Source organism: Varroa destructor, unplaced genomic scaffold (assembly GCF_002443255.2).
Source record: "Varroa destructor unplaced genomic scaffold, Vdes_3.0 BEIS01000005.1, whole genome shotgun sequence".
In the NCBI taxonomy this organism is placed as follows: Eukaryota; Metazoa; Arthropoda; class Arachnida; order Mesostigmata; family Varroidae; genus Varroa; species Varroa destructor.
The window spans coordinates 39,133,739-39,204,283 of NW_019211458.1; the positions used below are offsets into that span (position 1 = coordinate 39,133,739).

A 70,545-nucleotide genomic window follows, 5' to 3' on the forward strand; every position below is an offset into this window, starting at 1 on the left:
TTCAGTGGATGAGAGTCGGAGTGGCCTGTTTTCCACTTTTATTTTACGTATGTTCCAACTTCTGCTGTTTAATTCTGTTACGCCTGTACCATCATGTGAGATTGGCGTACGAAGGGTCGCCATCGCGAATTTTACGACCAGCATTTCGATATGCCCAAGTAGGATAAGCAAGTTGTGTACAACAAGTATATATATATGTTCATACGTATACTTGTGTATATATTTGCATATATATGTTCCTTTCGTATACTTATATTTTTGCACCAGTCAAAGTGAAGATATCAATTATGTTGTCGAAGTACCGCCGTCTCAACAAGTTGCTACAGGCAGACAAGAGGACATCGCTTGTCGTCACTTGTCGCGTCTCGTTGCGTACAAATAACTTGTTTATCATATACATATATAAATGTTTTGGCTAACAAAATGTTGCCTTGACCCCTGGAAATTATGCATATTGCTGGAAACAGCACTTTCAACAAGTACTATTTGTCCTGCGCCGGGATTAAAAAGATGCCGAAACAGCCCTTGATAAACGTAGCGTGCACGATTCAAATTCTTATTATTACTATTATTATTATTATACTAAAATATTACAGTGTACACTTTGCTTTATGTCGGCCTAAAGAATGTAATCATTAGGGGTTTCGATTTTGACGGTGGCTACCCTAAAGCATTTGAAAACAGCAATTCTTGTATCATTTCATACATCGTTTTTTTTAACTTAATTGGGCAGCTTCTTTATCAAATGATGAATAAAGCGGAAATTCTGTTTTATCTGACACACATGTCTAAACCCACTGTATAGTTTCCCAATTTTGACGAACGATAAACACGACCTTATAGGTCAAAATAGATAAATAATATATAAAAAAAGATATAAAATAGTTGATCGCAAACAAATGAAGCAACAGAGGAGCAAAATAGTAAACATTACTTTCCGAAAAACAAACATAATGGCGTGGGCATTAGTATAACCGATATTTAGTATATTTTTGTCGCATGATAAATGCGTGCTATAGATCAGTCCTAGTCGTTCGGGCAGTTGCATTGGTCCCACTTTTATGTGCTACGCGTCTTTTAATTTGGCCCTCCTTCTTCTACACTATTTTTTATACAGATATGTAATCAAGTAGCTTTATAATATTTTATGATGTAAAATAAATAAAGTTGAAGGAAATAGTGAATGTTTGTTCCTAACTATAACCCTTAGACACTGCTAGTTGCGCCTTGTTGAGGGAAGCATGCAAGCCACGACGGCTAAGAAGCACCCCTCAGTAAGTTCATAGCTCACGAACTATTCTGGTTGCTTACGAAAAAAAATTTTACGTTGTGGGAGCTTTTAACGCTAGTGGGTGCAGGAAGGTGTGCAATTTCCTTGTGGCTACTGTTCATCTTGTTGCCATTGCTACTCCTGATTCTGAGTTTCTTCATTGCCCTTCTGTCGATGATGCCGCACACCCTCGCCCTTCTTCCAATTTCGTCTACAGGTCCTTTACGTCGACGACCGAATAAGAGCAAATTTATACGCAGGACAATATTGAAAAATTCGACGCGCATGTGTCCGTTGTCAGGCTCGGTCAATCGCGTCGATTCGCATAGCTATAGAGAAAGCCAAATGCATTATCGTAATGAAAACTGCTATCCATTAATATTGAGCACGACGGCGACAACGATCAAGGCCATCTCATTTAGTCCGCAGCGCGACTTATCTACCCTTTTTGTCGTTGCTTCAATACCTCCATCACATCGTAATGAGATAATATCGCACGGAACAGACAGTGAGAAAATAATATTAAGATGTTCGTGCGGTACTTGTTTAAAATCACGTAGCTCTTTTTTCACGAAGCTGTCGACTGCGCTGTGACTATTTTTTAGCTTCGTTTTTGTGTAATCTAGACGCCGATTCCTTGTGTGGCATTTAGCGGCAAGGGGTGACACAAGGATCTAACATCAATTAATTTATCAACTAACATATATTTTTAACGAGCATGCATATTCGTTATCAGCTCAGGTGACATAGAAAAGTCTTCATAATTACCCGAAAGAACCCTGGTCAAGAGACAGAGTTCGCGGGAAAATTGAAAAACTCCAGAGAACAGTAGTAACTTTCAATTAAAAAAAAAATATATATATATATAGGAATATAAAGATAATAAATAATATAATAAGCCTATGTATTAAAAAGCTATCGACTCTATTCTACAGGAGATAGAAGATCAGCTATTCATATCTATTTATTATTTTTTAAAATAACATAATCTTGAATAGCGAGAATGCTCGTACAAAAATTGGTAACTATTTGTATCGTATCTATCAAAAAGGCAACGCCAATATTGAGTCTTGGATTTAGATAGCATCGCAAATCTATCAAAGTCAAATATCTGCCAATGATTAAACTTGAGTAAGTTATCATTGCAGTTTCCTTTGCACACCGTAAACGCAGAAAAACAATAAAAAAAAAAAAAAAAAACATTGAACAGTTGCAAATGGTTTGCCTTTTACTTATTTATTGTAACTTGCCTTATATACGGATGTTGTTATGTTTAGTATTCGGAAGTGGCTCCAGCTACCAAAACTTGGGTTCAGTTCAACTATTAATTAGAAAACTATCATTAATCAATCAGTATACCAGTTATTGACACATTTACATTATTTTATATCTTTCCAGTTATTTATAGGGTTCTACAATAAACGGCAAGCGATATACATTATCGCACCAAACAACTACGTTTTTGTGTAAATCTCACCCAAGATGAAATGGCCGCGCCCTATACATGCTGTAGGAAGCGGCTTGCTATACTATATTTGATTCCCGCCAGCTTTGTGCACAAAAAGAAGTTCAGTAGCAGTAGCTGCGGCATTATTTTCGCACCGCCAGGCCTTCTGGCAGGCCAAGGCCCGTCCGACCGATTGGCTGCCATCCTACAACGACAACGTCCCCCTACTGCTGCTACTGCTTCTGTTGTCGGCGGTAGCCGATCGCGTGACTCGAGCAGCGGACCAAAGAACGAATCTCTTTGAATATTCATAGAATTTGCGTATTCTCATCCTCTACGGCTTCTAGGCCCCAACTCGTGCCCCCTCCCGTCTTTGACCCCGGCGGCCGGTGCCGTTTGACTTCATTGGAATCGTCAGTGGGGTTCGTGCCCGCCGTTCTATCACCCGCTTCTGTACGAGCTTGTTTCTGCATCGCCCCCGCCCACTCCAAGCTGCTAAGAAAGACCCAGGCTACGACGTCACTATGTTGGAATCTCCGTTTATTCGAGATTTCTTAGCGTTATGCTAGCGTTTTTTTTATATCATGCGGCCTATTCATTGACAAACTCTGTCCACCGTGCAGCTTTCCAATTGTTTTGCGATGATAGTCCTTTTCACAGTATTCTATTTTGCGGTAAGGACAACATGCTAGCCGTGAGAATTGCACCCCTTTTTCTGGTCAGGAGAGCGACATTCGTTGTTAGTGTTCGTATTGAGTTAGATTGGATTGAAAATTATCCTAGGACACTAACTCGGGATAGACTTACTTTGAGAAACGTCTGTTTGTGACAGTACATTCAAGTACTTACGGCTATTGTAGACACCTGGCAGTCCTTTTAATTATGCGTTGGTGAATTTGATTGAAAGCATACGACCTGTCAATAGACCTAAAATAGTCTTGCGATGATTTACCTATTTAAACGTGATAAGGCGGGTTTTTTTGGCTACTATATTTTGGGATCGGTTCTCGACTTGAAAAAACGTACCGGTCGTTGTTCCAGCTGTATGGCTCTAAAGGCATAGGTTTTTAGTAATATAAGTTACTTCGGATCGGCGTTGGTATGATATTAAAACTGATTTCGGTCTAGTCGATATTTTAAAATCGTTCTGCTCTAGATAAGGCGCCTCAAAGATAAGTAAAATTTTTGTAAGAGTCAGCTACGTTTAACAGTTCTTTTAAACTAGAGACATAAATGCTACCTAGGTCGACATGAAGATCGTGCTTTTTGCGCTCGAAATGCATTGTCGGAAGAAATGGCTTGGCCCAAGGGTAGTTTTGAGGCTTTCGTTCTCAAAGTTTCTACGTGAAAAATACTCCTCATAGTGGCCGACTACGATTTACGAAAAAATTAATGAAATTATTGAGTAACACCGATACCTCGGTATCTATCGTCGAAGGAAAGTTGGCTATGTAAGATAGGCTGGATGTTCAACGCGAGTTGACACAAAATCAATTATTTATTAAAATTATTATATTAGGAAACTTTACTAAAATAAGATGATGTAAAGCCATTTCTAAAGCGACTGTTCAAAATAGATCACATGTAACGACAATGTGCGATGAAAAAAGAAAATGTACTATACAATCAGTAGCAAAGTCTAGATTGACACCAGAGAAGGTGATGATGCTCTCTGGGTTTGGTGGAATCGAAAAGGAATAGTACATTATTATGGGTTGCTGCCGGCTGGCAAAGCGATTGATTTGAACTGTTTCTAAAGAACTACAATGAGCCATTAGAAAAACCGACCGGAATCAGTGAATAGAAAAAGCATTGCCTTTCACCGTGGCACTTTAGCTACGCGGTGAAAGTTGACAGAATTTCAATAGAAAATTTTAGTGCATCCATCAGTTTGCTCGAATTTCACACTATTGTGCTATTATCTGATTCTCTTTCAATGGTTTTAGTATAGTTGCGATAAAAGAATCACTTGTCACAAGTTTTTTGCCCCAAAAAAGGGTAAAAGAAGGCCATCGTATTTTAGAATGTAAAAAAATTCAATTTTAGCTTTAAAACGGTCAATTCTTTTTTGACAATTCAATAAAAATGATTAAGTATATGATATTTTTTTGCGTTGGTTTCTGTTAAATTTCCTTGCCACTTGGCTTTGTTACCGTCTCTTGAACTCGATCCATCAATCCCGATCTATTCTCTCTATTGAAGCTAGCTGAATATGGTTTCTACAGAAAATACAAAAATGGGGTGATACATAGTATAGCATAATACGCAGTGCCTTCTGAACTTCGTCAATATTCGGTATATTTGGGAGACAGAATAAATATTCAGTCTCGTTTGAACGAGAATACATGTTACAAGAATGTTAAATGTATACCTTTTTTCAACAAGCCAACTCGGTGTAACTTAAAAAAAATTATGGTCGACAAAGCTAGGCCGTGTTGGTGCTGTGTCTAATGGAGTATTTTCTTAATATAACTACATTCTGATCCAATAGTAAATGTAGTATTCGGAATTAGACCGATTTTCGAGCATAGCGTAGAGATCTACGGCTCTACGAGCCGACTCTAACAGTCCTGTGTAATCTGCAGGTACCGCAGCTTTGCGGGAACACAATAAAAAAAACCAAACTAGCCTTCACCGCGTCCTCCGGCTGCTGTCATGTCGCGGACGAATACGACAGCAATGACATCACGCTATTCGGGAAACAATCGCGCGAGAGGTCGCGGGAACGGGGAGCCAATCAGGCCTTCCAAACTACCCTCTGACCAAGCAGCGGGTTAGCAGCATTTTCAGGCGTCTGTTTTAGGCCGGAGAAGAAGCGCGCAGTCGAGGCAGATATTTGTTATTTCACAGTCGAGCGCTTTCACAGACGAAGAGGGGATACAAAGGTGGGTAAACGCACGAGGTTAAGCCCTTTGCAGCTTAATGCTCTTTGGGGAATGGGGTTGACGGGGCTGTTAGAAGGGCAGCCCAATAGGTCCCTTTAGCTAGTAGCTCCATAGTTGACAGGCCGAGTACGCCGCTTCCCGACCGATGTCGAAAGACTTCTTGACAGGCCTCTTTCGCACTGCGCGTCTGCTGTTGCTGCTTCGAAGGAACAGGGGACTGTTTTGGTCAAATACCGGTGGACAAAGAAAGGCTCAAGCGGCTAGTCAGTTGGCCCCATGTGTCTCTTGTAACAAGATCAGGCCACCAACTCTTCTCTTCCAAAAAACAACGGGCGCAACGTTTTCCTCTTCCCTTTTTTTTCTAACGGGAGTCGGAACTTCCATCGATGTTAGCTTTACGTTGACCCATTCAGGTTCGCCCACTAAACTCGATGGACTCGGACATCGCTTCAAAAGAAAGGAAGGAGTTGAACAGCTAGCTACTTGATAGACCACTGAGACATAGGCGCCGCGCGTTCACTTACGTCCTGGCTAGGCAGCAGGTGCAGAATGAAAAGATCCAAAGCGAAAGGATTCGCAAGGTTTGCTAAATGAGGGACAGAACTTCTCTGGCATCATCTAGTCTCTGGCGGCTTGTCCTCATCCTCTCTCGATCCACATCAACCTACATGAGGTGACTGTCCATAGAATGTGTTCAACAACCACCCACCTCGATAATATTTTTGAAGCGACGTCATCTAGCGCACGGAGTTACTTGCGAATAGCGTCCGTCGTCACTGTTCGGATATCATTTAACGACTGTTGAAAGGTTTGTTATTGTTGTTACAGCTAACTCGTGTACATTTTGAGGGTCACAAACGATTAAGTCTAATTCGGTAGAGCAAAGCAGAAACTTTAACTCTCAGGTGACCTGAATAGGACAAGCTTGAATTCCGCGGTGTTATCAGCACACTAGAGACTAGTCTAACGGGAGCACGAGGATGATCAGAAAAGCGAATGATTTGGGCAAGTTTAAGGCAATGCAATGGATAAATAATCGGTGTGATGAATTGCGACCGCAAATGTAGTCCACAGCACTACTTGGCACACGTCCGAGAAGACGTCATTGATCACCAGAAAACCCCATCTCGATAACGGTCCAGCTTATCCAATCGTCACGCACCGTTGGCTAGTACAACGTGCACTGCTTGAAGCGGATCATTATCCTATGAGGACAAGAATGTTTGCAAAAAAGACCGAGAACGGTCCTCCATGGGTCTTTAGTGATGCGTCTAGTCCATGCGGGTTCTGTGTTTGTAGGCAAAATGATGAAGGAGCAAATCTGTTTTGGAAGGAGGGAGTTTGGGGGCAGGCGCGCAGTAGAAACTCCGTGAACCTTGGCGAGAGTAAAAAGCAGACATGATGATCACATATAGAGTTACGGCTTTCTTTGGTTTCGGACTACATGTCGTCCTTATTGCCGTTGGCATCGGCACCTCCCGAACGGGACGGGGGGCGGGCTGCCCTGAGTGTTTGTTGCCCCCCAAGCTCTATATCTGAGCTCGGAGGCGAGAGAAATCCATTCCTTGAGCCTGAAAGAAGCAGACAAGATTTCATATGTTATGTCAGCGTCTATTCGACGATTAGCAGCATTGCAGTGATCGAGCTTTTTTCTGTAAATATTCACAGCAACGCATCTGTAAACGAAAACATACCAAAAATGGCATCGGATACTAGATTTTCTAACTACTGTTATATTATGAGTTTAAAGCTACGCATAATTCTTGCTAATTAATAGAGAGAGCCGCTGTCGAACAAACGTATCAACTTATCGACGATATCTATGAAGTTGTTTCAACGTCTCGGAAGGAGTCTGAATTAAGAAACAGAAAGCCGATGTGGCAAGGAAGGGTGTGCTAGTTTTACCTCCGGTGGCTTTTTATGACAATGTCCAACCAACGAGGCATTGCATGGACAGGAAAAAAGAATAGACATAACGTAACCCGAACCGGGCGAGATCTGTCTTAAGTTCGACAACGGTATGGAACGGAAGACGAAGCGGAAACCTTTTTGTAGTGACGGATGGGATCGGCTACTGTTAATAGCAATCGACCTTCCCCATTCATTTCGACAAGCTAAGTTAACTCGTTAACACCTTCATGTTACTGTAACACCCGTGAACCTAATACTTGTTTGGGAAAAATGATAGGTCTCACTAGCTCTGCTCGACCATAGCGGCAAGGTCTTAGGCCAACGAAACGGGTCATCGTCTATGGCTAGACAATCTAAGTGGAAAAAGAGACGGCTCTTGTTTGCGTCATCAGGCAGAGAACGGCCAAACCATCGAAGTGCTTGCACACCATTGAGAAAAAAACGACAGGAAGTTTCCATCTGAGGATTTTTACGGGCAACTATTCACCTTAGATCGACGCACTCAAATATTGCTAGGTAATGCCTCACCTGCAATAGTTTCTAATTCGACTAAGGCGTTTCAGCTATGCAGATATATCTTATATATTAGCGGCCTTATAATTGTTTTGCTTCGCTAAGATATTAGAGCTGCTATAGTGCATTTGTTGTTTTGCGGTGGGGAGGAGAAAACGATAATAGATGTTATTACAAATCAAATGAGGACGACGGCTAAACAATAATGATATTCCTAACACCGTTTACGCACACATTATTGACCCTTATTTTATTCTAAAACTATAGCAATCAACATGGCATAGAATTGAACTAGTATAATAGCCCACGTTGTATAATAAAAACACTTCTATTTTTTCTAGCTCTGAGCCAGGCTTCTAAATGGCATGAAGCGACCGTTTGAAAATTACTACTGCAATAATAGGATCATTCAGGAAGAACCTGAGCGAACAGGGAATTGCTCTACCAATCTAAAAAGGTTTGCTTTTAACGTACTTTAATATAATTGTGCTGGGTTATAAATCATATGCATTTCTGTAACTTTTAATCTTTCCACAGAACCGCCAGATTTAGATGGCCGATGTTTTTAGTTGAAAATAAAAGGAGCTAAAAGTCAGTCGGGTTACCGGCCTTGCCATAGATTAGGCGTTCCGTTAGGCTTAGCATACATTTGGTTTTCGAACGTTGACATTGAAGAACGATTTCTATTTTATACGAGGTGATATAACGTAGATTATTTCATATGCATCAGTATTGCCTAATTGGTCATGGAGCTCAAACAAATTTCAAACAAATATTTGAAGAAGCGAATGAGCAGTCTCGGGACGCTCCATAGGTTCTGCCTCATTGACGAAGCACCAATTCGGCCGGAGTTACGAAACCAGCGGTGATTATAGCGACATACCCGGTGAATGGAACGAACTGGGAAAACTCCAAGTATTGAAATAGAGGGAGCATGCTATGGTAATCTGAACAGGAAAGATCTTGACTCGAATTAGGCTCTTGCAGAGTTAGATGAGTATGCGCATGAGTATGCGGAGCGGTGTTCGCGGAGCGATGTTCCGAAATACTGAAGGGAATTTTGAGCCAGGTACGCCACCATTACGGTATATTTCGCTGTGACAACCAATAGAAGTACTTAAACGACAGCAAAAAGGCGTTAGATTGGAAAGCTGTTAGCATTTTCATGGGGATACCCCATGTTCTTCTCATCTTCCACTATTATCACAGCGTAGCCTATAAATGGAAAATGTCCGTTTTGAACATGGAGTGTAATCAAACGAAAAATCTATAAGGGTACATAGATCGACTGTTCACATCTCTGAAAGGCTGGGTTATGTAACCACATCTAAAAATTAATATGGAAAAATGTCAGATTATTAATAATATTAATGTAATATAATTAATTACATATATATACATATACACATATATTTTGTATCCGATTTAGCAAATGCATTCGCGTAGAATATCAGTGCGAGAAAATGCCAGATTTATCATTTATATTTCGTTTTTTTGGCTTTTTTTCCGGTTCCGATAAAAAGGTTCGGTCCTTTTTATTAAAACAGTTTGTTGTTTCACCTTTTTAACACGTTTGCCATATAGATCTACACCTCGAGGTTCGTTCTCCTGAAAGATCCAATCGAGTGCGTCAGTGGCAAACGCTCGCGGTCAAGGCCTCGTCTTCTAAGGAAAATCTTGGGTTAGTTCAGTTCCAGCAAGACACTCACTTAGCTGATCTGCCGCTCGGTTACACGGATCAGACCGGATGATGAATGCGCAAACGCCTCGTTTTGGTCCCTGTCTGTTGATGCGGATCATCGCAGTTGGTGCCGTGCAGAAATCGTCAGCCGTTTTCGCTTGCTATAAGTCGCTCAATGACCGTCGTGTCGTGTGTTTCCTCTCTTGACAGTCGTCGCCCACGGCTCGGCTCCCTGCCAGCATCCCAGCAGTCAAGAACTCTCTTACACACTGGCGACAAAAAGTGGGCGCCTACGGGACCTCTTTTGCTCTCCTGCCAAATGGGTGTATTGGCGGGGCAACGGAGCCAGCCCCGTCTGACGTGAAACCGACTTCCCAGCCGCTCGTTATTCGTCTGCGGACTACCACGCTTGACGGAGTCCACCAGAAGACGAAGGGATTTGACAGTTGCTTCTTGTTGCTTCTGCTTAGAGAAAAACAGAAAAAAAACAGGAAATAAAAGGAGTTGTAGCTGAAACCTATGCAGGCTGAAACGTGGCTACTGCAGGCAGGCTTCAAAAGCCTTCGACTACCGTACCCAGCCAAAAAATTCCTCAAGGAGACTTCGATATATCCGGAATGAAATGTGATGAATATGCGCAGTCGACATTGACAGACATCGATCTGTGAAAGTTCTAGCTACCGTAACTGGGCATGGTAAACGCTTAGCGTAGAGACGCCCCAAGGATCAGCATCACACAGCACACACAAGTGAATGGAATAGTGGAAAAGCGAAGCATAATATCGTTCACTTGCTCGGGTACTGTTAGGAAGACGGACCTACTTCCTATAGGCCATCATGACGCCGTATAGCATGTTGAGCAGACGACCTCCATACATTAGACTTCCATACGCAATTATTATAGCTCCATAAATCGACAGATAGAGGAACAAAGAAATTCAGTGCAGTAGTGGGGGCTTAAATGTCTTCTAACTGAAACAGATTTATCCGACTTGCCCAGCCTCGTAGACTCGCTGCAGATTTTTCAGCTAAATATAAAGCATAACACATCATTCAAAAAAAGAAAACTCAATTTGCTTATAAAAAATATGTGGAGATTTACGCTTTTAACCATACGCGCTATAGACTATTTTTTCTCAATTACTATAAAAGATTTATCAAGTTTGTATCCTCAAAAGGGACTAAAGCTAGATTAATTTCGAAGGCAAGATATGATGCTACTGTAACCTTGTGTATATCCGTGTATGACTTTTGTTCGTCAGGGCGCACGTTAAGTTGTTCTTTACGCAAGCACCAATTGCAGTCTAGATAGAGTTCTTTCGAACCTTACGTCGGAATGACATGAGACCTCGCGTCGTTATCAAGGGTACGTGCGTATTCTGACGAAACAATATGATGCCTGTGAACAGCAAACATCCATAGAGAATCACTGTGTAGATACTTTAAAGCTACGCAGTAGCTTACGTGTTCTTAATCTTATGCAATTATCACACACGTTTGATTGTCATAGATTATAACGTCAGGAAAAATTGTCGTGTCAACATCGCTTAGCTGTTGATCGACAAAGTTCTGATTGAAGTCCGAAAGCTGAGGAACGACATCCACGGTAGAAATAGTGGGTCAACACGGTGAACGTCGGAAAAATGCCAATGGTTGAGGAGAGGATCACGAAGAACGAAAATCGATGCCACCGGGAAATAGGTGGCCGGAGGCAAATTCCCGTTGGTTTCGAAAATGGTCAAATCAGTTACAATCCGCGCACAGCGGGCCCTACTGATAGTTAGTCGACCAATGGCTACCCGAAGAAGGGGAAACGATCTAAGTAACAGAGAACAAACGTTGGCTTTAAAGCGTCTCGGGAAAAAGCGCTGTTCGATCGAAGCACTTTACAACGTTTTAGAATCTCACGAAAAGGTAAGCTTTTCAGGTTGGTGCTAGTACTACTGCCGTCCCATGGTAACAATTGTACCGGAATAAGCCCTCAGGAGCAAATATCATCGTATCAGAAATCTTGGTACAGTGGAGCTGATCGACCCGCCTTCTACTCTCAACAATTCGATACTGCAAGCTGTTGTTCGCATGCGACCCGCTCGCAATGCATATCGTACAGCATGGGCAGCTTTTGGGGGTGGGCAGGCCACGATAGCTACGATTAGAAGGCTGCTATGGTCGATGATAATGTTTTGAAAGCAAAAGTGGACATGATGACGTATAAGAAATCAGAACAGGAAGTATCCGCTTGGTAGACGTAGTGGGAATAGCAGCCGAAGCTGGAGCACAGGAGCGTCTATGTGAGGTCCATTTGTAAAGATGGACGTGATGACCGAGTGTGAGAGAGCGCCAGGAAACGGCCCTCATCTAATCTGCTAGTGGTGCACTCTAGTCCCAACTGGACCACTTCCCGGAACCCTGAGATGTCCGCTAGCCAAAGACTCGAAGAGTTATCGAGCGGCCAGGTCGACTCCGACTACGCGAGCAGTCTCTACCACTACCGCTACCGCTTGCCGCTTCACCTCTTGCTGGTCAGCAAAGCGCTGCAGCGAACCGTAAAAAATATGTCATTTCCTTTCCCAGTCAATGCCGGCCATCGTTGCAAAAGAGGTACCAATCAGACGAAACCGGGGTCGTGTTAAAACGCAACCATATTTTTGTTAGTTTTTTTTTATCGTCGTCTGTTGCTTCTATCGTGCTCTAAAACGACGCCCTTTAAGCAGTGGTAGCTGCTTGCGTAGTTGCTCCTATTAAACGCGGTTTTTCGAACGAACTCCGTTCTTCAGAAGCTTTTTCCTGTGCGATTGCAACATTAACCTTCCAGCTACTACTACAACCTGCCAAGTCGGTAAGCACAACCGACCGCGCAATAAGGTCAAAGTCAGCAGCTTTTCTGGCAGAGAGTCTCATGATGTGTGGATGATGCCCTTTTGTTGAGTGAGAAACAGTGAGCGAAAAAAAAAAAACAGAATCCACTGATGGCTGGGTGAGGTACAGAAGCGTTCATAAATCTACAAACCTGTTAGACTCCACTTACGGAAAGGAAAGGAAAGCCCTCGAGGAGCTCTACGAGCACCACGCAGTGCGCCGATTCCATCAAAGAAGTCGATGCCTGAAAAATAGCATAACCGAGGACGCTATTGACGTTGCTTGACCCCCTCGTCCTCCTGCAAATGCTACTGCTGCTGCTGCTGCCACCACATATAGAATGCAAACTCTCGGAGCCTTTCGTCAAGGTCTCCGTATACGCAGTAAATGGCCTGCGCAATCACCTCAGTGCCAAGCGACCCCTCACCGGTCTCCGCCCGATCACCATCCGTGCGAACCGCCGCTGCGAAGTTTGTTTTTGTGAAGTCTCTTGTTCATTCTCTATTCCTACTATCCGCAATTTCTCCAGGCTTTGCAAATGGTACAAAAGCGCTAACAGTCTTTCAACCTTACCGAAGTTCTCTACTAATTAACCTCATCTACGATCTCTTGCCCATCGACTCTCCTGCTTAGTTTCGGACGCGTATCGTTCTGAAACAATGTAAACGGCTCGTTTATACTGACTTCAGCTCCCTTCCGAACATTACGTATACTCTAGAAGAACTACATGAACCTCTTAAGTCGACTAAATTGATGCTGCAAATATACGCTACAGTTGGTCTATAAATGTGTCTACGGGAATGATTTAATTAATTTGGTTTCGAAATTCGAACTTCTCGGTGCTAGGTTGCAATCAGTTCACAGCTAGACGATACATACTATCGGTAAGGTTTCGTTAACAACGCTGTTGTTTTAGACACGCGCGTAAATTCAAAAAAGTGTTAACACCGCTGACACTTAAACCAATCTAGAAGTTGGAGAATTGTAGAAAATAATCACTTTGTGTTGCATGGCGACCGATGAACTGAATGGGCGTAAGCTGAGAGAACTACATACATTCGCTATTCGGGGAATAGGGCGAGCAATAGAGAGACATTAGTATGAAGGAGGTCCTTTCAAGAGTTCCACGAAGACATTCTGTTATCATCCCTTTTCCTACGCGTCGTCCATTTCTAATCGTCCAGTCGCTCCGTTGCGATCAGCCAGTTCATTGGTTATGGCCGCCCCCTTTTGAAAGTTAGTTTCGCCCCTTTGACGCGGCACTCTCTGAAACGAATCACCGTGTGCCACTGACACTTCCTTAGAGATCCGACGCGAGCCTCCGCAAGAATGACAGCGTCATGGTGAAACCTTCTACCAAGTCTGGAAAATAAAGTTTGATAGTTTCGTTTTGGTACAGCGTATGACCACCGCGTGGGGGTCGGGTTCCATAAATTCTAGCACTGGTCCCAGTGGCACAGTGCATGTCAGACAGCAGCACGGTGTCTCAGAATCCAATTGAGCTCAGACAAGACAATGGCACAAATCAAAATGCCACCTTCGCAGCGTCTGGAAACATGCACGCATGTTTTCAGGGAACTCCAGGAAAGTTAAAAGGTTACGTTCTGACTTGTATGGCCAGCCTGTTGAAACTGCGAATTGTGAAATTTACATCGAAACCTAAGGTGACCGTACAGCGTAGTAAAACTTAATTGTTTTTGCGCCAAATTTTGTACGGCCCTTAGTAATGATTATATGTGTGCCAAAACACGGTGTCAAGCTATACGCAGTTGAAAAATAAACGTACATACTATGGCAATGGTATTCATTTATAATACGATTCATTTGAACGGAAAATTCAGCTCAACTTAAACAAGCGACAATGTAACGTGTATTTATAGGGCTTTCTGCAATATGACTAACTATCAATAAAGGTTCGCTATTGAGGATTTCCTAGTTAAGTCAACCATTGTTCACTCTGCTTTTAGAGGTCAAGCTCACATTTTGCAGAAATTCGAATTGTCAAGGTTATTATTAATCAAGGTTTGGTTTCTCGCTGACGACGCTTTGCACCTCCAAATATCCTGAAATCCTCTTTCTCCTTTAATTAGCAATTATGCGCCTTCAGTAGCGGTATGTAGCTCTATACGCATAGAAAACTATTTGGCCTTATAAAGGCTAAAAAATACTATTCGAACCTTAATTTTTCTCCCTGATACTGACTTCCGAATGATCTAGCATGCGCGCAAAAGCCCGCAAGATTCTCCTAGCCCCCTCATTCTCTTTGGAACTTGCAGATCGCCCGCGTTGCTTAGGTAAAGATTTTAAAGTTAGTTACTGTTTCCTCTTGCCAACGACCTGCTGCTAAGGGACTTGGGAATTTGGCGTCACGGCTTTTCTTCGCAGGGGAAACGGTGCGGTTCAGAGGTTTCAGTGGTTGCGAGGGCGATGTTGCTTGTGAGCAAACTGCGGTAGATAGGTTGATATGAAAAGAGATGGGGGGATATTTTTGCGCTAAGCTCTCTGCGTCCGGCCTAGGGAGAGCCTTTACGGAAGAAACCTGTATGATAAGTACCCACCAGACACAGAGACCGACGCTTGACTTGGCTTTCAGCGTGCACGCCGTGTCTCCATACGTTTCTAACCCGACGTCAGTCTGAGGAAGCGGCCTCGGATGATGAAGTAGGGTGTAGTGTCAGAGATCCCGAATTCATCACTTGCTCCGTGGACTCTCACTTCAAACTCCCTAAAGCACTGGCAGCAGCAACGGCAGAAGCAGCGTAGATCACCGTAGCTATCGTCGCTGGTGCTGCCGCTATTGAAGACCAGAAATAGCTCAACCCTTGAAACGACAAGACGCTCAGCGACCAAATCATCTCCTCGCGAATTCTGCGGCAGTAATTCTAACATTCGTGATGTTGTTTATCTGTTGTTTTCATCATGTGCAAGAGTTAAATTGAAGTATTACTGGGTTGAAACAACATGATGTAATACGAAAAAAATGCTCTTGGAAATGATTTGACGAAAGATATTTAAAATAATGCGTATTCTTACCCGAACCGAAAAAACCCGAAGTTACCTGCATTTCGGACCAGTCCGTCTCAAAACCTACGTTGCGATTTTCTTCGACATTGAAAAAAACCTAATTATTTTTGTTTTTTTCAAAGCATTGTCTATAAGTAATGACAATTTTTAAATGTAATTGAAGCAGGGGTTGTAATACTGTATGTTATAAGGCTATAATTGGGACTACAAAATGCGTGATTCTTATTTGGGATTTTCCGCCCATTTTATAAATTCTTCGAGGTAATGATTAAAGAAGTATTATGGTAGCAACCTGTGTTCTATTTGGTGTCTAGTCGACGGGGCTAGTTGAGTATGGAAATTGATGGTGTTATATTTGTTATTAAGTGTACGTCATAGCCTCAACACTTGTCATCTTAGATTCGTAGTAAAAGCTTTAAGGTACTGTTATTTCCTACTAAAGTTCTTACTTCATTGTACCTTTGTGTTCTATCTTTTCAGGTTTACATTAATATGTGTTGTTCCATACTACCTCCGACTTCAATTAATGCCCCATAACTCCCACGAGTCATTCTGATTTCAGCTTCTATACTACATATTCTTTTAAGCTATAGATATGCAATGCAACTTTAAGGCATACATGTGACCTTTCCAAAATTCGCTGCTGCTTTTTTTTTCAAAATAATTTTTGCTCTAAATCAGTACTGTAGTCTAAAGCCATGCCAGGCTTTATGGTTTGAATCAGCCGTCGATAAAGGCTACCATAAACGAAAACGAAGGTGGGGACGTCAATGGTCAGTCACGAATGGGTTTTGAAACAAAGGACCCGTGTTCAAACGGCACAGCGGACAATCTTGATGGTCTTAAGGAGGAAGTTGCCTTCTGGCGAGGATACAGTACTACATGGAATAGCTTTTAGTACACAAGAGCCCAGATCCTCAGCTACTTGGCAGGCAGGAAACCCATTTTCGTCTTGACCTTTTCCCATCTTCTCCCACGATGTCATCTTTTGGTATATGAGGGTTGCCGCCTTCGAGTCTCAACGAAGTGAATAGGATTCTTAGACCGTATACTTTCGACGTTTCATTGTTGCTCTATCGAACAGATTTATATGAATCCCTCGAGTTCATGAGTAAACGAAGTAGATTCGTTCGAAGTCGAACCGACGACGAGTAACAGTAAATTAAATGAGCCCACAAAAATTGGATGTCTTTTCTTTGTGAAATAGGATTTTTCTAAATTTGTTCTAGCAAAGGCCGTTAGTAATTGGTATAACAAGAGTGCAAGCTAAGAGAATGAACATTTTAATAGAAGAACAAACATTTTCTAGCATACTTTTCGTCTAGCAATATTTAATGATAACCACTGAACGAATATATTCCTATCGTTAATATGAGAAAACCTTACACACTATTTTAATGAATTTTTCTTTTATTTCAATTGACTTGACCCGATGTAGCCATATATACAACGTACAACTTCAAGACTGCGCATAAGCGGAGTTGAAGCTCAACAATTACAGGCTTGCCATTTGCTATTTATAAATCAAGGAGAAAAAAAAAGGCTTACAGTTATAGTGTACGAGTTAGCTCTAGGGTCTAGGATTACAACAACATTAATCAATCCGGAAAAGCACATATGGCCTACCCAAAAATCCAGCATAGGTTCGAAATTGAGATTTCAGATCAGGGAATGTTTTCGAAACCTGAACCATGAGTCCCTGAAGTTTAGTAACAAAGAAAGACAACAACAAGTCCTTTCTAGTCATCTATCCATTAACCCAAAAGTTTACTTATTTTGTGAACTTTCTTATATTGGCGCTTCGGTCTAAACAAGACGATACAGATCCGCCATGTTCTTCTTTCCAACTTGCCAATGTACGCCATAACGTTAGAATGAATATTCTAAAAGATTATTAGTTGCAAGTGCTTTAAAGCTCATTTATTCAACCTGAAGTGTACGAAGCATCGCGTTGTTATTGTACCGACATTTTATTATTATTATTAAGCGATTATAGCAATGTCCATATAAAAGATAATAGCCAGTGAAAATAACACAAGAATCACGTCGGCTGCAGACAGCCGAATGGACCTGACGGGATTTTTGTGAATTTTTACGGTACCATCACCGCTCCTACGAGTATCGGTGGCGATGGTGACGCCAAAAATATTTTGGCGGCCAGTACCAAATGGGAAATAGGATCGCTTTTTAAGGGTCGAACGATTCCTGTGACGACGATACCCTTCTATATCCGATCAACTAGCGAAGGCATTGGGCGGACATCCGCTAGCTTTTTGGCAGAAAATAAACGAGAATTATATAGGTATTCTTTCGTTCGAAGAAAGGACGCATCGAGGATAATAAATGATCTGAGTGAGTGAATCTGTTTCTCTGACGTTCCGTGAGTTCTTACCAACGAGAGTGATATTGCAATACATGTAGAATCTAAACTAAAATTTATACTATGTTTAATTTATTCAAGACCAATAGATGACAGTAGGAAGGAAAACCATTACCTTATTCGATGCGGAATAAATTCTATAGACAACGCCTATTGTACCCTAAAGATACATTCACTAGCTAATATGCAAAAACGATGACTTAGAACAGAGCAGGTGTATTATCAGTCCATAATAGGACGGCAGTCAGTTAGACGTACTTGCGGATCAAGCAAGGCAAAAAGTCCAAACCGCTCAATGGAAACAGATACAAGCCAAGCTTCGATGGCCCTTCCAGATTAACTGAAAACATTTATAGAACATCGTCAGCTCACGTTTGCCGATTTAAAAATCATAGCCCGATAAAAATTGATATCTATGTTATCGGACCACACTTTCAAATCAAATAAAATTGAATTACCTGTGGCATTGTGCTGTTCTTATATGAGTTGAATATGTGGATCCTTGATGTAGCAATACGCAGCTGGACTTTCCTCTTGTCTATGCTTGTATTGCTGAGATTTTTTCTAAGCTCTTGATCTTTTAGTGTGCGAGACCCATATCTGTCAGTTTTCCCCACTGCTGCTGCTGCTGCTGCTGCTGCTGCTTGCTGCGGCGTCATCCTGATAACGAAACGATTCACGAAGTTCGCGCAGAAGTATGTTCCGTCCTGTTAGAGTTGCCATTTTATGAAGATATTCGAATCGAGCGCGATGAAGAGCAGTCATTACCGATTTTGCCGGAAATGCTATTTCCTGCTTCGTGCGCTTTCTCCCTCAGTCTGCTTTGCCGGATAAGATTTTCCCACTTTTCCCGCTTCAGCTGAGCTCGCTCATTTTGGCTTTCTGCGCCACTAGAGCAGAATGTGGGAGGCCTGTGGCCAATTGTTCTTTGATGACCTCCAATGAAACCAGCTTCTCAAAGACAGGACCTTTCGATGAATCGTGAAGCCGCACTGATTTAGCCTTAGATTAGAAATATAATGTTGTTTGCGTCGATGACTCGCCATATAGTAAGTGAATACGCGCTCCCGTGGACAAAATTTTGCTTCTTTAAATAGGGAAAATTACGTAGAGGGTTCCTATATACGAACAGCAAATTACTCTGAGAACGCATTCTGCTGCGAATTATTGTTCCAGGTTCCTTCAGTTTAATTTTTGAGAAACAATAGAACAAAGATAATATACGAGAATCGGGGACTACGCGCTTAGATCCCGCCGTCGGTCATTTCCGAGATCAAAAATTGGTCTCCAGTGAACGTCCGATGCTTCACTGAGGTTCTTCAGGTGAATATTGGCTGGCTTGCAATCGTACTCTACTGACGCGGACACTGATGGCGCATCGAAAACTGCTACGCCATAGCATAGTGTATGATGCAGGCTGTGGCACTTAAGGCAGGAATTTCAGCATCATACAACAACAAAAAGAGCTTACAGAATAGCAACAGCACCACCAGGCTTCATTAAAATCCGCAGAAGTACGATGTTCCGGAATAATCTTCAGGCTTTATATTTGGAAGTGGTTTAAAGCTGTTTTTCATTAGCGTTTACGTTAAAATCAAAATGTTGTTAGAAGGTCATTTTTTATTATATACGTGCATTCTCTTGTAACGCTTTTCATGCAATGTTGAATGTTTGTCTTTCCTATATTTTGTCGTACTATAAACAGTTAATACTCTATCAAATCAGCTTTCAGGGCCGTTTTCGCAGACCTAAGGCGCGATTTACGATAAACGGTTTGTGACTCATGTAAGCAGCATTTTTCTCTTGCATACTGGCAGCCTAGGTGTCAGTAAAGATATCGGCGGATATCATCTTCAAACTGCTAGAAAATCATATGATAGAGTTGAGGGCATCAGTATTTTGTAACACTGCCCCTTAAAGCGATAACAATTACCATTTTTTGGGGTCATGCTTCTGATGCGGCTTTTCGCTGTCTCAGTTATGAATAGACTCTGTAGCCAGACACTGGTGAACAGCTGCAACAATTTTTATTTCCTGTTATTTCCGAATCCGTAATTTCACGATTTATACACGTGGGATTGAGGTCTGCCGAAATAACAGGCCTTAATGTCCTTAACAGCAGTTAGCTTAGGTATACTCCAAACCTTGTGGCAAGGCCTCATTTCTGTTACTCTAGGATTTCCTGAACGAAATGTATCATATTAGCGCTTTATTAGGACTTGCAGGCCACAGCAAAACTTTCGACAAATGTTTGATTTTCGGCACGACACAGTTTTCGGAGAACCGTTCGCCAATGAGCCTGAAAGCATGACGCGTGTCTTTTTCGATAATTTCAAAATAAGATTTTTTTTGTTCTCAACGAACCAGCAACTTCGTTTACGTTGAAATGCATCGATCGAGCGAGCGCTTAGACGAAGTTCCCAAGTAGCCCTACTGCCCTCGGGTTGAGCGATTTTAAGTCGGCAGCGGAAGTATAACTTCTGACACAGCGAATCCACGGCGTTTTAATCTGTTCTCGAGGACATTATACCAGATGAATCTATCCTTTTGGAATCTGCAAATAATCGCATCATTTTCCCGCATCGTTGCACAGCCTTTACGTTACCAATTTGATGCAGTTATAGCGAACCGTTCTCTCTTAGCTTCCTAACAATGTTGACGACCGCATGCTGAGAAGCAGGGAACAGTTCTGCGTTGTGTGTATTTGTTTTAACGAAGTAATCTACTGGCCACCGTGATCTGCTTTTCAGCGATATCTGTTCTTCTTCTTCTTCTTCTTCTTCTTCCCATTTCGACATTTTACGTATGAAAATATGCAAAGTTACCAGAAAACACTTGAATCGATCAAGCTCACTTAAATACCACAAGTTAATCATTGGGCGTCAGTCGTACATAGTACGGCGTGGTAGTACGAAACGTAAGTGCTAGAGATTCGATCACAACAGGCTATCATGTCTACGATTGCTAAAATACAAAAGATCAGTTTTATATCGCATTGTTTATCAGCGCTTTGAATATGTTTATCAATTTTTTTTGTTAACGACATATAGGATATCGGTAGGAAGGTAACGCCGCTATCGTTTGAAAATATCTCACTTTAATTCTGCATAATTGGACTTTAAAGTTGAAATTGTCTTCGTACATATTTTAATTGAGACTCTGCACACATTATGATCTTTGTATATTTACTGAAAAATAATAATTAATGGAATTAAGTTGCAGGTGTATTTGGGCTGGTAATCATGATGTAGAATTGCCGTATCTATATACAAGGATGCTATCTTTGCATAGCCCTTTAGCGGATTATCTGCACGGTGTATGCACGCAAAAAAAAATTATCTCTGTGTAAGCACCTGGCCGTCGTGCAGAAACTGGTTAGTAGAAGCTCAAAACTACCTACTCCATCGTATTGAGTGTCCCGTTTATTAACTCATAGTCAGATTTTGCCGTTTATAGTAAAGTCGACACTTTCAGATATACCGGCTTACTATCGTACAGCACGCCCCTCAAAGACCATTAACTCATTTCAAAATACGTTCTTTTTTTCTGTATACTTTATTGCATTTATCAAGCATTACGTGATTTTCTGCGAATCAGTAATATCCCAACGTTTATACATAGGTAGTATATACTTGTTCTAAGTAGAATACAAGCTAAGAGCTGTGAGTGCGGGTGGCAAGCAAGCGTCAATCCGGACACGCGCTTTGCTCCGCTAAACGTTCGCTTGTCCATCAATGTCCTGGTCCTAGCTAGCATTTCACTATTAGTAACAGCAGCCTTACTCTGAGACCATCAGAAGCCGTTGCAAGTGAGAAAATGCGCTTAAGCATACCCGAAAAGGAAGAATACAGCACACACTCAAGCCATTTGCAGCTTCGTAGAGAAGGGCTAGCAGAAGCAAGTAGTGCGAAGGACCAATGAACGGACACATAGCACTGGGTTTGCGCTAAGCGAAACTGGCTGCCGTAGTTAAAGGCGACCAGGCAAAGTCAAGGGGATCAAATGGGCATCACTGCGGGTGTGGCGTAGCTCCATGTGCAGTGATCCCAGGGCTTCCGCCTGTGTTAACCACTGGCCACGCCACTGCTCGTGCTAACGCGGGTGCAATAAGACTCCCCGTCTTTCGTACAGAAGGCGCACTTTTCCCCTAGCTTAGCCACTCATACTTCGCACTACCTTTGGAGATTGCCCCCATGGTCTGCTTCAGTTGGATGTTTACCCCCTTGTTTTTCTCGCCAAGCTCTTAACCTACACCCCTACTGCAAGTGAGCTTTCTGACTCTTCACGCTCACAGTGTGGACTGGGTCATGGCAGGCAGCTTGGGGTCTTCTGTTCATGTTTCCGACGAACACTTTTGACTGCTAGCTCCCGTCTTTAACAGATGGAGAAGGCATAGCGCTATAACCTGACGGGAAGCAAAATGCTTCAGAGACACAGAATCACACAAAACGCGGAGAAATAAACATATAATGAGAGAGTTCCTGAGAGGACGGCAACGCCGTCCGCACCACTTCACAGATTTATTAACGCCTGCTAATGATACGTGCGTCGCTGCGAAAGCGGCACAGGAATTGGGACCCCGTGGACGCGGCAATGAGCTTAAGGCCATAGGTCCATGCAGACATTTGTGCCTCAATACGATCTGTTATCCCTTCCATAGATCCTCCACTCGGACTTTAACCGAGACCGCGTAGAAATTTAGATTTATCATACTATTCATAAGTACTTGATCGCTTTAAGTTTGCCGCATTTCGAATGGTTATATAGAGCATCTATATTAGTCCTACGGGCAATCAAGTTCTGAAATTGCTGATTGACAAAAGCTTCATATGATTAATTCCGTAGTTACCGCAATGGCCAGGAGTCAAAAAGTGGCAGTGTATAAAACACCGAATAAAATTTTAGTGTTCGAAGACACCGATGATGAGATCCATCGTATCACATTAGGTACAGTAGGTCCAGCGCTCCTGAGCTCGTGTAGCTTGGAAACACGGTTCTTGATCTACGGCGCAATATACTGCACCACTGTCGAACCGCTTGAGGTTTTGAAAAAAAAACGCCTGCGACAAAATGATCTGCAGACGGAAAGCGAAATCTTTTATCATTGTGTTTTGTACAGTTACGCCTCAGTTCTCGAAAGGCCGCAGACGTTAGACGATGCCAACTATATACAGATACTCGTAATAAATTTTTCGAAAGTGAAGGTTCCAGACCTTATCTGCAAACGGCCTCTAATCACTTTTTCCGCTAGTTTGAACCGAACCATTCAGACTTTCTTAATGAGTACCCCGGCAATATTCAGGCAATCAAAATGAAGCTAATCTTGAAAATATCCAAAACCTCATCTGATAGACTAAGACATCGATACAGCACAATTCAACGCGTATTCATGAAAAAGTTAGAAAGGCTAATGATAGGTAATGATATGCTTCGATAATAATCTAGGTATGAAGAATATCCCTGTCCATCTCACCTTATGTTTTTACCGGGGAAAATCTACGATACGTCATGAACGCTATATGTCTGCATTGCTACAAAGAGGAATTGAATTCCTAAATAAATCTGTTCCTCATATTTTGGTCGCTAACCGATCTTATATGTTTGTTTAAAACAGAAATCATTCTAAGAAAAGACAGTTCAAGATAACATGGCCTAAAAGACATACGAATAATTATTGTATCATAGTTAATCGTATTGACAAACGAGCGAACTATTAGGGTTTTTATTATAGGTTGGAAACAGTGTGCAAAATTTCCCACAAGCGCTATCTCTCGACCACAATAAAAGGCACGCCTTAAGGGCAAAACAGGCATTGTGCCCAATAATATTGCATAGAGACGTAAGTTTTTATTACCAGGTACCGCGCTGTGTGCACGAGTTGCACCCGAATGGATGAGACGCCGGAGGACGGCAGTAAGCTCCAACAGATCAGCTTATCAATGCTATATATCAGCCATACTAACGTCAAGTGATGTTTTTAGTCAATAAAGACCTGAATAAAGACCAGTCTGCCGAGCAAATAATGTTATTCTGCGGCCAAACACAACTGGAATTCATGTATTGGACATTTGAGCAGAAAAAAATCAGTTCATCATTCAAGTAGAAAATGTTTTTATCTATCACTCCAGTAAAATTAAAAATCAGTGGTAAAAAGAAAAATAAAAAATAGTTTTATCGATAGTGTTGTATGTAAGTGTACACGGAGTTCGACACACGACAGTCATCCTCTGAAGGCTCATTTCCGAGCATATCTGCGTAGCTGGGACGATGATGCAAATGGAATGCTCATATTGACTGTAAAGTTATTCGACATTCGGTGTCCTTCAGTATTTGTTGCCGACGCTTTCTAGGACGCCTGTGCCTTATACACGAAACAAACGAATTAGGTAGTCAAGCTGGCACTAGATGCCACTGTGTAAAGTGTTACCAAATCCGACTGCTTCGAAAAGCTGCTATCAAGATGAAAACAAGGAAGTATAGCGAGCTGTTGTTGTGTTTTCGAAATGGTTTTCTCAGGCGTCAGCAAGAACCAGCTACCCGCCCCGAACTAGCGACTCGACAAACGGTACTGCGTACAAGATGTTGCCATTGTTACCCACGGGCTTCGGAAGTCAACCAAATTGTGTATATTGCATCACTGTTTATCAACAAGTGACATATGTGCTCATGTGATACCAGCCGTTAAATATAAATTAAGTGATACATGACAATGTATTTAGAAATATACCCTATCATCTTGGATGAGCTACATCAGCGAACCGTAATCAATTGCTTCCAGGGTCTGCCTTAGCGATTCCCGAATGGCAAAAGCAGATTGCTACCAGGAAATAAAGGTCCACCAGTCCGTCAAGGAGACATCGTGCGTCTACGTCCTAACAACATTTCACTTATTTTTGCGAAGGCAATGTTGATAGATACGGATGCGAGATACGTAGCACACAAATACACCCACACAATGTATTTTTTATCGACGTCTTAAACGAGACTACCTGCTGATACTATCTTTTCCCATTCGACACAGCTATCCAGCATCGTTGTAGGCTAACACGGTTTTATTATGACAGCTGTTAGTATTCGACGCGGTCCTAAACCGTTCGTGCGACCCAGCGAGAGCACGTCCTATGATTTGTGCAAAAACCTAGCGGCCGTAGCCTTGTCAGCGTCGATGTAGTCATAGACAACATCTGTTAAACGTATAGCAAGCGTATCAAATAATAATAGCATCTAATCGGTGCCTATCTTATAAAGGTCTTTGTCGACTTGGCTCTAGGGTAGGTTTCTAGCGTTAATTGAGCCGCTGTAGCGTTAGTCGAACCTTGCGCTACTATTTTTATGAATCATAGAAACATAGAAACAACCGTTATAGAGCAAATAGACTTTGGCTTATACGCGTGCGACCGTAAACATACGTAAATGATGAATTATAATGTTTGTTGTTTCGAACGCGCTCGAAGAACGTAATTGAAGCATACATTGGGATCGCTAGATGTTATTTGTGCCCTTGTGTTAATAATATTCGATATAATATTTCCCGGTTGTTTCTGACCCTATAGGATGTTGTTGTTGTAGTAGTAGTAGTAGTAGTAGTAGTAGTAGTAGTAAGAGACGGAACAGGAATACCAAAGTAGGTACTTGAGTGATTCACGCTGCGAAATGCAGCCAGCATCCATGGAGAGTAAAGCAGCTCACTGTCGATGATGAAGTAAGTGCGCGTGTATCAGTGTCCTGTGTGATCGCAGACAAGCGAATATTCCATTTGCCCTTGGCATCTCCCTCAGCAGGCTGCCTGTTGCATGTGAATTCTCGCGAAGATTGGACAAACGAATCAAAAAATCGTAGTTACATTTGTGGTGATCGCCGAAAGCCAAGACGGTCCTATTCGGCCTACGTAAACAGATAGCCCGCGCTGTCGCACGTAACAGAGAATTCTGATGCCTGCTCAAAGGTGTATCGTCTCATTGGCTCGCGTCAATCGTAATCACAATATGCACAACGGAGTACGGAGAATTCTAATGATTGTCACCGGTCTGTTTATAAACGCGCTTACCATTCCCAGATGCCTTAGTTTACTATGGGAATATGAAACTATCGCAGATTGCGCTCGCCTACAAAAGGTTGGTTCGGTAGTGGTAAAATGCAACTGTCTGTATGAGAAGGTCTGCGATAACCTGAGCTCGATCGGCTTCATAAGCGAAACATGTAGGAACCGATTTCAATACTTAAGATGGCTGATTGGTGAGCTAGAGCAGCTGTAGATTACCGCGAATCTGTAAATTCTCTTCTAATGGAAAGCTATTGCCGCTTCGTAAGATACTGAAACGTGCCAGACCGTATAAAGGTTCAGTTGTCTGTATAGTCCAAAACACGTTCAGCTATGTACGCTTGGAATATATGAAACATATGTGCAATAAGGCAACGTACTTTTCATAGTACACCGTACGTTGATTAAAATACAGCGGCCGTGTTTACATTACATCTTGGGGGTAATGGGCTCTGTGTGGCGCTTACTGCAACTATATATATATATTTTGATTGGAACCGACAGACCGATCAATTATATCTGTCAACTATGCCGTTCAATCACGGAGGAATGTTTAGTTTACAAAGTGACTTATAATTTGTCTAGAAGCACCTTTTATTCAGGATAATGGAAATCACGGTAGTTTGGATATTCCGAATAAGCCATGCATTTTCTGACGAATCTCAAATGAACAGATACTCTCTCTCTCTCTCTCTCTCTCTCTCTCTCTCTCTCTCTCTCTCTGGTATTATTAAAAGACCCACAATGCAATACAAAAGCCCGAAGGGAGCGGCAAACCGCTTAGCAAAAATCATTGTCTATTGATTGTCATCAGTCTGTTAACTTATCGCCCATATGGTGAAATAATAGCAACAGCTTGAAGTTGCATCAGGAAAGGATGGCGGCCAAAAAAACTTATCGTTACATGATTTGACATTTACTGAATCTTCCACGGCTGAAAATGTAATTTTATGTTCTCGTTCGTAGTTTTTTATCTATTTCTTAGGAAACGAATTCAGGAAACAGGTTATACTTCGTGCTGTGTTTCGGGTACTGATGCTTGACCATATATTAACATCAAATAGTATACAATACAGTATATCTAGTATCGTCATGGATTATGAATATGGACTATGGTCTAGCAGTCTTTATTATGCCCGTAGTATTTTTATCTCAACTGAAACGAATATTCGCAGCTGGGGCATCCGCTTAGAACATTGTACCTTCCGTTTAGTTCATTTCGTCAAGCTGCGAAAATGGCGAGGTTCTCCTTCATATGGTACATACCAGCGACTCGCCGAGGTTCAGCTGTCAGTGGTTACAAAAATCCTTCTGCAGAAGCATTCCGCAGCTGAACTTCACCTTGCTATCGACACTGCCCCCAACTATGTTATTGCCAATCACAGGTACATCGATACTCAATGTACTTTCCCTTCTAGAAAACCACTAGAAAGCACTCACTACTTGGGAATAGTAATATGTTATATTCACATACTATAATAACTGATAAACTAAAAACTGATGATGTACCTGTCGCCCACTTCACATAAATTGGTATTAATAGCGAAGGCGTTCAAGATGTCTGTTATTTGGGGGTCAGGGAGAGGGACGACCGCTTTACGAATACTGGCAAAGACCAGCTTGAAATACTTTAGCTAGCTAGTGATGTACGTACGTATGATACGTAGGAAATAACAGCCGAAGTATAGTAGCCGAAGGCCGTTTAGCTCTGCTTGATTGACTTATTTCTGGTAACTTTGGGCTCGTTCGTTCGCCTGATCTAAATTGCATATGTATGATGCCACAATTGATCTATCTACGAGATTGACGCAATTTAGAACGAAAAAATGTCTCGCCGGAGAGGTGCACAGTCACGTACATCAAGGATCACCAATGATTTCTGAATCGTGCTTATGGTTCACAGATCACAGTTGACGCTATAGTTCCGTTCCGATCACTGCAATCAGTACTACACTTGGCAGGCATATTTTATACATTTTTAACAGTGCAGTTGACTTTTGCTGATTGAACAGCGTAGAGATGCACCAAAAGCAAACGATATGGTCTTTGCAGGTACCCATACAATGAAACGATTATGAATTTATTTCGAATTGATTTTTGACGAGATGAGTGAACCACGCTTTAAGTATTTGCAGATTAACCATATTACTATACCACAAACGGTGACCGATCTAGAACAATAATTAAAAGCTAAAGCAGTTCCCTTAATTTCACATTGTTCTGCTTTCAGGAAGCGATCAGAGACAGCTGTGTCATTACCTGACATCCTCTGATGAAAGTGTAGAATATTTCATTAAAATTACTTCTACCTCTACGCTGACTATCTACGAGGTATTTCTAAGACGAACGGACATCGAGCACCTTTGGAATGGTTCCTTTGATGATCATCCGGAACTACCCTTAAAATATCACTTGGCCCAATGTAACTATGATCTGACAGGCTTTGTGTATATATAGCCACTCATGATACCCATTCTGGCAAAATGTTAAGTGATTGAAGGCTCGCCGCGTGCAAGGCGCAAGTCCATTAATATTTATTATACAATAACGCATGAGTCAAGCAAGTATCCATGAAGTAAACTGTACTTTCATGATGTTCTGTACCATGAAGTTCAGATGATGAAAGGATCTCGAATATGCTGACATCTTATTAAGGGCCCGCACGCAAAAAGCTCTGCGTACTACTTACACACACAATACGGCCACAAAGCCATAGCTTTTACTCTCTGCACCGCTGTCGTTGGAAACAACGGTATCGAGCAAAGATTGCACTGTAAAAATTACCCAACGTCATATACTAATGGTCAGCTAATCTGTATCCCATACACATGCGTTCAATGAGGTCTCAGCGATACTGTGCGCCTTACCAGAGCCCATTCGACAATTATAACATTAAACAACTATGGCCTGTCGATAATGGTTGCAACGTCTGTTTCTGTCTTAGCGCTGATTTTAGTAATCCATGTTCAATTTGTGAAATCTGGGTTTAGTTCGTGGAATACCCTCAACAACCGACGCGTTAAATCTCTGCAGTAGCGCATCATCACAACGATGTAATTAGCAGCGGACTCGCAAGAAATAGTGATTTTCCAGTTATTTATTTTCGATTCCTGTCTTTTGTAAGGAATAACTTGTAATAATAATAATAATAAATGTTAATAAATCATCAGAGCGCTCTTAGAGCCTCAAATGCCTATTGACATCAAGCAGTGTCGACCTGTTTGGTGCCTTTTTTGTTTATGGTTGTTATATTTTTCACGAAACCGAGAATATGTATAATGGCAATTTTGTATGCAGGAAAAGTAACTTCTATTCGTTTGGCCAGTTACGTAGTGATACATCAAAGGCTTTTGTGCATTACCGAATGCCCTCACCATGTTATCGTTGCAAGTCGTTCGAACTATTCAAAGCTCGAGTTTTAAATAGATTTTACTTGTCAGCACCGAGAAACAACGAAGCTGGCATTTCGTGGTAGAGGTTGCAGGTCTTCGTTTTGTGCGGCCTCTCATTTCGCGTAAGAGTGGCTTGACTCGAATAAGGGAGTTTGAATGATGGCGTCAACTTCTCAAGCAGAGCGAGACGCGTCCAGCGCATCGGCGTCGTCGTTCGAAGACGACGTCTTAACGGGTTCTGAGGAAGAGGCTGTCAGGACTATTAACGAAGCAGACAAGGAGTACACGAATCAGTTATACGGCGATGAAGACCACGAGAACAACGATGACGAGGATGACGACGAAGCAGATTTCCTAGCGTCGGACGATGACAAGGATGCTGACGGCGAGGAAGAAGCGTATCGGCGATACGAAGAGCGTACGTCGTTCGATCACGCCCGTATCGAGATCGATGAGGACTACGAAGAGGATTTAGGGTTTCCGATGTACTATGCTGGCTATACGCACAGAAAGAAACAGCTGCCACTCGGTATGGACTGCTGGAAAGTGAAGAAAATTCCGGCAGACGCAGCTCAGCTACGTGAAATGATCCAAGATCAGAAGGTCCGACGCGAATTATTAGGAAAAGTCCTCGATGAGGTAGCCGTGGAGAAAAGTCGTCTTCTCAGTGCGATCGCGGCTGGAGTTTAACGTGGATCAGAGGAAACGCCATGATGCTCATGGTCGGATCGAAAACTCTGCATATTTTCGTTTGGAAAACGTGTGGAAGTAAGCGTAGGCCAGCAAGTATATTCACAGCAAGTATACTCAAGACGACTCCGTTCGTTGATTAACGGTGTGATTATTATGTGCGTGACCATAGAGTATCAACATGCTTGAAAAAACGAAAATTGATCTAAGTTTAGGCAACTGTATTATAGTTGTCCTATATCCCGATGTTGCCCACTTGTCTGAACTCCAATAATAAGTTGTCATAAAAAAGTTTTACCATAAAAAAAGTTCTCTTTTTCGGTAAAATGTGCCAGCTTTCTGGTAATATACAGTAAACATTGTACCGATTCGCAACTATTTGAACGAGGACAACGTTGAACGGATCGCAAACTATGAACGTGTGCACTTTACTTAGCTACTTGAAAAAATCATTTTGTAATACTAACTAGATAAAAAAATGAAACAACTGATTCAGAAATAGCTGCTGGACGTACTGAACAGGACAACACGTAGAAAGTTTGATATGACTGGTAAATCCAGGAATCTTTTTTAAGCTTCACGGTACCGAGTATCCTATCGCGCAGGTTCCTGCCGCGTGGGCTTAATCAGGCGTAACGAGGCTTTTGCCTTGAAGAGTATTGCTGTGTAGTTTTAACTAAGATAAAACTCAAGTGTCAGTCCAGCCATCTGATGATCTACGAAATCAGACATATGGATATAGTCGATGGTTAACGTATGCATACGTAATTGTTCTCGGGACTCGTTATATGAGTCCAGCAACGGTCTTGTTTACGATGACAGTCGCTTGGCTTTAAAATGTAAAAATACAGGGATGTGTGTATAGAATCAGTAATTTAGCACACGGTATTAAATTGCTTTGATACGAAGCACATCTCTGCTAGTCTCCGTGTATGCCTAGCAATAATCATTTTAACATAATCCCGTTAAATCTGGCTTCGCGCGAAGCAAGAGTCTCGTCGATACATTTGACAACAGCCACAACGTCGATATCAGAACCGTGACTGTGGACGACAATAAATCTGCAAAAACGCACTACTATTTCCCTGCCGCTGCTCCTCCATCAAATGTCCTTCTCTGTTAGCGGCGGCCCTACATTTCGCCGTATTCGTCCATTGTATACGATAGGCCGCCCAGAGAACCAAGACCACTGTCCTGGCCTCTAAAGGCTCCGACCTCGTAGTAATATGTGTTAAATGTGTTTTATACCCTTTTTTCTATCTTTGTGTTTCTATGTGCAAGCTTCGCAGTCCGTCCTTCTTGCCCACTCCATCGTGTCTTCATTGCCATTTCCACCACTACCATCAGCACCGTTAGCAGCAGGCTCTGGGATTCTCATCGTTGCTAGTTTCTGCATTCCATGCGCTCCGCCCCCCGCTTTTCCCACTCAAACTCCTATCCTCCTAACTCATAGCGTTGGAAGCTCACCCGCCTCATGTCGTCCCGTAATGATAATAATCTTCATCGTCTCTTTATCATAATTGTGGCGCTATAGCGTCTGGCTGTAGTAAACAGAGCGAGCAACATGACGAAAAAAAGGCGAGTGTATGGACATTTTTGTGTTGAACACTTCCCTTCCCCCCAGATTCCTCTAGAAATTCTCCCAAGGGTTATCTTCAAGCCCGTCTGTTGCCTTCACAAATTCCTCGGTTCGGTGTTTACTCTAATCCTGTTTTCAGAAACGACGGAGTGGAGGGATAAAGAGGTGGTTTCTAGACAACAGGCTCTCTTCGAAGCCCTACAAAACGCTGTTCACCGTTAAACGAGCGGCTTTGGAAGTCAGATCATCTTCTAGGAGAAACGGGATGTCGACGAGGGGTCGGCTTCTTTATTCCTCCTCTCACCAGAGGGTCCTCAAGGCGATTTTCTAAACCTACGATCAACAGAGAACGCTGTGTAGTACGTTTTCTGTGGAGGTCGGGGGAAAGACACGGCTGGAGGGGACTGCTTCGTTCGTACGAGGCTTCTGCACCCGCTAATATTATCCTGGGTTGGACGTCCATAGTCGTTGATAATTAGAAGAAAAACATTTTAATCCCCGTAACAAGATTAGCCCCTTTCTTGCCCCCTTCTATCGATAGAAGCCCAGCGTCGCCCTAAACGCGCGCTGCAGTCAGAGTCCAACATTGTCAACGCCATGATCCGTCTTTCTTCGCTGATGGTTCCGAGCGACGGGTAGACGGCGCGCTAAGGGAAATGACGGTCGCATAACGAACGAGGGAAGCATTCGTCCAAGCTTAGCCATTGACCCCCGTTCTACCCAACCTTAAACGAACAACCTTGACCGTTCGGTTTCAGTCAATAGAATAGATCTCTCCATCCGGTGCTATCTCGTCGTAGATAATTGTCTCGGTCGTATAATTGTCGTAATTACAGAGGAAATAAGAATGGCTATTGGTTTTTGTACGGGTTTGTAAACTTGGTCGGTGGGTGTTTGCTCAGTGTCTCCTAAGCACACCGATTTAGTATCGTCTCGTAAATTGTTGACATTCGAAGGAAAGAGAGAAGCCTCGCTATTTAAGGGTACAGATGTTTTGTTATATTCGACAAAGCAAGTAAACTGTGGGTTTGTTTTATTCTTCGAGCCAAACATACGGAAACACTAAACCCCGCTTCCTGTAAGCCAAGTATTTTCTTATGTTACTTCCAGCTGTATCTACCATTAAAAATTATACGTTTAGCGGAGGAGAGAAAGAGCCCTGCACCCTTCACCGAAATCTAGTTTGACAAAGAGCCTGCATACCAGAGCTCAATCTCCTCTCGTCCAGTACGGAATGTTTGAAGTATTTTGAAAACAGCAACGATCTATTAAGTTTAGATTATTTAAATATGACGCATTGCATATCGATGATTATATTCGAAAACGGGGTATGAGGAAATTGCTAATTTAGAAAATCCAATCGGAAAGCTACATTTTTCGTCAATATCTCGGAGAAACGGTGACACGTACTGCAAAATCTGTCAGCCCTGATCACCTTATCAAAACTTATTCGTTGACCTAAGTCGGCCAGAGATTTAAGCTTTAAATAGCTTGAGAGCTAATTTCAAACCTCATATAATATAGCATACGGCAACACATCAAACCAACCGCTGTTATTGAGTGACAAATGCCGTGCTCTCAGATTCAACCAAGCCTACATACAGCCCTTCTTTAATTCATATAGTTAATTACAGGACTATAATCAAGCTTTTTTTAGTGAGCCTCGTTCTACATTAGTGTTGTTATCAAGTGCATTATTATGCTTCCACACATATCTTCGAAACAACTCTTTATCGGGGCCTTTTAGCGCAATCTTAGTGTTCCTCACTTTTTCATGCTATGTATGTATAGATTCGAAATAGCGCCGTCACACTGAACCTAAAAAAACTATACATTATCGGATCACCCATCAGAGTGCATACCATGTCTATTAAAACAGTTTCTCTTCTCTTTCTTAGATACATCTATTTCAACATTAAAAACGCTGTTCGTCCTAATCTTACCCGAAGGACAGTGATGCCAAAATCAAAATACTGCGACGATACATCAGACTGATTCGCTGATAGCTTCTCTACTCTGCTACTGTGCAACTATGAAATCTTATTACAATACGCAAAGTTTAAAGTGATGCTTAGAAGTCATAAATGTAATTTGGCTTCCGCAGTCTGACGATGGCCGCCGGGCTAAAGTACCCCTCCCTGACGCCTAAGACTATCCCAGGGACCTAGCACGATTAGGAGTTTTGGATATGGTGCTGTGGCAATGGCCGATGGCAGACGGGTTATGGTTGGGGTCTGAGGGCAGCAAGCGTACATTTGAGTGAGGTCGAGCCACATGGATTTTGCGAATGTGGCGAGGCCAGCCAGTCACCGCCAAATGGGTAACGGTCGCAGACCTTCCATCAATCTTATGGCCAGACCGACGGTGAAGTCGGCGAATGCCACAGCCGTCGCGGCTTCCCAAGTCTCTGATGACCTCAAAGATACCGAAGAGCTCAGAAAGTGACGGGCAATCTGTGGGACACCGTCGGCTAGTGGATCGAAGTTGCGAAACTATGCCCATAGGAGAAACACACTGCAGCTAGTACCCCCTCACGGACGCTGCCATATACGTGTGAGAGAACAGTTGTGGCACGATTATGATTTTTCAATTATGAAACCTAGATATTTTTTTTGCTTAAGCAGTGTGTTTTTGCTGTCTTCAAGGTATGTTTCACGATTATTCGCCCTAGATGCCAGATCACGAACGAAAAAATGTTTACCTCAATAACTAAAAGCTGGCTATATGCTATGGTTTCCTCCCTTTTTTTGCATTTGACATTTTGCTTTTTAGGATTTTACGCTTAAAACTCAATATCTGAGCATATCACAGGTGGGGTAAATACAAAGAATTTCGGAATTAAAAAAAATTCTTTATTAATTGATTTCGCTTAAAAAGAAGCACTCCAGCTTGCGTGAGTAGATCACATAAAGTATAACTGAACCCTTTCGTACTCTCAGCCGGTAACGCAGGGCTATTTCATTGAAATAAACATCACGTTGGACCCAAGTATATGTACGAATGAATTAAGTATCATTTTTAGGGTTGCATTGGGCTAAAAACTGATTCAATCATTGGAGCACAAATAAGCGCCGATTTCTATGGAAATGTCTAATCGTCTAGGAAAGATATGTACAATCTTTTTATCTAATACAGAACACTGAATTGTGTTGTAAAGTTAGATTGACAGATGTCAAAGTGTGGTATATTCAAGTCGAGCGATCTGAGGCGATGAAGTAAGGACGCGGTCCGTAGTTCGAAAATCAAACTCTTCTGTAATTTAGAAGTTTTTATTGCACATCTTGCCAACGAAGCTGGTCGAAATCAGCTACGCAAAGACCGTCGCGACATGAAAATTATGATCACAATCTGAGATTCTGACTAGACGATACAGGTATCTCCGGACGAAGCAAGTAAATATACAGATGCGAACGGCGCTATGGCCGATGATTGTACTGATGATGTGTATCTTCTTCATAGTATAACTGAAATGTCTCTTCTTGCGCGAACATTTGGATCAAGCAAAGCAGTATATGAGGAGACGAGCTGATTTGCGCCTATCTTTTTTCAGAGCAACTCTTTTCACACATCAAGAAACTCTACGTAATTAAATAAAACAATTTATGCCCATGAATGAAGCGTGAGTCTTACGCGGCACGTTGACACGCTAATACTTTGGATCACAGGGGCACCCAATGAACTATAGGGCACAAAATAACATAGCATTGTTCGAAGATGAAGGTTTACACATGTAAACGTTCAACTTGACGTGCAAACGATATTTACTAGTACTACTACACGACAAGGTACTGAAGGTAAATACGAGAGGAACAAATCGATGAGCTACTTAACCTCGCCTGAAGTCAGCCATTAGTCAACATCGGTATTTTTACCAATGCCATACTGACGACCATCACGCCTCAGGACCAATGTAAAAGAACTGTCTACTTTGTAGACCAGAGACAATGCCTACCATATTGCAACAGAGGATAATCTAGTTCACAACGTTGCCATCGCTACATTCGCAATCGAAAGTTCGCTTTGTCTATTGAGCATAGCCCTTCGCTACCGATGCAAGAAATGGAGACCTCATGGTGATACCACAATAAATATAGCAAATAGTTCTGCGGTGATTATACGAAGGACATACAGGCTATGGCTAGTTGAACCTTCACTGCAAGTTTATAGTTCATCTATTAATTAATGCAAACAGATTGACCCTCTATGTTTCGAGCTTTACGTCCGGTATTAGCGTTAAGCCGTCCATCAGACGACTGGCTCCCAACACAAAACGAAGCCCCTCTATGCCCATTTCGAACCTAGACTACAATGTATTACAACAAATTGACCCTAATCAAATTATGCCGTACTTCTTTTAGCCACGATGAGTTTTGTGGTAGTCCTGCCACATATGAAATTTTGAAAAGATATCGCACGGTACATCGACGCACAAATATATCTCCTAATAATAGGTGCATCCTCGGGATGACGCAAAATGTCCGCTGCGCTTTCTTTACTCAACAATGTATTTTCTCTAGTTGGAAAGGGCAGAGTTCTGGTTACGGATAATGTCGAACTATTTTTGTCCCACATTTCGGATAATATATGATAGAGATCGGCACATTTCTCAACATCCAATATCATTCACAAAGCGATGGCTTCGTTGAAGGACTTGTAAGAACATTCAAAAACGCATTTTGAGGGTTCGCAAAGCGACTTCAATTAGGCGCTTTAGATCGTATGAGGCAATACACATTATAGACCCAGCTATCCATCGGATGATGTTTACAAACAACAATGACACTTTTGAGGAGAACGCGAGGTCAGTTAGAATACGAACAGAATACACTGAGGTCTATGCATTGTTTGACCACTACGCAGCGAGTGAGAAAACTCATTCACACCGAAATGTTTTGACTACGTTAAGGATAGCCGACAAGCTACTCCTTTCGAAATTATTATAAGTTGAGCATCAGCCATGTAAAGTTGGCGAAGTTTTATTTAAAGGAATAGATAACAACAAAATTTAGTAGAAGAGGCGTGCTAACCACATAGATGAGCTAATTTTTACGGCTGTTATATGGGATCCCACATTCACATAGTAAGTCTCCTGTAAGCAGCCAAGCTGGGTAGTTGTAGCTCGTTTTAGCGTACCAGTAAAAATTTCACTCAGTAGCCTAGAGAATAGAGAAAAGTCCATATCGAAACCAAGTAACTTTTTCAATAACGCAAGAAAGTGTGGTGATTCTCTATTGTGTAATATAAACATTAGTCTATAACAAATTATACACATCCCAAACCGTGTCCTTGTGTCCCAAGTAGAACGATGTTTTACTTTCATCTAAAAACGTAGCATACTTTGCTTATTATAAGCATTACGGAGAATATATATATAGTAGGCTGTAACAAGTGAATCCTGCGGATCCTTGAAATGGGATGACTTTTGATCTAGTTGGGCTAAAATAATGATCTTTTAATATGTATTAGAGGCACTCTTTTTTAGTAATCCACCGCTCTCGTAGCTTCTAGACAGCCATATACTTGCCATTCGCGTCCTTATATATAGTTTTTCTATCTATAACTTTGTGAAGTATATCGATAGCGGGCTAAGCTTGCCCACCAGTTGCCCTTTTTAAGGTGTCAAAAGTAACGCATTCACACGGATTTAGATCGGGGAATAGGCGGGTTGAACCAAATGTCGACCGTTTTGCTCAACACACAAATTAATCGAGGCTTCACAGTGAGGTCTGGCATTGTCATCAAGAGTCAAGGTTGCATGCTTTCTATTGCCGAGCCAGCAGTCTCGTGTAGAACTTGAATTAGGTGGCTACATTCAATGTTTCATTTCCACCAAGTATCTCATAGCAGCAGATGGCTCTGATCTCCATTGCTACTACTACCATCACCTTACGGTTCAAATATACTTGACACTACCGAACTCAACTTTTTTCCAAGGCAATGCTGTTCGCTCGCGTAGTCTCTCTCCGGCTCAAGGCTGGACATCTTAGTGGACCATGCTTAGTCTATTGCGACTATATTCGCTTGAAGCGAGTCTTTCGCAAATTGTACATGGAATACACCAAACGCATTTCCATGCAGGCTGGAGTTAATCCGCGTGGAACCCATTCTTCATTCGGTTTCCGCTTTTTGAGTATTTGAGTTACAATTCTTAAATGGCAGTTTCGGCCCATAGAGCCCTTATATTTCAAGTGAAAATCCTTCTCCATTGCGTCGTTACCTTACGTCCTTATCCTTCGGATCCTGATATCTCCTCACTGGTTTTCAACATTTCCATCTGTATTCTTGAACCGTTTGCGCCATTAACGCACTACGGTATGTCTTCGGCAATGTTCGATGGATTTCCACAGCTTTTTGGCCTTCGGATTTTCGCGATTAAACGGTGATTTTCGGCTTTTATTTTTGCACTTACCTCCCTAGAAGTAAACTTCACTCACACATGTCTAGAAGACAAAAGTATTTAGTACCCATATTTCGTTCGCTAAGAGCACATAGTTCGAAAGCTAATCAATTTCAAGGCTTAACTGCCTTTAGTAGCTGCGGTGACTTCGTCTTAAAAAAGCTTAGAGAATGCTATAAAATCAGTATAGGCGTAAGTAAGATGAATAAAATAGGGTGTTTAAAAAATTGAAGATCAATATTCGGCCGAGTGCAGCAAAGACTCAGTGAAGTTTAACAATGCATAACTTCGAAGTGCTCCATTGTCTCGTTCGTAATAATGGCTAATGAAAGTTCATTCGATTTTGTTAAGTGCACAGTTAAAAAAGTTAGCAAGCAAATTTCAAAGCACTGCGACCGCAGCATGGGATCGTGTAGGTGGACCATATGCCTTAAGCAAATGATTGAACCTCCGGCGGTAGTAAACGATTCTTCGCAGTGAAATCGCCGTTCTGTCACAGTTGCGCCTGTTCCAAGAGATCAGTCTGCCGGTCTTAACGCCCCTGAAAGTGGTAAAAGAAAATACACGGTAAATTCGATCACGCACTACGTAACAACTTCTTGAAACTGTCGGAGCTGGTTTGCTTTCTATATTTTCGTCGATTAGTCACTAAGTTGATAGCTAGCTGCCACGGTGCCATCAGTGTCAAAGAGTGAAACATCGTTTTTTTATAGTGTAATTATCTGTTACCAAACATCGTTTAAGCACACTCTATTCAACTATGTATTTTGTGCAGAGTATTACATTGCAATATTTGAGGTACGTAAAGGTGCGCATTAAACTTCGTATATCATTGCAAATGTTCGATGTAAACGGAAAATTGGATAGATACGTATACCCACATCCTATTCGTTTTACTTATGGATTTCAATGTACTTTACGAAAACTGTAGATGAAAAAGAATAGGTTAAAAGCATTGGAAAGATTCTAAAAAAACCTCCTGAGGCATAAACGTTACTTATATTTCACCAACCCTAGTTAGTTTTGAAAGACGCCTCACGATATCGTCAACAGGCGGTTCCAAGACATAGGTCTTGGAATTTGAAACATTATAATTAATGACGATTTTACTAGAAACAACGAAGTTAAGGCACAGACTAGCGGACAGCAGCAGGTACGATCGATTCTATGGTAACGTATAGGACAAAACAAACCTTTATCTATACAACGGTGGTCAGATGAATCGCTCGTCCATGTCGGCGTCTGCTCCGCTGTTCTCTGTATGGTATCGTTGTGCCACACAATAGATTTATGATCATTACATGATTTCATTATAAACAACTATAGTAATTCCACTCGTAGCGATGTCTTGGTGGCCACTGTAGTGCACGATGTCCTATAAGAAGGAACAGTTGAACACAACTTCAAGAAAAAATCATCGCAAAATTGAAACTAATCACTTTCACTATAGTATATGGGGACCATATTTGCATAACATCATAATAATGGAATCCGACATTTTATGCCGTATTGACCATGAATATACATCCATTGATGATAGGTCGTTCGATCAAACCGCATTAGTGCAAACAAGGAAACACAGCTCATCTTCATGAATTCAGTAATTGTGTGTCTTCACGCCTTTCACACTGACGTTCTATAGTCCTCAATACAAACGATGGTTTGAATTTTCTTTGTTACGTAATATACCAGCGAAAAGGTCTGTGTTGGCACGATTCAGTATCAACAAGGCTAGTATAATTCAAATTGGCCCTCCTACTATACGTCGAGGAATATCTCTGCCACCTTTCCTCGCTTATTCAAAGTAAAATATGTAAAATGGACGAGTGTGTTTCTTACGGTCATATAATAATTGTTGTTATTCTAATCCGTCGTCAATAACCCAGGAAAATCTAACCGATGATAAATTTGCTTCGGGCCTGGTAGGCCAGGTAGCAACAGCTGTCAGGCTCGCATCATCATTCCAGGGCATCATATCCAATGAATAAAGACAGGTCAGGATACTAGTGCTAATGTTTGTGCTGCTAAAGCAACGACCAAGAGTCGAATATGTCACGCTTCTCGAGAACAGTGCGGTTGGACACAAAAAAAGAAGCTCGAACATTTTGGATTAAACTGCTGTCGTTACGCATTGCTTACAACGGCTGGCTTCCAGTACGAAACAGAAGATGTCTGCGCTCCGTTTTGAGCATAGACGTCATCTAAGGCGTCCCTACATTAACAGGCAAGCAAGTTACCACTGCATAATTACAGGGACGAAAATCAAGTTCTATACACGCTTAAATATCCTTTAGTCCACTCGGATGTGTCAGTCCTAGAAAATTGGTGCACTTAGCCCGTCTGTGGAGGGTCTAGACGCGACTCCCTGTCGGGCCATAGCGTAGATATTGATTGAAAATTGTATCTGAAAAGTTATGAGACGAGTTCGGTTTAACGAAATACAACACGTTAACGAACCAGAAATACAGCACTTGACTGGCTCTAATCAGAGCACCCTCGCCCGTAATCTACTTTTTGAAAATAGGTCTTATTGCCAAGCTTCCGCTGAACCGGAACCCCAAGTAGTCGATGACAACTGTTGTCTGTCTTTTCTTGATTTTCTAGTTATCTATTTTTGCTTCCTTTGTGTTCGATTTTAACGGGTCTTACATTTTAGTTCTATCTCTGCTAACGGTGCTGCTGCTGCTGCTGCTGCGGTAACAGCTGATGCTAACTGCAGCACAAAACGATGTTTATTAAGAGGTGTCAGACCGTTAAACTGACGCGATGTGGACCCTGACATGCCGAGACTAGTTCAAGGGTCAGCGGGTAATGGAAGAAAAAATAACCCGCGCGTGATGACGGTACAAGATAGTAACAGGCTGAGCGATCATTCAAGAAGAGGCACATCAATCACACAAGGACAACTCTGGCAGCCGCAGCAGTAGTAACTGCATTGCCACAGCATGGCAGTTATACATAGATCCAACGTAGCCGCCGTCACTGCCGACTGCTGTTCTTGCGGAGACCAAACGCAATCGTCATAATTCTCACCCACCTTGTTATTAGACGCTATGCTCCTGTCAACAGTCGACGGTTGACGTTGGTTCATTTTTGTTACCTACGATCTTGTTAGTTGCCCTATTCAGAATCGCCTCTCGTCTATTCAATTGCACCAGTGGCATTCGGCCGAACCAGACCCCCGATAGAATTCGATGTCGCCATATCGCCGGCTGATGACGGCGCCGTTGACGGCTACAACGAGTAACTATAGTTGTCGCGTATTGACAAATGATTAATGAACGGTATCTGCTTCCAAAGCCGTCCAAGCAAGGCCGACGTTGTTGACGACGACGACGACGACGACGACGACGACGGCGACACTGAAAAAGCCCTTTGAAAAGAAAACCGAGACGAAAGCCTGATACTTAAATGGGAGATGTGCATAGGAACGGGTAAGAGATGTCCGCGCATCAATTTCCTTCACAGTCGCCTAAGAACAATAACACTGACATCGAAACACGTCAACGACACGAGGTGCGGCAGCATTAACGCCGCGAAAGCACAACAATCACCCGTCATCGCCAACGAGGCCAATATGCTAAATTAACTTAACTAGTATTAGTAGTAGTTCCGTAAAGGAGTTAGGGGACAGTATAAATGAGCATTTTGTTCGTTCACAGCAATAGTCCCTCTATGCGCAGACAAATATGTCGTTGCTGATTGCCGTCAGCTGTTAGCGACGAGGAATACAACTGTCAATCTCCGCCATTGTAACTACAGTTCAGCCATTGCACGGAACGTTGTTGTAGTAATTTTTATGCGAAAACAAGACCGTTGCCTATTCCGTGCATGGGCTTATTCGAGGAGGCGCGATCGCTGCTCACTAGCTGACACTAGCTGATAATGCGCAGAGGCGAAGACAGAACATCCAACGATCGACAAAAAGGCCCTGTTACTATGTTTATGTATAGTCACAGGGTAATTGTGTGGAGTATTCTAAAAATAATAGATATTTATGTGTATATTTCAGCTAATTTTTGTTATGAATCAACTCTACACTGACTCAATGACTTCGGGCATGTCTAGCCATGCGAGCGCTATCATTCGCTGTTGGGCGATACGTCGCTTTAGTCCAGTGCCGCTGTATTCTGCTCGATCTATAAACCGATAAAGTGATTCCTCAAAGCGAAAGGACGATAGAATGTCCGCCTATGATGATATTGCAAATGGACGGCACACAAAAACTCACCGCAAATAGTTGACGATGATGCAATAGGGTGGTTTCGTGGCGCAGAACCAGTAGCTGCGCGACGCCAAGGAACCGATGGACGCCCTGTTCGGCCGCCGATGGCTCGGCTGGTCCACGTGATTACTAGCTAATTTAGCGAATGTCACGAGCGGTTCGTGCGCGTCCGCCTACGGAGTAATGCCTGTAATATGTCCACCGTCCGCTAAACTAGCGCAGTAGCAGTGGCCGCGATGATACCCCGGATCCATCGAGATTGTTCTGATGGAACATTTTTTTCTCATATATATACGAAAAAAAAAGGAAAAAAATTCGGAGCAGTTCCAGCGGGCCGGTCCCTAAGCGACGACAACAACGAGAAAGATGATGTACAATTATTGAAACAAGAAGAACGTTATAAGAAAGAGAAAAGTTTTGTAATACTCATTTTTCTTAGATAACATCGGTTCGTTTATCGACCGAATCTGATATTCACCGAACTGACCGGGCCAGTCGATCTGGCCATAGATCAATGATCTGCTATGAGGCTGTTCAGCTATGAGTGATGATCCTCGTTAAATGAAATGTAGAGCACAGCAACAGCACGCCGATAGTGTCTGTATTCATCTTCCTCCGGGCTTGTACCACCTGCCGCTGTCTGGGCGAAAACACCCGCCGGCCGCACATCGACACCACTGCCAACATCGTGCGTGGAGCTGAACTTTTCACCAAATCCCTCCAATAACAATGGCGACGCAGACAGGCAAAATCGCCGGCCAAACTTAACTAAATGACCAAAAACGATGAGACAAGAAGGCGCTGAATCATAATAATGCCATGCAGTCAACAGCAAAAAAAAACTGGAATGGTTTTGCAGGGATCTATTCATCTGATCAATTCAATTCCTTTTTGAACTTGACCTTCGTACCTTGAGAATAGCGGGGGTAAACTATAGTGAGATGATTGCCTTCAATGCAGGCAAAGTAGTACAACGCAGTTGGTATAAACGTATCACTTTTACCGATTTAATCCATATCGTTCCCGTCGCGATAATGAGTCGGGTCAAATGAATGTCCTGAAACCGTCCTTAGAGCTATCTGTTCAAATGCATAGTTATAAGGCCGCAAGAATCTTATGCATAAAAAAATTAAGGTCGACTAGAAGTGCTAAGTCAGCGCCTGGGTGTCTATACGAATGGGACAGTTTCCCCACAGAAAACTCAATAGGTGAACAAAGTCTCATCATACGTGCTGCTCCACGCGATGCAAACATTATTTTAGGTGTGGTACTGAGCTCTATATACCTATTTACACCCTAATATTATCATACTGAAGATATAGAGGTGTATGGCAGGATGTTTGTACCGTTCAGGCGTTACCCTGTGAGCATAATCATGTTTTCTTTCGCTTGACTATGCCATATATTTCGAATGAATTTATATGTTCGCGGCTGAGAGACAAGGTACTAGAAGCGGTAAACGGCGCCGTAGTTCATCGCTACGGGATATTAACGAAATCGCTAATGGACACTGCGATCACTCTCGCAGTTGCAGTCACTGGCCAGCGAGGTCACCGCTGCGCTATGTTTATGTTTCACATATGGAAACAGAGCGGCCGTTTGAACATCGGCAAACATGCGTTATTGAAGAGGTAAATAGACAGACAAAACAAATGGCACCTTACAACCATACCCGCGAAGCACAGGCGCAACACCACCCGCGCCAATGAAACGTTTGGCTGGATCTTGTTCCGATTCGAATTTTGACCCTCACCATTGTCGTACTGACGTGCGTACAACGTAGTACGTCTCATGCTTGCACGAGCGACCTATGCTGAATCGAGTACATTGCCATACGGATCAGTGGTGATGTCGGCGCTCAGCTCCATAACGGTGGTAGGTAATATCAATTATAATTAAATATAGCTTAACGCAGTTGGCATATAGTACGTAATGAGTCAGTTAAACAGATAAAAACAATAATAACTCATATTCCATGTATATGGATAAACACAAAAATCAGCTTGCGCGGATCGCTGCGTGGCGCAACGTGCAGAACGTTCGTACTTCCATATTTAAATGACCATCATAACTATTGGCATATATACATAAACGTGCGGTTACGTACAGGTATCTAGTTGCAATGCTGTAATAAAAAAAAAGTTAGTGATACTTACGATAATTCGATTCCACTAAAAAACACGCTTATATTGTGTTTTTACTGAACGCTAATAACATGCAACACAGACTACAATACGGAGAAGATGCGGCTTCAGGGAAGAATTTGGATATACAGTGAGATAAAATTAATTGGCTTTCAGTAATAAAAAAATACGCTGATCAATGCAGTTCGAAAAATCCGTCACTCAGTCGCGCAGGGAGCGACTAGGTGTTATTTTTGCCGATCTTCTTACTACCGTTGCACTGCAGGAAAAGCTAAACTAGGCCGCACAATAGAACATTGTGTCATTCTTAGTGTCAAAATATTTAATCTAACATTGGGGGGTTTCAGTCGACAACTTGAAAATTCTTTAGCCCATTCCTAATTGTCTTAAAGACGACATAAAACTATACGCAGCAAATCCTACGTCCTATCATGCACTAGGAATTTTATAGGGCAACAGTTGTTCCTTTTGTTTAGAGCGCGTACTCTATTATTGGGACAATAACAAACGTTCAGGGATTCGTAAATACGAGTCTTTCATTTCTTACGCTTCAGTACGCTTTAGGACACTTTGATTTCGAGCCTGCGTTTGAGATGGAGCAGCCTATGGGATAGAGCAAAAGAGCCTATTTCGACCCGCATGTACCTTGTGACCAAATTTGTGCGAGTATTGCAAGAGCAATCGAGCAGTAATTCATCGGGCAGCCGGAAATAACGACAGTCTGAATCCTATAACAAACTTGGCTACACAAGCCAAATCCGATTAACGTTTGTCTAACAATGCTTTACGATGACGCGAATGACAGAGAAAAAAAAAAAAAAGCCACGTCAAAAATCGGTCAGAAACCGAACGGTCACCTTAAACTGTCGATTTAATTGATAACCGCAGCGTTCATCTAGCCAGGACGCTTCAAAAGCAAATTTACTACATCAAATTAAAGTAGCATAATTTGGCTGGCTATAAGATTATATATAAAATGAAACCTGCTTTGATATCCATATTAGGAAAACAAAAGAGAAGAAGAAAGTCCAAGCTCTAGGGAACAGATTGCCCCTTATTGTATTGGGTTAAATGACACGATAGGTTGTCGGTAAAAGGCAAACTTCATCCCATCATGAATATCAAAAGCACTAGATTTGACTGGGATAGACCTTTTTCCTGTGTCCCTTGCAAATTAACACCTATACGTAAACAGAATGTATATGAAGGCGCTCAAACAAGTAAACTTTGTAACACACGTCTCAGTGCTATAATAGCTAACGTCTTACACGACTGTATCAGATAAACTCAAAAACAATGACAGCGAAATAATCACGGGAGTGGATAAACAGCTCTTAGCATTATTGCCTGCACGTAATTTCCAGCGTACCTTCTCTCTCGTATTGACTCCTATTGAGTCTCATTATCTTCAGGCTGAAGCTGTTACTGGGAATAGAGTAGACAGTGATGTGATGCATTGAAAAGATTAGGCCATTGTTTTTATTTACCGTACGGAGCGTGTAATTATGAATATGCCAAAATGATAGACTCAACACTCCTCTCAATGGATACGATAGAATAGTGTACTCGACACACTGGCGACATCGTTTGACAAACAACAACGCAAACGTTGCGTATCTGACGTTGATCCTATAAGGACGGGATCGTTGTTTTCGACTCGGAAACATTGCCGTTTACGTTTATTGACGCAGCACGATGCACTGTAATGGACGGCAACCGGTTCCAATATGTCGACACGTCCGTCCATCTGACTGAGCCAGTTGTCCATCACGCTATTCGCTTTAATAGACATTTTGCTTGCCCAAAATTAATTTTTTCATAACCTCTTCGTTCCTTAGTGGACCGACTCCCATCGCTGCCACCCGTAATGCCATGGGTGACTGTATCTCGGCATAATGAGTACACAAATGAAAGCGTCCGGTCAACGTAGGGAACTCCCTGTGAAAATAATATGCGCCCCATTATGGTTTGATTTTGCTATCTAACATGTAGGAGTATCTCTTTCTATCGTATCGTGATAGAATGATAGGATATTTGTTACGGCGAGCTCGCAAACAAAACGTTTGTCAGTTTTGTATACATATATACGTGCGACAGCACTGCATCAGTATATAGCTTTCTAGACACGTATCGAGAACGTGAGATGTATATTGGTTTTATGAAACAAAAGAAACTGTACGTATCTTAAGCGTTAGAGCTTCGTGTTGTGGACCAGAATTTTAAGGGCATTATAGGATATTAGCCAGGTTGGCCAAAGGGAATAGGACTATGAACGATCGACTCAAACAGTTTCAGCAGTAGTCTGAGACAGTTTACGGGAGCAAAGATAAATAATATTAGAAGCTGAAAAGCATACTTCAAAACCTAGTAATCAAAGCAAAGGATAATGGATGTTAAGATTTGCCTTTTGATGATTTTTACTAATGGGAGATATTATCTAGATGACAGAGGTTGCATTGTTCAACGGATGTGGCAACTTTTCTTTGAAACTAGAGGTCCAAAGTTATAACCGACAGTGTGGTATCTTTTTTATCGGCCCGAAATTTCTCGCTCAACTTATCGCTATTGTAAAGGTTATTTACACAAACCCTTAGCGGCACAATTTTGTATTGTAGCATCTATCGCTATCCGTATGCTAAAACACAGGAACGGGCCAAATAACGGCTCCATATCAGGTGCTGGCGCCAACGACACAGTTTTGTCAAACGAATAGTGAAGGTGGACCATCTTGAACTCCTCTAACGTTGCTACATGAGTTGCTATAGATGAGGCACATGAGTATTTGTGAAAATACCCCAAACGGCTTCAGAATCGTTTGGATCGTCTGATTGAAACCGGTGCTTGTTAGACACGTAATATTTGATATTGATGTTTTAATTTTTACAAAATCGTATTGTGCCAACAAAGTAGAAAATGGTTACTTCAATGATTGAGATGTTGATGACTCAGATGGCACTGTGAAGTAACAATTTTCGTAATATTACCATTACGTCTTCTGGCATCCGATTACTTCAGTTAATGATTTCGAAAGTGTATAAACCTTCATATATTATAGCTACTTAATAAGGTTCAACTAATAGCAGACTGTATCCGTTTTACCTCGTAAGCTCACTTCGTGTCGACCACAGCTCATTATACAGGTACAGATACAATATTTTTCAATTCTACCAACTGCAGTAGTTATTACCTAATCATTATATAATATATTCTTAGAACGCTAGCCGTATAATAACTTTTGTATGATAGAATTGCCAAATTCAGCTAGCCAAATGGTCAATCCATAGCTATAATATCTACAAAACGTTATAAGGACACGGACATTGAATTCGGAGTCCATTCGTGAACCCTGTGATAAGAAGAACAGAGATAAATCAAACTTGATTAGCAAAAGAGCCCCTCTGTGTCTCAGCAGACCTTAAAAGAATAGCGGTTTCAGGGCCGCGATACAATGAATTCTAATACACATAAAAGCTGATTAATTTATCTACGTATGGCATACGCTGGTACTTACAGAAGCCAACATTCATATTTGTAATAACATGCGTGTTTTGCGGTACAAGTAGACACATGTGTGCAGGTTCTGCGAATAAACATTTTCTTTTCCGGCAAAAACAAGTTATTGAAGGGCTCGCTCTGATGGATCATACAACTTACTCAATGCAGAAGACCAGCTAAGCTGGTTAACAACAAAAGATATTCCTGTTCTATGATGGTCCGTACGATTTTTATCGACGTAAAAATTTAACATAAAAACCAACTTGATGACAGAAAAATCGAATTGTTTTTATATAAGGCGCTTTAATTTACCCTCGCATTGACTGCCATTTTTGTTTCTATACCTACATGTATCATACTCAATTTGCACCTAATGGTCCTTGCGTTTTCTCCTTTATATCTCCGTTAGGGTTTTTTACTCTTCCAGCTCCGACTCGGGATTTCCTTTGACCGGCGCCTGCTATTACGAACACATATGTAATGAGGCAGCGGGTGGATGGCTCGGAAAGGAAACGGAGTTAACTATGTTGAACATCATCATAATTATTCTTGATATTGTAATTTTCGATAATTATCACCCATCAGTAGCTGGTTAGCGTACTCGCGCAGAAAAATCATGTTTCAAATAAAAAGCATGAAGATCTACGATAGCAACGTCCGTATCGTCGCCGCCATTATCGTCGACGAAGACAGTATCACGGAACCGTTGCGTCACGACGCATGCTGCCGTCGTCTGCTTATCCATCCATTCATTCAACTGCAATTACCAATACTAATAACAGTGCCAGTATCAGCGTAAAAGCCTATTGCTACATATGGACCGGATAATGCATTAGTATTTGTCGTAGTTACCGCGCTCGTCAATGTTGGTATTGGATCTGAACAATCTTCAATCATCTTCTCGACTGAATTGATCAAAGTCGACCGAATCAATTCGAATTGAGTACGTTAACGAGAATAGGATGATAGGGATGAAGGTTTGAATCGCCGGAACAGCGTCGAGCGTCAACGTATTTTCCCTATGGGACCGTTCGTTGGTGCTCGAGAACGATCATTTTTGCTACTCTGTTATATATTGAAAAATCGGTTGAAAAAAACTATTATGATTCGATATTCACAGCCGTGTTGGTGGTCATTGAATATACGTGACCGTACGTGCTGCAGGTTAAATAGATTTTAATTGCCCAATAAACCAACGTCCTCAATCCCGCACGCAGGCGTGTTCACTGAAAAACTATATATCATACCGTCACAAACACGATTTTTATTATAGAGCAGTATTGAATAGGGGACGTGATTCGGGCCGTGATTACCTAAAGCTGAATTGTTTATGGCAATTAAAACCTCGCGGTCGATCTTTTTAAGTGATTGACGTTCCTGACCTCATATCACCGTACAGTTACGTTTGGCTGGCGCTTCATCGTTCGAAAGTTAAGCCCACCATCCCACATGCAGTATTGTTCATTTCAAAGATGACGACCCCAAAAGGTTTAACCTCTTCAACCGAAAACAGCCTCGTTTTCATTATGCTGAAAACTTATAATTAACTTATAGTATAAAACAAGGTAACACTTCTTATTGTTCCAAACGAGTGGGCAAATGGCTGCCTAATTAATAGGAGAGCGTCAAACAGGCAGTAACATAGGTACGGTACAGAACGGATACCTAAAGCCGTGAAAGAGGAGCCGGCCTACCCATCAATCGGCGGTGAGGAGTTACAGAGTTGTAGAAAAGTAGCCATTGCCTTTGTTCTATAGCTTTTATAATGGGTGACCGAATGAATGGTAAAACACAAATATTAATTGGTGACCTAAATTGGGCATTTTACGGAGGCCCACGTTTTGTTACTGTGGACATTTCGAGAATATACGTTTTTGTTGTCTTACTTTGCGAACAAGAGAAGCTTTCATGAATACGAATGTGAGATCCCATTTGCAAGTAAGAGAACTTATAAAAATTAAACAAATTTATGCAAGTTATGTTACGCTTTCAAATTAACATGACATCAAAGATCAACTAGGACCCGTATATACATAATACATTTCAATGATATGTTTTGAAAAAAATTACTTTTAGATGAGTGTCTGCACGCTGCTGAAAGGTTTTCACAATACGCTACCTGTAGAAACATACATAATACGTTATGGCTGAAAGTTTAAAGAAAAACAATATACATATACAAGTTAGGAATAGATATCCTATATACAGGTGTACGCCTAACGTACCGGCTACGAATCAATATTTCGCCAGTCCTTGACCGCAAGTTTACGTATCATGTCATCATCGTTTTGGCAATAGGCGGTGCATACATTATCGGCATGTTAAACATTACTATCACGGTGGCTCAGTTAATTAAATACGGATATGTACAGCAGTTTCGATCGCAGACGCACACGCGCACACAAACAGCGGATACATATAGTAGTAAGAACAAAAACAGTCGTCATTCTCACTGTAACTAGCGGAAACGTTTATCCGTCGGAAATTTCTGTTTAACATAGTCATTAACACGCTCCGTCGACAATAAACCAGCGACAACATTTCTTACAGACCTTCCCTCACTACGTAAGAAACTCGTCGTTGGTATATATATATATATATATGTATGCATATATCTAGATCCCTTGTCTGTGATTTATGAATCGAGCTGCTATTGGTACTGCGAGGACTCTCTGTAAAAATGCGCAAACTTCCCCAAAAAAACTTCCCCATAATACGCACCGTTTTAGGGGGGTTAGAAAAGGACGAAGTAGTTAACGGATAAGAGAAACAGTGCTACGATAGACCTGTCTGATTACTTTGCTCGCACCATGCACTGGGCAAATAGCCCCTGTCTCTTTAGCCGGCAGCAATTGCCTAGGGATTTATTAGTGCAGCGATACATAGACCAATATCGGCCTTTGTCGTAAACAATAAAGGTACGATCAACTTTATGAATATTAAAATGAAAAACCGATCAAAAATGGCGACCATCATGGCGGCTACCACAAAAAAAAATCAAGAAGAAGAACATCCGTGTACACAATACATTTGTATAGCCATCAACTCTCTGCGTTCAGTGACGGCCAGTGCTTGGTTGAAAAACGGAGGCGAAGCGAAGGCTTTGAGGTTACTAACCTGGCCAGTAATAAGCGAACATCGGATGCGAGAGGAGCCTCGGGCCTGCGATTTGCAGGACTGCGTTTCATTTAAACTACATGGCCATGAAGTGCAGATCTAGTAGCCGCGTTTTCTTTGCGTAAGATCAGTACTAACAATAGCAGTTCAAACAACGCGACAGAGCTGTGCACCTGGCCGGCTTGCTGGTGACGTCGTGACGGACAGCAACAAACGAAGAACGACAGAACGCAAATACATTATGGCTTCGATACTTCGTTACACTCATCAGTGCAATCAATCCAAGAGGCAGCGGCACCGACTGCGTAACCACAATGATCCCGTGCGGTAAAAAAAACGGCGGAGCGAAAAAGAGAAAACAAACACAAGGCGAAGTAACTTGGGATACATGCATAGGGTATTCAACATTATGAAAATCAACTTGTTATTATACGCGCTATATCATTGTATAGTGCAATTTAGCGTGTTGTTCTGAACGTCAATGGTGAAACAGCTATCAATAGGTACGGTAGCGTTACCAAGTCGAGCTGAACGCCAATAAATGTTGCCCTATTAGCCCGTAACCCGTCGCTGATCCTGCTGCTGCCGGGGCTACCGTTAACGTTGCAATGCCACTCACCGGATAGAAATCGACAGATACGCCTGTATTGGTTTTAATGTTTAGAGATTTGGTTGACTTGCACCGAATGGCATTACTTCAGTATCAAAATCTGCTGTGAACCGGAACCAGCTCTTACACTTGACCTGGCTTTTTTACCAAAAAAATCCAGGTATTACTTTTGTCGAAACTCGGTAAGTGTTTGATCGGGACGATATTTCGTAAGCTGTACGGGCACATATCTTCTTCATGACTAGCACTTAGTCCTCTAGCTGAAACCGTCCCTGCTTAGATCGTGCAAAACCCAATTCGTTACTGCGGCAGAACATGGTTGAAGAGCCGTTACGTCCTAGCAAAGCTCGAATGCCCTTGCCCTCTTAACTCATAGCTGAACTTAGCCAGTTACCAGCTGTTCGTAGCAGATAAGATCATAGTTGATACAGACCCAATCGAAGTCACACCAAAAAGTGTCTATAACAATTATGAACAATCCTATAGACGACTCGATCGAAATAACAATATGGCTAGTTTTTTTTTTTAGCGATTTTAGCTGGACGCTTTTGTGGTAATTGCCGTCATCGTAATAACCGAAATAAACATATAATAACGGCGCACATATGTGTGTGTACGTGCATCAAAAGCACTAACCCTATTCCGTATAGACAGTGATCATGGTACAATTGAATCGAACTCAATTATGTCATCTTGAAAATGGTCGTTATTATCATAATCTTTGTAACATTCGTTTTACATTATTAAGTATCTACAAAAAGAACAATTATACTTCCTGTACAACTACAGGCCTATATTTCACTATAAAGCAATGCATATGCATGTTATATATATAGATAGAGAAGGGGCGGGGGAGAGGGTATCGTGCAATGGAGACGCGAAACAAAGTCACCGAAGATAGCACCGCAAGCAAATCAGCAAGCAAGCACGGCACGGTACGACGAACGCATGTGAACGAAGTCATCTACCCCTCACTGGCCGCCGCTGTGGGCTGCCTTGCAGTGACGACGACGATGATGGCGGAGACGACAAACAAGGATGACGACGTCAACTATTCAATCCTAACTTGACGAAAGCCACGAGGAAGCGAGCGACAACGAGCTCCCGTGTTTCTCTTCTAATTCGGCCTCATCGGGCTATTGCATCTGTCGTAAGCGACTTACGACTAGAATTCGCACGAGTCATTGTCGTTTAGGAGTGAAAAATATCGCATCCAGTACGTGTTAGATAATAGTGCGCTGCAACCGCTGCTCAGTTGAGGTTCGCAACGGATGAACTATCGTCTACCTACGACCGGGAAAATGTTGTGAGAGAAAACTGAGAAAGGGTAAATAAGAAACACAGGATAGCTATATTGAAAAAAAAAAGCGCGGGTCGCAATAACTTTTTTTTTTTCATACAAATTCCGGAAATGAAAGAGTGTTCCACATGCGCACTGACAGGGCATTGATTAAATCGCATTTTGTAAAATACCGACAGCTCTAAGTATTAACTAAACACTGTTTCGAAACCAGGAAGCGCCTCTGGTCGGCCACGTAAAAACTGATACACACTTGAATTCGTAAAATAACATAGCTCATATGTCTGAAGGAGTAACGAGGACATTACCGACATGCTTACACCGACTTCAATCGTTATCAAGCGACCCAACTCATTGTCAGTGTTGCCGTATCGTTCGTATCCATTATGCTCTACGAAAAAGATTTGATTGATATTATTAACTATCTGTGACTTGTGTGCCACCGGCATTGTCATAGACGACGGTCGTCAGCTGACAAGATATCGCTGACACTTGTTTTGTATCGAAGTATTTTTATTAAAATCCCCCTACTTCTGGTACTAGCTAGGTCAACTAATTTTCCGATCGTGGTTAACAGGCTTCCCAGATTATCGCAAACGTTGTTTTGCGGATCGCTTTAAGGCGGGCGAAGATGAGTAAGCCATCTGGCATCATCTCTGCTTCCACTGGCATTTGTACGCGGCTCGCGTCGTTATTGACATGTTATCATGATTTTGTAGCTCAGAACATGGGTAATCACTTTCAATTCTTCAAGTAGATACAATATTGAATTATTTCATTCAGCAAAAAGCGCTCCAGCTTGATAAAATGGCAGACATACGTAGAATACGCCAAGTAAAAATGCTGCTTATGACGTCCACGTGTTGGAACAACGCTACATAATATAACGCTACTGAGGCCTAAACTCGCGGCCGATTCGCCGTACTCAGTCCGTCAATGGAAGAATTCTCGACCGTTCCGCTTAAGAGTGCATTATAGTCTGTGGCTCGTCTTCCTGACGCCACATATAAAACGTCCTGAAACTGAGAGCGGCACTTAGAAACAGTGTTTACTCAACAAGGAAAACGTCTTCGCAGCATAATGAAGCGAGATGGTTGAGATTTCCTGCGAGGAACGGTTAACTAATACGAACCATCACAAAAGATTAAGGACGGCTTGGCCTATGTACGTCTCCGAGCGCGCTGCATCGTAAGCAAGCATACGGCCATGCTAATTCAGATTTCAATGCTGATACAAAATTATGAGCAGATATTTGGAATCAAGAAAACAAATGACAAAGGTAAGCTGAAAATATAGATATGGTATAGTAATTATTATTAAGGGTAGTAACTGCTTGTATAGTTGCCATGCCGTTTTACAGGTACGTCAAAGAAATTCCAGTAGTACCACTCTAAATAGGGACAATTTTTTAGAACCAAGAATTACTAAAATAGGTGAAAAAAAACCGTGCAAAATTATTACTACCGATGTGTAAGCGTCACAGTGGTGTTATGAGAGAACCGATGGGCCTAGTCAGGACTAAAAAACAGATTGTCACTGAATAATTACGTAATATTGCTCACACAATGTTTTCGGAAAGTAAACACCTATCTATTTAGCGAATATTTATCGTTTTTAATAATAAGCCTTACCATGTCTCATGCTAGAAATATGTCACAACTGCTTAAATTATATATATATATATATATATATATATATATATACATATAGTGTCAAAAAAATCGTAATGATTGACTCTCAATCCTAGTCAGCGAGCACGCTAAGAGGCAGAAGCATCTGTATGTATCAAAGATGTATTACAACCTCGGCCGAAAACATATAAGTTGCTGACCGATCATTACTGGCAGAATCAAGAAAACTACGCTAGCTCTTGAAAGTTTGCAGAAGCAAAAATAACGAAACCACGTTAGGACATGACGACCGTTTTTTTTTTGATAATGTAACATATATTGATACATTATATATTTCATTTCCAGCAAGGGGTGACGGCAATTTGTAATCTACTGCTTGCGGGCTCTGCCGCAGCTGATTGATAGTACTATTTCATTAAATACAAACCATAATACATACCATACGTATATGGCGACAATCGACCAGTTCTGGCATCTCAGATTAGACGTTTTAGTCGCCTTTGACTTCTTTTGCCCGAACACTGATTGCCCCCGTGCGGTTCAGTTACCCTGCCCAGTCTGTGTTTTTGTGTGTGCTTCCTAACAGGTAATGATGAAAAGGTAATGATGAAGGGGATTACCTTAACGATTTACAATGATGCGCTATACTTCTTAGCAGAGATCATCGAACGAAGATTCGCCCCCTTTATTACTACAACGATAAGAGCAGTTTTTTCAACGAAAAAAATACCACATACGTCAACCTAGCCGTCATCGTGTCCATGCAGCATTGCGTCTACGCTTGTGGTCCGATTGTAGCAACAGGTAACAGCAAACATGTGTTCAATAGAAGTCAAGATACCGCAAAAATTATGAAAATGTTTAAATTTGTAGTTAGATTATCGGCATGTTCAAACCAAAGTGGGCAATTACTTTATGCCATTGCTAGTAAAATGTTTGATCACTGTATGGCAATCACAATGTCTTGGTCACCTTTACAGCACGCGTGTCAAGCGGTTGGTCGAACTGTTGACATGAACGCCAATCTCGCTAGGGGGTACATGTGTTAAGTGGTGCTTTTTCCGATAAGATAACGATGTCAGCAGTAGCTCACCGGTCGTATGACCACTCCGGCCTGCAATAAAGGTCCTTCGGCTACCCATATATTGTAATTCTGATATTCTTGCCAGGTATGAGGTCCGTATCGCTTTGGCTTGTGTACTTGAATGCGTGTAACCCGTTTGGCTAGCTTAACAGATGGCAGGCTTCAGAAGCACTATCGACATAATAATTGCACAATGCTCATTCCCATCATTACTAGCTAGCGGTCATTGTTGGGTATTTATATATCAAATAGCATGTTACACATAAAAATGTTCTAGCGGTTTTTCCCAATAACGGAACAACAACAGGAGCAAAAGGAGGAATGCGTACGTTACCATTTTGCTAATCGTCGAGGGGCAATCGCATTCGATGTTGCTTTGTCAATTCGTGAGCGAATTGCAAAAGTGGCGGAAGGGGGGAGTGGGCCGAACCTATTCTTCATATCATTTATTCATTTCGCCTCGATCCCCATTCACTTACCCCAGAAGTTACTTAAACTGATACACTAACGGCACGGGGTCAAACGATGGTCCTTGTCGGCTAACACGGAATCAAATAACGATGCCTTTACGAATAGAGTAAGAACATAACATTTGTAAGAAGTTTGATAGATTTGCATGCTGGGGGGCCACCAGAGGCTTAAAGGTGTACTTGTTGCTGTTGGTGCAGGTTTATTAGGTAGCGCACTAGTCAAGACAACGGAATCCTCCTGGTGGCTAGCTTATCATGCAAATTTGTCAAATGTCTTACAGATATCTATGTATATCTATGGCCATCTGTTTTATCAGCCCGTTTGGGTTGTAGTAGTCATTACGCGGCTAATGTTACTAAAGCGCGCTAAATATTATTGACGTGCTCGACGCATGTAACTTGTGTTTTCCATGACGAAGGCGTCTGTGATTCAGTAGAGATGCCTAAGAGAGACAGTTGCGCGGTTTGGGCTATCATTCGTTAAACTGGTAGACAGAGTAAACGAAACGAGCATACTGCTCTTTTTTCGCAGATTCTGCAGGCGTTAACATGATCCCGAATTCTGGTGCATACTTCGTGTTCCGGGAAGCACCGGGATACACACTAGCGGACGATTTTTGTCACATGACCCGGCGGAAAGTGAACACCGCCGGCTCTGAAGATCGTGGGAGAACTGATCGAAGACTTCCCGGCCCAGGATAGTGAAGTGAAATTTTCCAATTTGGCCATCTTACCCCCATGGATAACAGAGCAACCGTCACGCCTGTATGACTCGTGGTTACCACCAGAGCCCAGTACAGCCTTACCAGACAGGGTGTTGGCGTTGCGATTCGCCGTGTCGCTCCGGTGTCGAACCTCAAAATCCTATCATACAACTCTAAAACTTATCGACCAAATTTGGGCAAAGGTTTCCTACTTCGCAGGTACTTCAGCACATTACTATTGGTGGCTACCGTAAACTCCCTTGTACACGTATAAACTACTGCCCAGAACATTCGGTCTCTGACGAATACCACTTTGCCCTCTCGGTTGAGAATCGCCTATTACCGTAGCACTGCGCACTCTTCACTTCCCCCGTATTGCACGAGAATCGCGCCAAGACAGGCACCGGTTGCGTCGATGTACATAGCTTGTAAACCTTCTCGGAAGCATTGCACAATTAGCCTGCCCGTGAGGGCCTTCTTTAGAGCCGGAACTACGGGCCGGCTTAGAAGATCTGACAGTTCGCTTCTACTAAGTCGTACAGCGGCTTCGCGATTTCACCGAAACCGAACCGATGTTAGTACAACATCTGTAGCGGTCACTTCCTCCAGTCGAGTGAGATGACAATGCAGGAACCTACTGAAAGCTTCCTCCATGGCGAACGAACTTTTCGACAAACTTAGGTGCAGCACAGCAGTGCTAAGAACAGGAAGTGTCGCTCGAAGGTTACGCAAACGGCCCTAGCCCTTTTGGAAAATGCTTCTCTGTAAATCAAGGCCGAATGGTATCGCGATTTACCAATTCATTAGTATGGGTGACGAAATGTGGCCTTGAGAGCTTTTTCGGCTTTCTGGACAAATGCTCAGGTTCGTCACACAACAACTCTGATTTCGGTCAGGTTCATACAACCCTTTTCCAATAAAAGTTCGGGTAGTACACTTGGTGGGCAGTTAAGCGCATCAGTTGCGCCTGGTTGAGAGGGTGTTCAAGACTGGATACTAAAACCTCGTACTCACCTGCCACACTACGCTGTACGGCGTCACCTATGAATAGAAATAAATGGAAAACCGCGCTAAACTGAACCGTTGCCTTGGGTAAGCCAACTGCTGCCAGCGTCGAATTTACCGATTCAGCAAGATCTCACCTGATAGCAACTGAATAAGAATGATCCAACGGGCATCGGGACATACTAGGTTGTTTGTTTTCAAAAAAGAGCGTCCCGAAGGTAACACAATCGGGCCGTCAGGTGGGCGAATCATCGGGCTCGTTGATGCCCAGCAGCCTCTAACTGTCGTCGAAAAAGTCCTGATGAGAAGAGTAAACAAGAAGCAGGTGGAGCTGTTTCTTGCCTTCTTGATGTTAAACAAGAAAACAGTGTAGCCTTAATCGCATTAGAGTCCCATATGAAATCGATGGTCTTAGAATGACTCTCCTTTTGCTCTCACACGTTCAGAAACTTTTCTGGAACCAATCAGGGGGCAGCTTTCGTTCGATTTTTGCTTGGCAACGTCCCAATTGTCTATCCTGGGCTCAATTTTCAGGTCATACCGTACTGCCGCACGGCCTGGTTTTGAGGCCGCTGCTGGTCCATCGCCAGCCGCTCAAGTTCCCTCAGCCACTTCGTCGGCCGGCTACTTCTGCAGTCTTGTGCAGATTCTCGAAGAATCAGCAAGCCAAATCGTCCATTCTCTCGCTTTTCTCCCACTCAAATGGTAGCAAGAAGGAGATCCGATCGATAGCATCTAGCAATTAAAAATACTATATATGTCCACAACCGGTCGGAACCGGATATATATTTATTAAAACTGTATTTATTAGTGAGTCAGTATATATATATATATGTATACATATATAAATCGACGAATGTGTTATAGTAACATTAATAAAACTTCATTTTATTAAATGATCTGTTTTAGGTACATGGGCAACTGAATTGACATAAAGATACTTGGTAACAGTCGTACGAAACTTTTGCTATTATTGATTTTTGAATAAACACCATCGGTTATATAATAAACGCGGAAGTGTTTCTTTGTCTTTTATCAGTTTCCAATTGGAATTGGGCCTGGATTGAGGCCTTTCATGGATTAACTGTGCTTACACAAATTTGAATCTTTCTTTTATCGGGCAGGCCCAAAGCGTACATTCCCATCCAACGTGTTTAATACGTTTGTAAAACCCAAATAATAAATAAAAATGTGTCGATGTCATTTCCACATTCTTGCGCCGTCTTGCACACCCATTAATCTAAATATCTCATTAGCAATCGGTGTATGGACACATACCATCAAACTTTCTGCCCAATATATTGCCTGCAGCGTAGTTTTACAAACGGTGCCTGGGCTGAAGGTCACAATCGCTATCCTTCTGTGATACTATTCATGGTCTGTAGAAATTGTTATGTAATATCCACTGGCCCTATTTAGTATATCTTTTTCAATGAGAACAATTATATTTAGGTAATTATCCACACTGACTTATAAACCTACCACTTAATTATACGTAAAATGACAAGCGGCATTGCCGCCAAATGGCTATGTTATGACGTTACCTCGCATCGCAGTGTCCCCCGGGGCCTACTCATTCTCTTCCATCGGTGATCATTTCTAGAGACGTAGCTTGTTAATCGTTATCATTGTATCGGTGCGCTTACCTTTGCATGCGTTCTTGCCAACAAGAAGATCGAGATGGAAAGAAAGAAAGAAAGAAACGTAGTCGCGTATAAATCACAGTTTTGTGAAAAAAAAAAAAAACTTCTTCTTTAAATCTACTATTTGTCACTCAGGGGTATTCCATAACACGCTAGCAACGTACATACCAGTAAACACATGTTCGAAAGCTTCACGCCAAAACGTTTATGTATATAAAAAAAAAAAAACTTATGGTATGAATCGTATGTCGTATTTATATATACTAATGTGTAATTGCGTCATAGGTGGCGAACGTTGTAGTAAATGTTGGCCACGACGAAGCACCTACAGGTAGAATATAGCCATGATACCCGCTCAGGCGACAAGTGGAAGCTTTGTGTGATTAGAAGTGAAACGGATCCGTCATGCAGCGTCTGCTAGCCAGATGCTGCACGTTTCGGCGCATTATCAGACTGACAAAATCTTTCCGCCAATCGATCATCGTCATCTTTGATTCTTCATGAAACACAAATGGGGTGGACAACACTAAATGATTCCTTTATGACAGGATACGTTGATCGGGAATAGCTAAAACGAATATAATGGGCCTACATTCGCTACGCTTCAGGGAAGTGTTAACTGAGGGAGCAGAGTCGCGACTGGCGTTTGGAAAAAGTCTTCCGAAATGAACCAAAAGCGCTTTCAACGAGGTACGGTAGACAAGGGATTGGTAAAAGGAGGACGTGTGGTGGCGTCCAAAAAGTGTAGTCGGCTACGTTTCTAAAGGCAAACTCTTAGGTCAGTTCGACGGGCATCGCATTTGTCCTGCATAATACGACACTACGCCTTGAATGTGCCTACGGAGAAATTTAATAATACAATTACATAGCGGATGCGTACGTTATATTAACTGTAGCTTTGTTAAATACACGAGTTAAATCCGTAGCCTTAATTTTATCTCGTTTATATCATGATATTATTAGCAATAGGTAACGGCTACACGTAACAAACGCGTTAGTTTCGAACAATCGATTGTCATAGTCGTACCTGTTTTTACTTAGTATTCTTCACAGAGACAGAAAATACATATTTGAGCCTATTTATCATTTGGCCTTGGAATGATTTTTAGTTTCGAACGGTTCAGATCTTAAAAGAATCCTTTGTTGTGCATCGTTCAAGGTAGGACGATAGGCACCTTAACTAGGGCCACTATACGAACGCTCTTTAAAGTTACATCGAATACTAAACTTAACGACTTCAGGCGCTGAGGTCAGGAGGCATCTTTTTGTCTGGACCTACGACACGAGCCTGTGCTCATTATGTGGCTAAATCGACAATACAGGAGAGCGCCGGTTAAGGTATAGTGACACGTAGTCGGGTCTTTCGAATATTAACGACACGATAAAGAGTACCAGTAGTATTTTATCGCTCGAATCATTCACTAGATCCAGGCATGCACGAACGCTGCTGAAACGTCAAATATACTGGCTATGCCTATCTTGACCGCGATAGTACGTTTCGACTGAGGTCTCTAACAGCAACCGCACGAAAAGCTTAGAAGCGTGAGCAGAGGGCGTCGTTCGTTCCAAACGACGACTAACATACGCGTTATCGGACAAATAGTAGGAATCTGAAAGCGTTTTGCTATAAGTAAAGGTCATCCGACTATTAATGCCCGATGCTGTATATACGTGCGTGTGGCCAGATGTGAAGAGAACAAAAGCACTTAGCAAAACAACAAATATAATAAAGGGATAGGCGACCAATACAAACTACCACCACCAACAGCAAAAGGGCAAAGTAAGGGAGGGGGGGGGGATGGGGCTTTTAAGGCGTCACAGCATTAGCAACAGTGGATAGCCTCAAAAAAGTCGATGACACACATTGCCCGATCGGCATTCGTGCGGTAACACTCGAGTCTTCTAACACAATGGAGCGTGCAGTAACGGTAAAGAAACAGAGGGAAAAAAATCAACAAGCAAAAAGTCAATTGTCATCGTTGGTAAATTTCACTATCCGTAAACTACACACGCGTACATTAACGTACCTGCGCGACAAACGAGCAACGCTCCAATGGACGAAGGTTAACTAAGATATTGATAAAAGTGATGCACTGAAACAATGCGCGCATACGCACATACGTGCATGCACGCACTACACGCATGTAACAGTTGTTAATTTTCACCCTTTAACACGACGGACCGAGTTCAACAAATGAACAAACACAAGCAGCTGTAAATAGACGAGAAATACACAGCAGTCTGTGCATGGCGTTTATGACCGCACCCCCGTTATTCTTATGAGGAGTAACATGAGCCTGCAACTGTCTGTTCTCATTTGGGCCTTGCTCTCTGTTGCAGGCCTTTCTACAGAGGAATCAATCGCTACCGTCGCCGATCGGCTGAGGCTGGTTAATCTGTTAAGGATGCAATTGATAATGCGGTAACTTTAAAAGTTGGTGAGAATACGGGTGATGGTTAGTCGGTATAGTTGCACATTACGATAAAGCTTAGAAGTTAACTAGTCACCCCCACAATACCGACCTCTCCATAGTTTTCCGTTCATTTTCGGCGACCAAAATCTCGACGATGTCTCGGCATTGAGAAGATCTGCCGATTTTAAGTAGCACTAATAAAGCAAGAGAGAACAAATTTACTTACTCTACATATGTATATATATATATAAAGTAAACAGATGCTTTTCCATTGAATGTGTCCATGTTAGCAGCTCAATCGCATTTTTTCAACAATCGAAATCCTGTGTAGCCCTGGCAGAGTTCAGGACTGATCTTATTTTGTGTATTACTTTATACTAATTCAGTATATTATTTGTTTGGGTACATGCATCACACAAAATCTACGAGTGAGATACAGGTCCATAATAATACACGGCTTGAAGCAAGTATAAACATCTGCGTTTATAGCTACAGTGTAGATTATGATTATCATATGCACGACGAAGCATTTTCTTCTCCAATCTTCGCATCCGTCACTAAATACTCCCATGTATATATATATATATATATATATATATATATATATATATATATATATATATAGCTGACTGGTTTTTCTTGGCTGATTCTAGACCAAAACGTGCTCTTTTACCTAACGCTCGGTGTTAATTTCTTATTGTGTAATTGTTTTATTCTTAACTCAACATAAAACTTACTCATTGTGTTTAAACAAAAAAAAAAGGCTTAAATTATGCCTATTCTACATTATATTACTATATATACATGATTTGTTATGGTAACATAGAATACTTGAATAGAGACACAACTCCCCGGTGTCCGCGTACAAGAGCTTCTGTGTTCTGCTTATAATCGAGAAGTATCCGCAGGTTTCATGTAGGGACTTCGTCGATCACAGAATAACGATGCAAAACCAATATGTACTTGGGGTTTAGTGGGTACGATCTCATATGATATTAGAAACAAACGACTCGTGATTACGGGACCGATAGGGGAGCCCACGTTATACGAATGTAGATGGGCTTGCGTTCGCCTCTATAACTTCTACACAATACTATTCTACAGATTGAGCAAGTGACGGAAACGAGCCAACGTCTCAAAAATAGTCATCCATAATCTAGCACTGATGCTTACCGTTGACATAGTTTGCAATCTTCATCTGGTCTTTTCGGCGACCGATGCTGTATTCCATTAGTAGTTAATACAAGGGAGTATAGTACATATATATTTACTTTAGTAGATATTTATCTATCAATTTATTTCCGCAGATTGGCCGGCGTCGATGTTTCACTGTCATATGTAGACAAACGTTTTTGTCTGTATTTGTACTACTGATAGTGAAAGATAACCAAATAACGATATCTGCTGTTAAGAAACTGATTTCAATCAGCGTATTTCTCCAACGAACTACTTAAGCCATTTCTAGTTGCTATTGACAGATTGGAAGCTGTAGAAAAGTCAAGAGGACCATGATGGTTTTAGTAATTATGTAATAATGAATAAACCAATAAAGATGGTGGAACAGTAACGCTGCTGCCCGCCAGTGCAGTGGCCCAGTTTACGAGCCGCCGAAAAAAGCAAATAACAGTTAACAAATCCTAGTACGGGGGCAAATTATAGGAATCTCTTTTGTACAACCCTAGTAAAAAGAAGGTAATTAGAACGAGCCCCAAATACAAAAAAAAAAACAATGCAGTATAGATGAGCTATATTTAATTCCAGCGGCTTCCAAGCAATATACTTCCCATATGTACAACGGACTAAACGGATTTTCTGTCACAGTTACATGTACATATTTATTAGATGCCTACCGAATAATTAGCTTATGCGATGTAAAGAGAAAAACATAGTACTTTTACAGCAGTAATATCCTGCCATACATTATACCAAATTTCATAGAACTTGTAACAGACCTAAACAATTTGTAACAATGTAACAAACTGTTCTAATGGTCGTTGCCAGCAGCTGCGGCGTGAAGAAACTTCCACGTAATTATCTATAGCTCATCACAGCCACACTAGTTGTTTGCTTAGCATTTATTATCAATTAAGTTACGTTATGGTTGTTAATATTATCATCATGTAACCTTGACTGTACTAGCAGAAAACCCATTATCATTATGCTAGGCCCGGGCTTTATAGCCCACGCGATATTCACCGAGATGAGCATAGCTTTGCCGTTGCTGCAGCTGCATGAATCACGAATTATATACGAATATGAGTAACGAAAAAAACGATGACAAATGTTACAAAACGAACTTTTGTTTATCAGTGATAACAGCAATAGGAACACTTACAGCAGCTCCGACGGTTTTTTTTTCTATTAGTTACTTCATAGTAATAAACACAACCTGCTGAAAGAAATGTAATAGTAATAATATTAGTAATAACCACCATAGCAAAAATGAATGTGTGCAGTTTGGCAAAGCGTTGAGGGGACTGAAATGAAGTATATGGTGTATGTAGCGTTATCGTTTAAACGCTAGCGACTTCTTCTTCTCCCGCTTCTGTTGCCGCGGCCGCTTGTTTTTTTTTTATTTGCTTGATGATGGACGACGACAACAAAATGACACCCGTTTTTTGGTTCTGATTTTACCGAAAAGTTGCAATCCGCATCGAGCAACTGTTGAAATTTACTAGGATTTACTGCTATAGCTGTTGTTGTTATTATTATTTATCAGTGCAAATGACTTTATCTTGCGAGTATGTTTTTTGCTCATGTGCATTTGTGCGTCTGTGTGTATATGGTGTACTCATGCTCGTCGCTATTGTGCTAAAACTGTGTAGAAGCGGAAAATGAGAACAGAAAAGACCGACTGTATATTTACGAAATGTACGAAAGTATAGGAGCCACGAAAGGCTGGCTAGATCGTTCTTCTCTCCCCATTATAACGTGGTGGGTAGCATGTTTCCCTATTAAAGTTCCCCTTAACTTTAATACCTGATGATCTGGGTTCAAATCCGAACGTGGACACACGGCTCGTTTCGTCCTGGTCAAAGTCGCTTGTCTGATGCGATGCTTAACGTCAATACTAGACATAATATTCGAAATATTTAGATCATCTTTTTGATAATGATAATCATTGCATAAAATACGGGCTGTCGTCTAAGTTGTTGGTCAAGTATGTTTGTTTACAAGTCGTTCAAGTTCATTGTGGCTACGGAGGAAGAAGAGATCGATAAAACAGGGCAAAAAATTGCCACCAATGGACAACCTGAGCTCAAAATAATATCAGACATTGCTATACTATTTTGAAAAATTGAAGAACCAATCTTAAAATTTCAATCAATAAAATTCGCTCCGCTGAGCAGTTATTTCTGGGAATCTATCGAGATTTTAACCGCTATTCAAAACAACAACTATTGCGCCTACGTAGGCGCTAACTACATAATAACAACATCGAAACATCTCAGTATCGGAGAACGAAATATGTTTCATAAAAAAAAGTGAGTTTTCTCCCTAACGCAAAAGTAGGTTCTAGGCATACCTAGGCATAATACCTGAATAGCATAGTTCGTATCATCACAAGTGAATTCTGTTTCTTACAGGATCTATTTTGCATTTGAACAGTAATTTGCAGTAGCTAGATCGGTAGTGATATGTCCGGATAGAGCAAACGAGGGATCGGCCATCCACTTATTGTCTTTCAGCTGGAAGGAAAAGTATTACACTAGCCTGTCAGAAGACGCTCATTCGGGATGTCTGCCTGCTGGCAGTTCCTGTTTTCATCCATTGTGTCTTCGTGTGAAAATGTTACGGGCTGCAATTTTTTGTGGCTCTCCATTATGACGTAGCGGCACTCTTACATTGCATGCACCTTGTCATTATTACCTCGATGCTATAAGTTTCCTTTATCATACCTGTAATAAGCTAGCGACGGGCAGTCGCTATGGGGCTGCTGTTCTGATCCGCCTACGTTGATCCGATGATGTCAATGCTCTAGTGCCGCCGGTTCCGCTACCGTTAACAGGACCGCTAGTCAAAAGGCCAGCAGTCGCTTGCTAACGGAAGTATGGTTGCGGTCGTTTTCTGTTTCGGTTTAGCGTCTCGATTCATTTCGTCTCATTCACCTATTGATGAACGCATCATGGGTTGAATAAGTCGCTGAAAGTAGCCAATTGTTTCATCTGTACTAATAAGCATCTGGTGATTATTGCGCAGACAATGGGGCAAACGCCTAGCCTCAGTGTGATTGGACTGGTGTTAATTCTTTATCGTGTCTCGATGTATTGATGAAGCTCATCATCGCCCACGAATAGAAGAACGATTAATAGGCACAGCTGCATCAGCTGCATAGTGGCGCCGCCGGCAGTATAGTCGACAATAAGAAGATCAAGGAGGTCGTAGGGGTGAGAAGCAGGAGCGCTACCTAATCTATCTTATCTATTCTATCTAATCTATATATAGATTAGGTTAGATAGGATCTATTTCTAAATATATATATAATAAAAATAGATCCTATCTACTCTAATCTAATCTGTCTAGTCTACCTAGTCTATGATTGGCATGAGCTAATTTTTAATGATTTTTCCAAAAATTCAACATTAAAGTTACTAAATTTCATATATATAAGATATAAAAATATTTTAAACTAGTTTTGGGAATTGATTCATCAAAGCCATATGCAATCAGCAAACGAAAGGATGATACTGGAATTACGCAATGTGGGCCATTTTCGATGTCTCATTACAAAACGTTCGTTACTGGGCTCCATGCAACGCGAGCTTCATATTATTGGAGAAGTAACGTGTCGCAATGATCGCTCTTCGGTCTTGATCGCGATTGGGCTTGATCTTGATAATCAAGATGATAAGTTTTCTAATTCCCCAAGTTTACGTTTCCTCTACACGCCGTATAATACCGGAACATACACCCAATCGAACTTTATTAAAAATAAGAATAAAGAAAGAAGAATTTATTAAATAAGAATAAGCTAAAGTAATAAAATTATAAATTATTATAATTCAAAGATATTTCATCAGTGGTGTCATGGAATTTAAAGTGTTGGATTTGTAATTGTTAGGATAGCTTAGATGAATTAGAATACGTATTTGTCTTTTATGGATGTTGATCCAGCTGAAGGCCTAAAATCTAGGGATGACTACTGCTGATTATAAATGTCCATTCTGCCATAAAATCAGAATGGCCGCCTTTAATGGGTACTGTACATGGGTAGCGGTTGGGGGGGGGATTTTTAATAATTCGTCGTATTTAATCCACTTATAAAAATGGTCCATGATGACAGACTTGTGATGTTCATAGCCGACCCACCAATCTCCTCGATTTTTGTAGTATACTTCATCTTCTCCTACGGGGAGATCTGCTGCTTTTTTACATTCACAGCTTTGCCCAGTTCCTGGATGTCCCCACACGATGATTACTTCAGTTCGATGTTTCTTTTGTTTTGAATGCGCAACGTATAGGTAAGATCTCGAACTCCACGAGAATACCTGATAACAGCCACTAGGTGAGTTTGGGCAATGGCGCTTATTGGATTTCCAACACCGGAAAGTAACGCGTCAACAACATTATCTAAGTCATGACGTTATCCTTGAGCAAAAATGTGCCTGTATTCCTCAAAGTTGTTTCCAGAGGCAGAGTAAGCATGGTTTTGTTGTACCGTGTTCTTACTGATTTCTATGTGAGCACGTAAAGTCAGCCAGATTTTTAGAGTTTTGAGAGTTACTGCTTTCTTTCTTTCTTTGGACTGTAGTACTGCAGATGAGATGTTCCAGTATCCGGGGCCTTTTCGTATGCCCGAACAACGTAGCGAAATTTGGTAGTGTAGACACGAAGCGATTCTACGTCTTCGCCGTTATGGTTGTTTAGCGTCCACGTCTATCTTGTGTGGCGTGGCATGATAAGTACTCTCTATCCATTCTGCCCATGGATACAGATTCTTTCACTTGATGAAGCTTGTATTCATATGAACTTGAAACCAATGGATCCATTTAAGATTCATTCTTATACTTTTATTCCTCATGTTAGAACTTTTTTCTGGACAAAAATATATGTTTAAGCCGATGCATTACAGATAGCTCGTGTCAAGGTCACATAAATACGCTTATTATAAAATATCTTAAAACACTATATAAATGGCGTCGCTTGCTACGTTTTCTCCTAGCGGCAGTACGATTACGACTCCTACGTATAGCCATCCTCTGACTAAGTGCCTCTGTCTGGTACCGATGAACACTTAACTGATAATAAGAAGGCCAAGATGTGATAGATAAGCACTAACAGCTCCAGCGCCGATTGGCACAATACTAGTCTTTCAACCGCCTGTTGAAAGGCTCTGCATTCTTCTTAATTTGGTCAAAGTCAAGCTATTCAACGTAAAATGTCAACGGCTGTTCGGGGGATTGGGTCAATGGTACCCAGCCACGGTAGCGCCATTGCAGGTATCTCGTCTGTCATTCGTGAAAAGTGCAAATATTCCCCTTCCGCAGGACGGAACAAAATTTATAGCTTGTTTAGGCATGTTGCCCGTTCCACGGGAGCTATATCTTTAAAAATAGGATACTTATACAAGTGGCTAGCACTTTAGATAACATGGCTACTGATATCATCCCCCTTTTGTCGTTGGGCAGTTCGCCTCGCCGGCGTATGTGACACATGCCTATCCGATTCCAAAAAAGGCTACAAGCTCGTAGGCACACACACCACTCAACCGTATACGTCAAATTCTAGCGTGGCCGTAAAGAACTAGCAGGTCTCGCAAATCCAATGCAATCCAAAGACCACACTGCCAAACTTATTGTAACCGGGGGGCTGCGGGAACTGCTAAATCCGAAAGATGCAATCAAATTTCGATCAGTTTATTATAAAAACAGATCTACCTATATCTGTCTATACCTCTATCTATTGCTCTAGGGAATTTGTAATCATTATTGCCTGCTATAAAATTATATTTAAAAGTGGACTCGGTAGGTATACCTGTCACATATTTTGAACAATTCATCCCACTTTATCTAACCATCGAGGCCGTCGATAATCTCAATACAGAGCTCATCATGGGCGACCGCGGCATCAGTATTACAGTGCGTAAAGATCCAGAAACAACAGGTCAGAACCCAGCATAAACAAGGAGCAAGTGATCCGCCATTCCACACAGAGGTTGCACCGCCTGTATAAGTGCCGGACCGAGCAACAATAATATGTGGTCAACAAGCAATTAAAAGAGCGAAAGGCAACGTATAGAAATATACAATAAAATGGGCAACAAACCAAAAGAAAAAAATTACGCTTAGGCGAGAAATAAAAAAGCACACATTAAAATAGATGTACGGGAGTGGGGCCGCTACTCCGCACCAGTATAATAATGGTAAACTCGTAATAATGATAATTTGCTACAAACGGCCAAGATTATCGGTAAAGACCTACTTAAATTACTTCCAAACTATGAAGATGGAACAATATCAGAGTTGTTAAAAGTATCACAAACGATTTTTTTTCTCCTTTTATCGCGGTCGCTGCGGCAGTGGTCTTGCTGTGACTTCAGCGCTCGTCGCGCGTTGTCGCATCTAGCAACTAAGCCACGATGGACCAGGAACTCAATGTTCCGCTAACATCGCGGTCAGACTATGATATATAATATACGATGACGTCGGATCGATTCACCCGCGATCATTGGTATTGTTGTTAATGCTAAGTGACATCTACGGGAAAAAATAGCCCTGATTTCTGCCGGCGACATCGAACGACTTACAAGCATCATTAGAAGAAAGCACGACAAAAAGATGATGATGAGCTGCCAAAAAGATCGCAATGGGAAAAATCCCACTGCCGCGCACGTTCGGTAGTAGACAAGTTAACAACAACTGCAATTATCAACGCACCAGTAGCGGCAATCGCTTATATATAGTCGTATTATGATACGCCAACGCATAAACGGCAAACAAAACGAAGGAAAACTTTCCGGTACATCTGTAAAACAATATCAGTTAGAATATGGCATATTTACGTGTCACGCTTTCGGTGATGCCGCGTAAGATTATGAATGTTGTACGAAGGTAGTGAGTGCATCATCTCTCGTCAGTGTCGACTCCTCGAATTTGCTGGAAGTCGCTTTTTTGCAAGTCTAATCGTTTATGCCCCCATATCGATAGGTGTACTGCTGTCGGCGAATACAGCAAGGAACAATGATAAGTATAGCGATACCAGTTTTAGCGGTACCTGCGCGATAATCAGCGCAAGTAATTTCTGTCGTCTTCACCGTCGTCAGAACGTTGTGCTGTGATGAAAATGGAGCGAGGTCGCGGAGCGGGCCACTCTGCGCGGGTAGGGCATCGCGAGTAACGATGTTCATTTCTAGACATTTGTGGTTATAGCAAGCACAAGAATTGGTCAGTCGGTCGGCCGGTCGATCAGTCCGCGCGGCACGACTATGTATTGACTCAACGTATGCGTGACCACCTTACTTTTATTGGCAGTTCATAGTTATCGAGAGAACGGATATAGGCGAAGAAGTCACAAGCATATGGTGGAACGGCGCGTCCGGGACCCAGAATAAGGATCAGCTAGATAAACTGAATTTCGCGAGGCGGAGAGGACGAGGATAAAAAACGCAAAGGAAAAATCAAGAATATATATATA

The 70,545-nt window shown here is 41.8% G+C and overlaps 1 protein-coding gene and 2 long non-coding RNA genes across 5 annotated transcripts; 1 reads left to right on the forward strand and 2 right to left on the reverse strand.

The window, feature by feature from the left end:
- Positions 1-9,587: 9,587 nt before the first annotated feature.
- On the reverse strand, positions 9,588-13,390 carry LOC111251507 (uncharacterized). Its single transcript, XM_022808145.2, has 2 exons — positions 12,736-13,390; positions 9,588-10,169 (listed from the first exon to the last, which is right to left on the reverse strand). Exons 1-2 carry the CDS (start codon positions 12,793-12,795, stop codon positions 9,852-9,854), a joined length of 378 nt encoding a protein of 125 aa, XP_022663880.1. The 5' UTR covers positions 12,796-13,390; the 3' UTR covers positions 9,588-9,851.
- Positions 13,391-34,906: 21,516 nt separating this feature from the next.
- Positions 34,907-42,536, reverse strand: LOC147755673 (uncharacterized). 2 transcript variants are annotated; one of them, XR_015328598.1, is made up of 3 exons: positions 42,301-42,536; positions 39,263-39,444; positions 34,907-38,610 (listed from the first exon to the last, which is right to left on the reverse strand). It is a non-coding gene; the product is annotated as an uncharacterized LOC147755673 (long non-coding RNA). The 2 variants fall into 2 exon arrangements; XR_015328599.1 differs by having other exon boundaries at positions 39,263-41,442.
- A 5,180-nt stretch (positions 42,537-47,716) lies between these two features.
- Positions 47,717-58,859, forward strand: LOC147755674 (uncharacterized). 2 transcript variants are annotated; one of them, XR_015328597.1, is made up of 4 exons: positions 47,717-54,239; positions 55,178-55,395; positions 55,572-55,760; positions 56,678-58,859. It is a non-coding gene; the product is annotated as an uncharacterized LOC147755674 (long non-coding RNA). The 2 variants fall into 2 exon arrangements; XR_015328596.1 differs by lacking the exon at positions 55,572-55,760.
- Positions 58,860-70,545: the final 11,686 nt, after the last annotated feature.

Bases quoted from the DNA above. Each gene is read 5' to 3' on its own strand.
- LOC111251507 (XM_022808145.2), bottom strand. From the start codon at position 12,795: ATGGAATCGGCGCACTGCGTGGTGCTCGTAGAGCTCCTCGAGGGCTTT. The intron at 10,170-12,735 runs GTAAGTGGAGTC...TTCTCTAAGCAG, and splicing joins AGGGCTTTCCTTTCCTTTCC to AAGCAACAAGAAGCAACTGT.